Genomic DNA, 72,089 nt, shown 5'->3' on the forward strand with positions numbered 1-72,089 from the left:
TTCATATTAAGAAAGACATTTTGTAGGCTGTAAATTGCTTGTAATTATCCTGTTGGAATGAATGCTTTATTCAACAAGCTGTATCCCAAATTGCCTTAATTTGCAGGCCCATTTTATAAAAGCATTTGAGATTCTTAAAATAGCTCCCCTTTTGCTTGTTCAGATGGTAAAGGGGTGAAGGATTTGACCCAGTCCTTTTGTGTTGATTTTCGCATCCCTCTTCCCCTTCCACCTGATGTTCGGAGACAAGTTTCAACCGCAAAAGTCTGTCCTCTCTGGTTCGTTCTTGCCAATAGTCAAATCGTACAGATATAATAACAGATTAACAATAACCACGATTATGATAATAGAAACATTATAAACATTACTGGTCTCTTTTGCATTTTTGAGGCTAATTCAGTGATTTCGTATTTGAAATAATAATAATAATAATAATAATAATAATAATGATGATGATGATAATAATAATAATAATAATTAAATAAATAATAAAACAACTATACAATTACTAACATGTGTAACTAATATCCTAATATATGTAAGACACCAGCAAATTATAAACTCAGCAAACGTGAGAACAAGTGATGCTTTTTGACAAGGATAGATATTATTATTATTATTATTATTATTATTATTATTACCATGCCATTATGACAAATACTACTAATAATAATAATAATTCTTGTATTATAGTGGTAACCTAAAAGGTAAAAAGATAAAAGATAAAATCACAATCAGTTGTTGCTTGATTGTATAAAGCTACGCTTCATTACAGTTAGTGTAAATATGAAGATTTCAGTTAGGGTTCTGTCGTTTTTATTCTCCAGTGAGGATATCAGTGGGTTGGAATTGATGCAAATCTTGAAGGCTTTAAATAAAAAAAACTGTGCTATTATTATTATTATTTTAATAATAATAATATGAAGAAGAAGAAGAAGAATAAGAATGTTTCCGTTACTATTGTTCGTAGTACAGGACAATTATAATATAGGCTGGTCTGGAGAGAGGGAAAATGAAAGTATCATACTTAACGCTAGATACAGGGAGACCGCGAAATAAGCGAACATGGTTAAAGTGGGAAGGCTTTAATGTAGATTATCTAATTCTATGTAATTGTGTGACCACATACTGCAGACTCTGTTATGTAATTCAAGGTGAAAGTACTTACACAAATATGTGTTCATATAAAATACTGCAGGGTCCCTGCGTTCAAATACACTGCGGGTATAGTGATACTGTCCAGCAAGTGATTTCATTTAAGCTATTAGCCTTTGGAATAAAAACGACAAAGAAGTATGTATTTTCTGAATGCACATACGGAAACATTTGGTTCTGCAGGGGAAGGTAAGAATCCGTTGAACACCCCTTCGGATAATCACATAATATTCATGCCACCAGTGTTGTATTTTCTCGGCAGAGCACCGATGCCATTCTTAAATAATGTAGACCGCAATTTAGGACTATTTTCTGAACTCATCTCAAATGCTGAGCACAGATACCTCAATTACATTAAGTAGCCTAATTCGTCTGGTTAGATCGAAATAAATTACTGATCAAACGCAGCGAGCTTCAAACTAATCCCAGAACTGCATGCGGCAGACACGTTTATGACTTGCTTTTGTTTTGAAACACGAGGCTGTTATGGGAGGGTCGTTACCTTGATGTCAAATAAACCGCACTGTCAGTCAGCCTTGCGGGAAATATTCTTCTTCTCACGGCCGGGAATTTTCTCATTAGACATAGGATAGTTCAGAATAGTGTGTTGGCCTAAGTCTTAACTAAAAGAAAGACTTGAATTCATCTTACATTGTCAGCACACATTTTAATTAAACATAATATATTTAATACTGCAATACGTAGCTATACATGTATACGCTCTCGCTGTATCTTCCTTTTGTGTGAATTTTTATTCTGTGAAGTAACACTTTATTTATTTATACATGATTATTTGCTTAATAAATAATACGTATATATAAGAAGCTGCTTAAAAATAAAAGTCAAGTAGGCTATAAGCCTTTTATATTATGCTGGCTGAAATAAGACACAAAAGCTAAAACATCCCAAACAGATACAGATACAATGTAAGTAATAATAATAATAATAATAATAATAATAATAATAATAATAATAACGACGATGAACAGCAATTTAAGTTATTTGCTAAATTAAAATTCCTATTGTCTTGAAGCCCCCCAACTCAAACAGCTGGAAATGCTCACTTTCAGAGGGAGTTGTGTTATTTGAATCCTATTTTTATCCATTCTAAAAATAAATAGGCCTACAACAATTTGGAAAAAAACTGGTCTCGATTCGGTTTGTGTTCGATTTTATCTATGCTCATAAAACTCATAAAACCGCATAATTCAGTGTTCAGCTTGCTTGCTTACTTTCAGTCCAGCCCCGTCCCATCGCTGTATGGTTTAAAGATTCTGTGATGTTTGTTACTATTTATAAAAAATATCAAGTCCTAAAATGACGAACCGGAGCCAGTGACTGTATGTGGGCGATTAAGTTTACCACAAGGAGATTGGATATGCAAACGAAACGATCAAACATAACATTTTCATCTTTTAGATAACAAAATTCGTTCTGTGGACTAAAATCAATTTAACTTTAATTACTTTAAATTCATTGACGGAGGTTTGGTTACAGTCAAACCCAGATACGGCTTTCTTCCAAAATGCAATAAGGTTACGCTAACACCACTAAGTCAGTTGAAGGCTGGCGATTTATTTGAAACTGCCTCAGCATACAATTTAGGTCGAGCCTTTCCTTTCATCCACATAAGTACGTTCAATTCTTGCTCTGAAAGAAGAAAAAAAATCCAAACAAACATAAAAACAAATATGAATTTCAAACAAAAGGTTGGCATTCAAAAAACGAAAACAGGCAAGTTTCAGTTTTGAGTCCGCATTAAAGACATGTCATTCATTATAAGAAAAATGATTAAATGTATATACATATCCCTTACAATTTTAAGTAAGCAAAGACAGATGAATGACACACTCTGTAGTACTGATTATAGTCCAGCGCTGCGGGGTGAAATTATGTAATCTTATAACTGAGGTGATCCATCACATCATTTGAGGTCTCGGCATGGAGTCCTGGTGGTGGTTGGGGTACCAGTGTCCGAAATTGTTCATGTAGCCGCCCGAGTGCATGGGCGCACCTTTGCTCGCCATGGATACATCCCAAAGCTGCGGCAATCCCGGCGAGCAGGGTGAGATGGACGAAGTGCTATTTAGGTGCTCTCCTTCCGGTCCGCTCGAGCCGTGCTTCATGATCTTCTTGAACTTGGAGCGTTTGTTTTGAAACCATATCTTAACCTTGAAAGAAATGAAAAATTCCGAATTAAACATTTGCGTAGGGAAACTGCAACTACTATTAGTGGGCCTTCTAGTCTACTAATACAACAACTCATAATAATAATAATAATAATAATAATAATAATAATAATAATCAAAAGTGTCTTACAATATTTACCATTAATACATATAATAACAACAGCAAAGTAAGTCATTTGTATTTGAATTCAGTTAGTCTACAGGGTCTCGAACTAATGTTACAGGCTATCAGCTCCATGGCGCGATCCAGGGAGGGAGTTCCAACAGCTTTTAGAAGACACGCAAAGAGAACGAAGCTGTGTGACAGCTTTGTGGGTGCCGCTTTATTATAAACATCCCTATTATTCCTCTCCACATTTTCCATGTGGGCAATGGTGCGTGGATCTGACAACGATCAGTCACTAAAATACTGGAATAATTGGGTCTCGAAAGGGCTGGCCAACAGAATGTGCCGTAAACAAGATGACAGACCAAATGCCTCACGACTTTGGTGTATTTATGATCGTTTTCCCCATAAACCAAATAATTGGGAGAATTTGGATACATTTTTATGGGACGATGGCAAAACATTAATATAACCACAGTGCCGACAGCATTATGAAATGCGCCCAAATTAATTCTATATATATATGCCAATGTTTTGTAAGGATCATTCAAACAGCAGGTGGCAAGGCCTGTAAAAAGAAATATGTGTACAGGCAAAGGGAACTGTGACAGTCAAAATTCATGATGAATTTCCACGAACTAACAACGAAAAAAAACAGCAATGATGATGATGATGATGGTGGTGGTGGTGGTGGTGGTGATGATGATGATGATGATGATAATAATAATAATAATAATAATAATAATAATAATAATAATAATACATTTACTACACTGTGCTGAAGCATTGAACCACAACAGTACCAAACTAGAGGCTGTCAACAATACTGAATATTCTTTTCCTATTAAGAAACAGAATGATAAAATGAATGGTAAAACAATCAAGCCATGCCAGCTGTAGTTACAAGCAATCCAAACCGCATTCATTCTTGCACGCTGAAGTAAGCTTTTCTCACTTTCCAACACTTGATAGGTTTGCTGTGTTGACTAACAGTAAAACACATGCAATGAGCATCACATCTATAAAACAGGTTCAAACCCCTCTCCACAGGAAGCTTTTAATAAAGGAAATTCTGAAGATGGTGAGAAGTGGTGGTTTTGATCCCATCTGTATCAGACAATGAAGTGCTACCATGTGGCTGAAGGGAATACACTGAAAGCGCTTATTCTCATTAAAGGATGCAAGCAGAGGCCTAAATGTCTGCAGCATGAAGCTTGTGTGTGCTCACAGGTCACGCGTGTGGAAGACACCCAGCCTGTTGTTTACCTCTAGGTCATTTCTTCCTATCATTTTGTCTAAGTGTCCCTTTTCAAGAGGCAGCCAGTCAGTGAAACAGAAGCCTCAGAGCAGCGCAAAATGACATGCTTTTTTATGTTTGTTGTTTTTCTTTTTCCATGTCAGTCAGGTGTATGTGAGCGTGCCCTAATTGCTGGTTTGGAGCGTGGACTGGGGGCACGGTCTGAAATGTGTGGTAATTAGGCTGAGCAAAAATAGTCCGGGCTCAGCTTCGCTCCGCGAGTTCCCTACAGCAGGGCACCTCTGCGATCGCAGTGGTGTTGTTTCGCCTTCTGCTGCCGTCCGCAAGCTAACGCATCAGGGCCGGTCCGATCGCGCTTCACTTTTACGCTAACTGTCACGCCAGAAGAGCAAACATGTCCCAATTCGCAACAGACTGACCCTAATGAATACCAGGGCAAAAAAAAAAATGTCCACTACAGAAGTACGCGTTAAGTGAACATTACACATGCGCCACACAGCTAACTTTGCCGGTACCGCACAAACACAGCAGGCAGTAGCAGCAGTGCGGTGAGCTTGACTGTGACTGACTCGGATGCGCGGTGGGCCCAGGAGACGCACGCTTGATAACACACCACTTTTCCCACTGGAATGTGTGGGCATTGGCCCTACGGATCTGGCGGCGAGTTGCTGTTTGAGAGAGAGGAGCCAGTGTAAGTGCCTCAGGGAGAAAGAGACAGGGGTACGTGCAGTTTTATGGGGGTGTGTCTGTACAGAGATGGAGAAGCGTCTTTCAGTTGGGGGTGGGGGATCACTGGCTGTGCTGATGGAGTCCTCCAGAGATACCAACCAGAACAACACTGTTCTATTACAGCTGTCGTTCCCATTTTTCTTTGTCCTTCTTTATTAATGTAGTTGACAGCAAGGATACTCCTATTCTAGGTCTCCATTCTGTCTAGCTAAACATGATACAGTATGTCCTTAACTCCTAGTATCAACTTTTTTTGCAAGGGTTATACATATACATTCAGTGACCACTGAGCTCACAATTTAGCACTAATTCAAATTTACTACTCAGAACCAAAAAACAATACATATGACAGAGGCCGTCCGGGACATCATTACAAACAAGTAATATCAATTATACAAGTACATGCAAAGCTAACATCACCAATGATCTACCTAAATATCCAAAGGCAAAGCAGGAGTGACTAAAGTGCTGAGTAGCAAGACAAACTGTAAATAAAAAAAATCCAAGTATAACTAATCCAAAATAAATGAATTATTAGCTGCCGTCTACCTGTAGCAAGCATAAGGTAATTAGCATAACAAAAACAAAACAAACAGCAGTCAAGTGTTCAGCAGATGTTCTGTCTCAACCCAATAAAACTATTCAGGATAGCTTATTGACTGAAATGTTCAATTTCGTATTTTGTGTGTGCTTCTGGGTTCGTAAGCCTCTTGCACAGAAAGTATGCTCTCTTGAGCTCCCTTGGAAGAGAAATGCAGAGTTATTTTAGTATCGCACAATTCCCAATGTTTAATGTATCGTGAATGTAGCAGTCACATGGTGCAACACTAATGCCCTGGTTTCCCAGAGCAATGCTTGTATCTGGAATTACAGAGATCTGGAGGATAAACTGGGGAATAGTCTGTTTGCTGAAAGAACAAAGGATCCAACAAGCAGCTTTCTGTGGCCTGACGGCTCTGCTGATATATACAACGCATGCAATGTTCAAAAACTCTTCCTGGGTTTAATGTCTTAAGCATAGGCTGGTGTTTCTCAAAGGACCTTGCTTCTCTTGGATCTTTGTGTTCAGATAATAAAGCAAAGCTTGGACAATTAAAAACAAAATTTTCCTTTCAAACACTTTGCAGGGGGTGGGGAACAATTTCAGCACGCAGCACATGGCCCCGGCAAAGAGAATAATTAAGCTGTTGTTCGTCGTCACACGTCACAATAGTCAGACGTGACTGTTCTGCTGGTTCGGTGGGCTAAGGATGACCACAATGAAGGCCCACAGCTTTTGCTGGGGCTTAGAGCAGGCAGGGTAGCCTACAGGAAAAAGCCACTATCTTCAGAAAAAGTGGGGACCTGCAGTGCACATACAGCAGAGGAAAGGAATGTGCATTTTGTACTTGGTATCTGAGCATGCATCTGTCAGCGTTTGTATGCCCTCGCTAGTGTATGTGTGCGACCTGTGCATGGCTGTGTGTAAACATACACACGCTTGTGCCCATGTCTGTTTCCACTGAACGCTCTATTGAATAACTGTTGAAGTAATGCAGTTCTTCACAAGACAACATAACGGGCCACCAGGACAAAAAAATCCCAGAACATATAGGTGCAAGGGTGCATATTACTTGTAAAAGTGAAAAACAAATGTCAGAAATCAGTTTTATTATCTCTTATCTCTTCTGTATGAACTGTCTGGCTGCAAAATTGGACAGTATAAGACAATCTGTGGTGCCAACAGAATGATAAAGAAGTAGCGGGAAAATCATGGTATTAAGAAGAACCAAAAAAGATGATAGCAAGATGAAAGAATCATGGCGTTAGGCCAACTACATTTCAGATTGAATTAAAATAATAAACAATAACTGGGAATAACCAAAAAATAACATTAATGGCTATCTCCAGGGATACATGGACAAGAAACCACTACATGTACAAAAATCAGCCTCCCAAATGTGAATCACTTTCACATCACAATAAAAATACAGCGTATAAGATAAACTCCACGTATTTGAAATCACTGGCACAACCAGAGTCCAAAAATAGTTCAAAAACACTTGCTACAGTTTAATGTTATTTAGCAGTAATGAGTCAAGAAACATTAGTCAGTTTCAAAATTATAGGGAGTAACAGGTCGGTTTGCAATGAAGCGGCAACATTGAATAAACCGGGGTGGCAAAATGCTGCTCCATCTCAGTAGAGAAGCCCTCGTTTATAGCCGCAACTGGCACTGAACTGCCTCTCTTATTACAGTTATATTATATTGCAAGTCATCATCCAGCTCGCCCAGGCCTTCTGTTTGAAGCAAATGGTTTACAAGAACTCACAGCTAGGGGGTTTGAATGAATTGGAAATTCATCATTCACCAGACAATTCTGCTGTGGCTTTGATATTTTTTTCTTTTTTTTTTTTACTGCAAGATCTTTCTGTGCATTAAGACTTAATTTGCATCTGTTCCACCATACAGGGGTAAAACAATGATAACCGTTGCAGAAATGTAACAGCTGCTCTTTGGAATTTAACAGGCTTTAGACCATTCTGAATGGCTTGTCAAGGGAGCTGTGAAATCAACAGGTATTTTCTCCCTACTTCACAAGAGGAGTATGTTTGGTTTCCTACTCTTTACGGGTTATATAACGCCAATAATGCCTACAGCAGTGAGCACTTTAGGTCTGTACCTCCATGAACCTTGGCTCTAAAAGTAGCCTGTAATGGCCAGAGCCATAGACCAAAATGTCAACAATAAGAACTTCCCGAAAGCAGCACATGGACGATGTCCACCGTCTTTTCCCACAAAGCGACAGGTGCGGGGAGGAAAGCCGCTGGGCACTGCTGCACGACCTTCAGGGCAGTTTATGGTCCCTCAGACCTTATCTGTTAACACTAGAGCAGGAACATTTCAGAATGCATGTCAAAGGGCCTCGCCAGTACCTGTTGGTATCCAGCAGCCTTGAGCACAGCTAAAGCCTCTTTCCATAGCCTGAGCCTGTCCATATAGTGACTGACAACGCTGGCATGGGAGACGCCCCCAACAGTGACGCCTACATGGGAGATACACTGTTTCTGAGTATTAAAACTGGATACAAAAACCACCAGCATTTTTTCCAAGCGAAATGTGGTTAAGATGGAGGCCCTGTTTCCCTGACTCCTCTCCAAAGTGGTGCTGCATCTGATTCTTGGACTGAGCTCCTTGTATTGGCCCTCTCCCTCAGCAAAACAACTTGTATTTTTTGTATTCATGTACTCTGTTCGTCAATACCTTTGCTTTAACGTTCATGTTTAAATGGGTCCATCAAATGAGTCCTTTCCCATTTTTTCACTGCACAGCTAAGAGCATCCCGTTTAAACCTTTGACGTGAGTCATCGAGCAGTTTGAAAAACCAATCTCTGTGGATTATGGCAAGGACTTTGTTTACTCAGCCGAACTACATTATTTTCTAAAACCAGAGCTTGCGCTCAATGAACAAAGTCTACACCGCGTCCACAGTGAAATGCTAAAGAAGAAATGTACAAAAGGACCTAGCAGTCTGATGAAAACAAACTGTAAAATAGTTTGTCTTTAATTAAAGCAAATGTTACTCTTTTAATTTGCTACGCAATACTTAATTGCTTCCAGTGACCCTTGAATGTCATCTCATTAACCACAGAAGTAACATTTGTTAAATTTGTTGTTCAAAGCTAAGGTCAGAGCGCTCTGAGGTAGACTGAATTAGGTCTTAAGCATTTTTCAAAAAACCTTTCGAGAAAAGGGCTTCTTAGAATCTTGACAAGATGTGTGCTCTGCTCACAGTTAGCCAAGATGGCCGCCAGCGTTCTCCCACTCTCTCCCCCTGACGCCTAGATAGGTGTTGTATAATACATTGCAGAGGAGCAAACCAGATCCACTGCCTTAATGATCCGTAAAGATGGCACACAGCTATGAGTAAGTAATTAAGGGAAAGCACAAACTGAGCAAATGACACAAGATACCCTGTGTTTTTGCTTGCCCTAGCTCATCTGCGACATTGCCTCCTTCACCGTCATTAACTTAAATGTGTTGTGATACACTTGAAAAAAGTTATTATATAAAAGATTCAGACAGTTGGAAAAACAAGTTATGCTGGTGATGAATCGTCAGAGACTCCTTCAACAAATATTTTTCTTGGGCTGAAAATCTGAATGAATATATCCCACGTCCATTTGTTTCAGTTTTCTTTTTACAAAGTTGCAATATGTGGAAATATCAACAACAGCAATCATTATCATCAGTAATAATCACCAATGTGCATTAAAATAATTAGCAGCTGTCTGCCTTGTACACACATGTTTAGCCATGGTGTCCATTGTGTAGGATCCCCTTGTCAGTGAATAAATCTTGAAGAAAATAATTTTGGTGAACAATTATGGAAGGTGGAAAGAAGGGAGTGAGGCAGAGTTCTTGGAACGATCCTGTAGGTAATATTTTGCTGGCTAGAAATACCAGACAGTGGTATGCAGACTCCTATTCTATCATGCATGGTTTTCTCTGAAATTACATTCTATCTGCACACACTGTATAAAATCCTGCATTTTAAGTTTCAGATACATGCAAATCCCAGCGAAACTCAAAGTGTTACATTTCAACAATGTGTGTTATTTAACCAGAGAACAATGCAACTGAAAGACCCCTTTGTTCTGTTTTAATTATTATTATCAATGAAATTACTAGGATGTTATTTGCTCTATTCAATGTATGGTGCTTTATCCTTAACTTTGAGTGACAATTTTTGTTATTCTTGCTCAATGCTTATTATGACTTCAAACACAGCCAAACTGGTAATGATGTGCAGGAACAGATAACTGCAATGGTTCCTTCCGTTTGTTAGTCAAAGTCAAGGACAAATGCCTTATGGTGGCTTGATTTAACACACCCTGTGTGGCTGTTACTTATTTGTGCTGCAACAAGACTTTGTCCACTTGTACGACATAAAGTTCGTAAACTGAAAAGACAAAGACAGAGTGCCTACTACTTTTATTTAGATATCTTCACACAACCCCAGAAAACAATCTAATATTTCAATGATATCAATTTTATAGTTATTTTTATACTTGTTATAAATTTATATTTATATGATCTAATAAAATATTTACACTTAATTACAATGTATACTTTATAAAGCCACATCATGTTCAATGAATTCCTAGGCGTAAGTGTTGCCTACTCCTGTTTGAGAAATGATTTTTCACTAATTTGGCCTGATTACATTCAGAATCATCTCCCATACCTCATTCACAGTGCACATAAATGTGTCCTGTCAGCTTTCTTTATTTCACAGCGACAAGGCAGGCCGTAAATAAAACTTAAAAAATATTAACACGCGTGCGTTCCGCAGGGCATCGCATGAAACACAACAGCAGCGAAACATTCTCCGTGCTGCAACCAAACCCGTGAGGTAAAATGATTTCGACTATTGCTGGGTGTGTTATTTACCTGTGTTTGTGTCAGGCCCAGCTTAGCCGCCAGGTCAGCACGCTCAGGCAGTGCAAGGTACTGGGTCTGCTGAAATCTCTGGTTGAGCACCTGCAGCTGTAAACTGGAGTAGATGGTCCTGGGCTTCCTGAGCTTCTTCCCTTTGCCGTTCAAGCGGATCTCTCCGTTCTCTATGACGGTCGGCTTCTCGTGATCTTGACACAAGCAACAACAAAACATACTTAGGGAAAAAAAGTGATGCGAGCCAATGCGATGCAAAAGAAAAGAGCAAAGTTCAATTCGGAATGATAACATCTTGCACTGTGGCGCTGGTATCTTTTTTATTCATAGCTGAAGGCTGCAGTTTTGAGGAAAGCAGACTGTTACATTACATTCATTTATGTGTGCTGGAGGTTGCTCTGGATAAGAGTCTCTGCTAAATTAATGTAAATGAATATAACTATGCATTAAATACATTAAATTAAAGTTAAAATGACTATATTTACCTTAAGTAATTTATACTCTGACTGGCAACATACACACATCTACTGCTAGGTACATTGGAGTAGGCCTCGCTTTGGGATTCAACCTAATCTAAAGCCAGAGGGGGAAAAATATGAATTCATCATTCATTTTAATCCCGTGGTTTCAGCATTGGCATGAAATTTTAGTCAGGGTTGTAAAGATTCTCAAAGACATTTCAGATAAATATGAGACTGGGTTGAGCAATCCGCAGGTCTCACGGGTCTCCCTGAGACTAATGCACGCAATCGTACGAGCGCACACAGACAGGCGTTCTTCAGAGGAATGACTTACCCGCTGTTTGTCTTTTTCACTTACGTTTTCTTTCTGTTTTGTTATTCATTTTGTCCTAATTATACAGAGTCTTGTAGCCGGCTGCTTGATTTATAACTTGCCCATAGACCCCAGCAGAAGCACTTCACACCAAAACTAGAACTAATCCTCCAGCAAGATTTACGATGAAGTGAAACTTCCCACTCTAAATACAATACAGTATATGACAACCTGAATTACACTCACTTGCCGCGTGGTACTAGTACTACTACTACCATTTTTGCAGACTAGACTACTACTACAACTAATACTACTAATAAAAAAAATAACAGATTCCCAGATTTATGAGTAAAATCAAAACAAAAATGAAAACACTTCACTTGCAACATAATATAAAATCATTGGCCTTTTAAAAGCTCCATTAAATCACTTCTGAAAAAGAAGTCAGCAAAGTAAAAGATGTACATCATTCTGCTGGCATGGGGACAGTGATTTTCAAATGACTCTCTGTCACTACTGACGCATGTAGACCAAACAACAGAGACCTCATCACTGTGAAAATGCACAGAATTTCAAAATTTACTATTTCTAATTAAACACCGTAAAACCGTATGAAATGTTGACAATGCAGTGATGTTTCGGGTTATCACAGATATGCTTAATCTGTTGTAACCATTAAGATGTTGCATTCATAGAACATGACATTTCTTCTCTGTTTATGCAGCTGGCAGAAGGTCCAGTCTATGACTAGTAGCCAGTGTTGCTACTGTTTTAAAATATTTTTTAAAAGGAAGAAATTATACATTAATTTCATTTTTTACTGGAGGCAAGGGCGTGGGCAGTAATATATTGCCATCACAAGAAACTGCTTTCACAAGAATTGCGATCTCAAGAAACTTACAAGTAAAAATCAGAAGGACATTGAAATAATGCAGTTCTTCTGTCGTTCATGGTCATAATACTAATTCTACTAATTCTGATAACGATAATAATGAAATAATGAATAATGTTAAAATTGTAATCGCATAGTCATCATGAAATTGTTCGCGTTGTTAGATTATCTGGATACTATTGAAAATGAAAGTCTCAGCATTAAAAATAATTACGGGATCAATCAGATTCTTTAAACAATAGTAGCCACATTTATTATGAACTGTAATTGCACAGTACATAGTAAGGCCTATGCACAAAGATATATATATGTACTCAGAACGGCAAATTCCGTGGATTTTAAGATTAATACAAAATGGTTTTCAGATTGCATGGTTTTCACCAAGTCTTGTACTTGCGGGAGACCACACAACAAATCTTTCGCGTGGCCGTGTTCCCTTTTCCCATTTCGTTCTGTTTGAAGCCTGTATCACGCAGTCTCCGAGTCCTGCAAGTGCACACAGCTTCCCAAACATGACCAGCTCGTACCGTGGATTCACAGATACCTGATCTCGATTAATTACCACCACTGAACTAAATCCGACGAATGAATATAATTAGAAACTGGCAAATGAAATGGAACGCTAAATAATGCGTATATAATGCACTTGTCAAATTCTGAACGTCTTTGTGTTGTGAGGGATTGCATGTGTATTTTCGATTTTCAAAGACAAGTGTTTTGTATCATTTTCATTATTAATTATAATAATTCTGAAATTTTGAATAGTTTGGCATTAATTATGAATCTTCATTGGAGCACATGAGCAAGAAACAGTGCGCAAGAAATAATAGGTGAGGATTAAACCTTATATTATATCATATTATATTATGTTATACTGTTATTAGTAAATATTTATTAAATAACGTAATCTAAGATTTAAGCCTCACCTATTATATAAATACATAAGAAATCTTCATAGCACGTTCGCAAAACATCCGGAAGACAGAATCTCCAACTTATTACTTTTACAGTTCACATTAGTTGAGTATGCCATTAATATATCCGAGGAACAACTTTTAAAACTGATTTCATAAGCACATAAAACCATGTAATGGTATGTCGTTTCTCTCTAATTACACGTTCAAGTTCCATTTTCATTAGGGGCGTTAACTCTTTTTTTTATCAGGAATTACCACAGCCTTGTGTGCGACGGTGTTATAACTTTACTTTATTTTCACGCACAACAAAAGACTGTTGTTTTGTTAAATACTTAAAGCACTGAGACCTACCTGTCATTTTCTTTAATGAAATAAACTACTAATTTGAACCGGCGTCTGGCACAGTCACACATATTCATATGGTTACCGTACGGTCCTAGTTGATAAACATTTCACTACGCCAGAAACATATTCAGACAATAATATGCCGCAGCAATAAGCCGAAGTCCCTAACGATGCAAATTCACATACCTGTTTCTTCTAGTCTTGTGTGTCCCAAAGCGCTGCCGTGGCTGTTGTGTTGGTAAGGCAGGTAGGCACCCGGGTGATGAGTGCTGACCGCGCTGGGGTACGGATAACCCACCGAGCGTCCGTACGAGGCTGTGCTGGAAGAGAAGGGACTGTCGTGCTGCGGGTGCCCACCCGCATGCAAGCCGTGAACGGAGTAGTGGTTGCGAGATAGCCCGGGGGCGTGCTGTTGATGGGTCGCAAACCCGTGACCGAACTCCAGAAAAGCCGATTTGGACGGGTCTTGAGCAACCAAACTATCAGGCATAGAACTCATAGTCATCATTGATCGAGCGGTCCATAAAAACGGGGCGGTAAAAGGGCTGCATAAAATCACCGCTAACGAGAGAAAACTTGAACCAGATCCATCTTCCAAATAGTATCACAAACAAAAGGCGACGGTGTAAAACTGTATTCCTTCAGCTGCAAATGCGCTCCCAAACTCTTCGCAAGCGCACCGTGCAGAGTTAGAGGAACCGTGTGGTTTAGAGGAAATCTCTCTTAAATCGACAAGAACCTTCACAATTTCTGCACACACTTCATGGATATGATTCCGGTGTCTCGCAACCCCACTTGGCACCCATGAACTCGTCCACTGATTGGTTGCAAGAGCCTGCTATGTCACTCGACCCCAGGGGCAAGCCCAATTAAATGGATTAGCATACGTTAACGAACTCTGCTTGCGCCATCCGTTAATATTAGCGCGCGCTGAATGGCGAGGCGATGATTTCAATTGCAGTTCGATATGTATGTTGACAATTAAGATATAGCATTGAGCATACTAACCAGAATGGACATAAATAGACTAATGGCTTTCAGTCATGTAGAACTGCATGAAATATTTCAGTCAACGATATAACTGAGACTATGGTAACTACAGGCAACAGTGCAGTGCGCATTTACAGTGTGATTTTTAACTCTGTGTGACACATCAAAGCAAAATATTAAATATTATTAAAAAATTAAGAACTGTGCTGCGCTTACTAAAATATTTACCGTCCCCCCTCCCCCCACCCCGTCCCCCCCACACAATGCTCAGAGGAACATTTACTCGCCACAAAGCCTGTATGATCAATGCTACCACATCAGTCAGGAGTCCCATCGGCGCAATACAGCATAACCCACAACAAATGAAATTACTTTAAGATTTACTTAAAGTACACTTTTTTATCCTGGATGCAAGATTCTGGGCCGCTCTATCCGACTGTCAAGTCAATGGCTACACCTGATATCCCAAGGTCATGCAAGGCAAAGAAGTAAAAAAAAAGTGATTTAAAAACTAACATACATAAAGATAAACACAAAATATCAACAAACACTTAAACACATGTGAAATAAAACGAATATACACACACACACTCGCCACGAACAAATAAATAACCAGACACGATTTAGTCTGTGGGTTGTCATGAAAGTTCCAATCGTGCTCCTGATGGCAATTTAAAGCATGTGATTTGACGTAATCCGAGAACTAAACTCCATCATTTAAATCAAACAACCTTCACTGACTTGGTATTTACAATCCGACGCTTTCAATTAACCGGTGTATTTGTAAACACAGCGTATGAATGGAAGGGAAAACGATGCATGTGACCTGTTGAGGTAGCGCAGTGAGGTAAACCTCGTCTGTCCCCTGCTGCAGTCAAAAGAGTATTGGAGCGGCGACTGCTTATAAGCAAAAATGCAATGATATTAACGTGTTAAAAGTGGCCGCATCAACATTCTCATCCAAATTAAAATCTATTGAAATTTAACTCGGGTGTAATTTATGTCTACAAGTTGTAAATTGGCCGAGATAGTCTGATACAGAAACGCATACATACAGCCTCTGCCATGAGCGGTGACAGCGGCTGATCAAGCGGATTTGTGGGTAGAGCGAGATTAGTGGACCGGGACCACGATAGCGGTGTACGAATGCGATGCAAATTGTAGACTTTTTAATGGAAGTGATTCGAGACATCAAGCGCTTACTATCCTTTAATTATACTATTCTCTTGTAGTTTGCACGGAGATTATGGGTTTAACTACAATGTTTATGTGGAGCACGAAGATATAGAATACTGTAACTTCACACACATTGAAGCAAGACACTAATACCCGGCTTACACAAAAATAGACACAACACTAAATGCGGCCTTTGTCTTGGCACGCACTCCTTTAATAAAATTAGCCAACAGTAAACGTTAAAACGTGCTGGATGTCCAGCATCATAGAAGATTAAATGTGTTCCATATTATATAATAACCCAATGACAAGTAACCATTGTCACTGTGGGTACGAATCACCGTCATTGTTTTTCTATATCGCGTACAGGGATATACGTTGAGGAATATCCTCAACAGGGAGTTGAGCAAGAGAAGATGGACGAGGGGGCATTATGGTAACTGTTGCCTCATAAGAAGCAGTGTAACTATAAAAATTCAAACTTTGTTTTAGAATGCAAAATAATACAATTCATACTCCACATTAAATTTCTTAAAGTTTGATACCCTGAAATATGCAACCTATCCTTACAAATTATTGTTGTTGTTATTATTATTATTACAATTATTAAAAAGAAAAACAAAATATGATTAGTTCTACTACTAGACTACAGCTAAATACTACTACTACTACCAATAATAATAATAATAATAATAATAATAATAATTTCATTTGATTTCATTTGCTATGGCACAGGGCAGAGAGTCAGCGACCTGTGTAACAACCAGCAATGTAATGCGGCCCATCCAAATTCGCGCATTTATATTAAAATCTGGCAGGTGTTTATTTAAGCATGTAGTTTACGCCACTTAGAAAATAACTGAATGCAAGAGAAGTGCTTCTATAAACCGGAAAATTATGTTTGAATTGGTAAATAGCCCACTGAGCATAATATGATTATCTCCTTTCAGGAAATGTCGAGACCTTCGTTTAAAAATAATTTGATTCGTGATTATTATATTTAAGGAGTATGCCTTAAAGAGACCAGCTCGCAATGGCTCCAGTTGTTTGGAAGCTTTTATGGTCTGAGAAGCACGCGCCTAATTAGCCCTAACCCTTTCCATGTGAAGACCATTTTATTCATTCTGCTGAGACCTTAGAGCTCCACGTGATGGTCCTCAACCACAGATGCGGAGATCTGAGGTGTTAAATAATGAATTTTTTAAAAAAATAATTTCACGCAAAGACGCGAATTGTGATTAATGTTATGTGGAAAATCCAGTAGAATACAGAGAATGGAGTAAACAAAATATTTATCCGCACAGATTTTCTAAATGCGCAGTACACGTGTCTAGATTGATTTAAAACATTCAGACAACAACTGCATTTTTCATGGGAATCCGTGCCATTTGGTCAAAATAATTTCTAATATAATAAATCATTCTTTTATGTGTTAAAATCTCAACAAACACTAATGGTTCGATGTTGCTTACTCAATCCTTTTCCACTGATACCCTATTTGATACCCTATTTTTATTAGGCAAGGTACACCATTTGTCTTTTTTTGTCAATTTCAATGTGAATCAACACTTGTCAACCACACCAGGCAACATAACAATGAAACACGACCGGGAAATCTGAAATAGCTCTTATTGGACTCCGTCACAGGAAACGTCTCTTTCATAATGTTTGTGGCCTGTTTTTTTTACACCATTATTATATTATTCTACATTCCGCATTGTTTTAATGTATTCATTTTAAGCTGATGGGACGTGGATTTTGCCTACGTGTTAGATATATGCAACACGCTTATAGGTTCTACGGTGGACATAATTAATAACATAACATTCAGTTTCATTTGGGTTTATCTAAAGACACACATTCAGAACCACAAACAGATAAATATGCTTTAATAACAATACGAATTCAGTGTATCAGAGGATAACAACAGTGTGTGCACTTTAAAAGTGTAAGCGTGCCAATTTAAGAGAAATAAAAGGAACAATGCGAAGTAGGGCGTACTGCTGATCATTTGCCGAAGGCTAAACCGCGTATTCACTGCCGTATGAACGTGTAACATTATAACCTGACAGCTCTTTGAAGATATGTCAGAATATTTTATGAGTGACAGCGCGGCGCCAGTTGAACCCAGACGACAACTCTGGGGGAAATCTTTGGCAAAGATTTGTCACCAACACAGGCCACATTCAGCTTTGGGAATGCAGTTTCATTAATATGTCAATACCACTGTTATTAATGCTGCAAACGATATTATAAAAGTAATAACAATAATAATAATAATAATAATAATAAGCAGTAGTACATTAATGCAAGTGTTCTTTTAAGAGTTTGCTTGTGTTCCACGACCCGTAAATGAATGCTTTTACAGCTTGTCTGAAAACAAATTATTAATCGAATTTGCCGAAGTTCAGAAGCTGATCTGATCTCAGCATGACTCACGTTGCCTTTTTCCATTACTTTCTTTGAAGTTATGATGTGGGAATAAAATAGGACGTGTACACATCAGAAAAAAAGGCTGAAATATGAGGACAATTGTTCAACAGTTTGGGGAAGAGACCAATAAATACTTTACCCTATCAGAATACGTTCAGCATATCCTCATTTCTAGACAGCAGGGCGTCTTAACATGTTCCATTCAAAAATTTGCTGTACTTTACCGCTGCATTGGGTGCCAAAAAACATACAGTACTGGCACGCTCTTCTCAAAGAGTACAGACTTGTTGCACGACTCTTGCTGGAGGACGTATGTCATTAGGTAAAAGAAGTGACGTGTCAAGAATTACGGCTTCTCTGTGCTTTTATCTCCTGCCAACATTCCTCAAGTCTCCGATTTAACCTTAAACCGTCGAACACGCCCTCTTTCAACTTTAAACCGTGTAATTTCAGCACACTGCTGCCAGTGTTGGCTTTTTTTTTTTTTTTTTTTAAATTATTAATAATGCCCTTGAAGGTCAACTGTGAATTACACAATACTATCAGCGTGACTCCAGAACGTGCCGCTTGTTTTAATAAAAAATCCTGCATTTATGGAACAATATATTTTATTTTCCTTAAAATTAAACATGATATAAACAACATTTCCAAATAAATAAATAAATAAATAAATAAATAAATAAAACAGAGATTATCCACTTCAATGTGCCTTTTTAACATTGAATGGTGGAATTGTAGTATACTTGGCTTCCCTTGTCAGATTGCACAAGCTATGCTCACACTGACTGGTCTGGGAGTGTTGTTAGCCTGGTCTGATACTGTTACTCATTCAACTTGAATGGATACACTTATGTTCTATTGTGCTGGAAGTTGCTCTGGATAAAAGCATCTGCTAAATATAATATAATGTTATGGAATTTATTTTCTGAATGAAACTGACCTCATATTTTATTAGACCATAGAAATATGCTACCTAGCACCATACATTTATTCATTTTTTTTCTGTGCTTATTAAACACTCTTATTACCTTATGGGTGTCCATAGTTTAAAACATATTATTCATTTAGCCGGATACTTCCTGATGCAAATCATTTTACCTTTAGCTTTAGCTCAGGACTGAAGCAACAGAGCAACCTGGTTACAAGTCCAGCTCCCTAACCGCTATGATGCAGTACAGTGTGAAAGCAGGCCTTTAGACTTAGGGAGGTTGATTTTAAAGCTCTTAGTCTTCAGCTTGTTTCAAGGTGAAAGTTATGTTGGCACATAATCCATCTGAAAATTCGTTATAGATGCAGATGACTCATTTTGGCTGTAGCACCTCCCTCTCCCACACCTTTCCTATTCTCAGACCTCAGCAGCAACGGCCTACACAGCGGCTGGCACTTGCAGTCCTGTACAACCCCCCCACCCCACTCTTCAAAATAAATAATATATATTCAGGACAGCAGAGTTATCTATCCACTGCAAACTCATCAAAGGTAGCAGAAAGAGCCTATTAATAAGCTGCAGGACACACATCATTCATGTTCCATTGGCTGGAAGCTGGATTCCTGGCTCTCCTTTCTGATAAATGACAAGGTGGCACCTCTGCATGAAACCCAGTGCAAGAAGCACCAGGGTGCTGCATGGGAAACGATGTCTGGCCCTGAACGTGTGATGAGAGGCACACTGCGTGGCCCCCTGAACAGCAAGCTGAAGCCACAAGCAGGAGAAACACAAGCAGGAGCAAGTGCAGCCCCCCCACATCTTGTGGATTAGTTGAAGAGACTTACAACTTTTATACCACTTCACAGATCTCTGCCAAAGGCCTCCGACTGCCGGTGTGAGTAGGTCCCATCACTGATACCAAGCACCTCGTTCAATTAATAATGCAACCTGAGGATGTAAATGGCTGTGGCTCAAGTGATCCTACTGTTGAGGTCGCTCACCATTGCTAAAATCTTGTGAAAATGTACAATTAATTATCATAAATACTGAAATGGCTAAGGATCAGTAGGTGACTATGTGTTACAGTATGTGCATAATTGGGGGGTTGGGAGGTCATGGGTGATGCAGTAGCCGCTGATTTTTGGTCACGTCTTACACGTTAGGCCTTGCTCATGAGGGCCGCTGCCTTCTGCTTCCATACTGCGTTCAGCTGCCGCTGGACAGCAGCCCGAAACCTCTGCGGCACACAGAACCAGCGCAAGAAAGCCACAAAATGATAATGTTCTTAAGCGACGTTGAGTCCCATTTGGAGAGACATCCGGGAGCTGATGATTCCCGAGCTCTTTGGGATGAGAAGCACTGACAGGACTTTCAGGGAGGAAGCCCTGAGGAATGGGTTGTGGAGTCGACGTGACAGAGACTGGCACCGCGTTTTCGGTCATAAAAACACATGGGTGCAAAGCTTTCCCTCCCGGTGCCGTCCCACCACAACACGAACCTCACCCTGGCTAATGAGCTGCTAAGTGTGGCGTTGCACTCATTCCTGAAAAACATGCACGAACCATTTTGTTTTCGGGGTGCAGAGAGAGGCTAGATTTCAGATAAGAAAGGGAAGGTCGCCAACTGGATGGCAGTTTAGCAGTGAAACACAATGCCTTTTGTGGCATTTGTGAGCATGTGTGGATCGGCGGCTTCAACGGTCGTGGCACAAGGTTGCAGCAGACTGATAAACGAATCAGCACTCGGGCTAGATACACAAATAGCAGGAGCCAATAAGCTGAGAGACAGACAGCTGGGTGGCTCTGTCCCCCAGTGCCACCACTGAATGCTTGTCATAAGAGTGTGAGGCGGGGGGTGGGGCAGGGAGGCAGATGTGAGAGGCTGAAAAGGAAAGGTAGACTCTCTTTAAGGTTGTAATTATGTCTGCATTACGGAGGAGAACAAAGCCGAGCCCTCCAGTCATAGTGCTGGGATGTGTCCTCGCTGTGGCTTAATACACGCTGTGGAAAACGTTAATAACAATACTCCTGAGCTCGGCCCAGACTGGCTGGCGTCTCCACTCCCACATGTGTGTATGTGTGCATGTGAGAGTGTATGCTTGCGCATGCGAGGCGCTGTGTGACTGCTTGTGTGCGGTCTGTCCATCACTTTTTTTTTTTTTGTTGTTGTTGCCTGCGCACAATTCCAGCACTCTGGCCTTATGAACTTGTATTATTCAAGTGGCTTTTTTTGCCTTGCCTTGCCTATATCGTGCTGTGTGTGAGAGTGTGTATGCGTGTGTGTGCAATGGTGTGAAAATGTGTATATGGGCCCTCGAGTGTATACAAGTTGTTTGTGTGTATGAGTGCATGTGAGAGCGTGTGGGAATCTGTGTGTGCGTCAATCATCTTCACTTATGAAATAATTCCAGTTCTGATCATTTGTGCTGCCATTTTCCCTTTGGCTTTAAGGGCTTTGTTAGCCTTTGTGGAAAATAATACTATCCCTCTTTTAGGAAGGAAGAACAGAACAGAGGCAGAAGTTTCAGAGGCTCAGGTACCAGGTTTTATTGCTGTCTGTTGCCCTTTGTGCTGTGAAGCCATCTAGATGCCGCCACTAAATACTAAATACACCACTAAATAGAGTATTAAGTGGTGCCATGCCCACACTCATGCCATAGCCTGCATTGGCCTTTTCGTTATTAACTGGTTCAATACCGATACACCAGGTGCCTTGATCTGATCAACATCAGGAATTAGACTGCGTTGCTTCACTGATCAGGTTGAAGCTAATGCAGGTTCTCTAATGCAGGTGTTGTGTGCATTAGAGAATAGATGGGTTTGGACACAGTGACAGAAGGCCATCTCTCAGAAACACAAAACACTCCTTCTTTACTTCCAGATACAACTCATTTCACTATCCATGCAGACATACTTGCTACACATTCCAAGGGGTAGGGTTAAGAGCATTGCTGTTTTTTTCCCTCCATATTGTTGTCATTGTATTCTGTAGTTGGAACAGAGTTTAACCCTGTATCACTACCTTTGCTAGGTCACAGAATCACATTGTGAAAAGCATGACAACATACGAGTTTCACAGAGGATACACAGAGCAATGGGTTCTTTGGCAGCATTTTTTGAATTTTACCTGTTTCAGCCACTAAATAGTTTCTTGCATATGTTTCATTAAAGATTTTTGCAGGGGTAAATTGTCTAAAGGAAGTGATGGATTGACTGTGGTCCAATAAAATACTACATTCAAGTTTTACTCTTAAACAAAATACCAGTTTTGGCAAAAAAACACATGTGTATTCTTGGACTACTTGTCTGTTTAAAACATTATATTTCAAAAACATTTCTGTGTTGTTAATAGGGAGGTAAAACAGTGCAATTAGTTTGCTATACCTACTTCTGTAACACCTGTTTGATTCATTGTACTGCTCCACAAGGGAGGAGACGCCAGGCATTTCTATTCTTACTGGCATGCTACACTTTTGTTATGACAAAAAATAAATAAATCTGAAGTGCTAAACTAATCTCCTTATATTTCCTAGTCCAGTGTAAGCTCTCTGTCTACGAAATAAAAGCATAAGAATGACCAAGATGTTATGTCTGGTGGCTTCCTGTTACAGTTTTATGTATTTAAATTGTTTTGGTAAAATGATATGGTTTTAAAATGAGACCTCACTCAACATGTTACCTGACAACTGCACAGTGAATAGAATACCATTAGTAGAATACCAATAGTAATTTAACCACTAATCTTCCTCACCCTGATGTATGCATATACTACTTTACACGATTTGTGAACAGTGAGATATTTTGACAAAACAGAAAGTAAAAACAACATTAAACACTGATAGGGAATTCCCTCCAATTATTACATTCAGTGTTGCTTCTTAAATAAATTGCAAATTTGAGTGATAATTATAATGATTTTAAAATACAACAACCACAACCTCAACATTTGATATCACAAAAATAAGACGGACAGGATACAAAAAGCTAAGCTTGAATGTATGGCTAAGTGGCCCTATTATGTTCTAGCAGAATCTTTCAGTATCAGTATCTGTCCATCATGCTGTTATGGATATGTTTCTTTCAGTATATTCATTTCAAGCACGGACTGAGCGGCTACTCTGATTCACACTCTCCCTCAGTCGCAAGGATACAAAAGCGCAGTGCTCTCTGGAGGATACACTCTTTTCATCTCACCTGAGGGCTACTTCCTTCCCAAAGGCCGACATCCGTGCGACCGGTGTCATATCTGACAATCTGCTGCGCGGCTCTTTCGCTCCCCCTTTCTCCCTCTCTCTCTCTGTCTCTCTCTCCCCCTCCCCTCCAGTTTGTGGTGAGGTCAGGTTTCAAATAATTATTTGAAGTTCTTGTTGAAAATGTACATTTTCAGTGAAAGCATGCTGGGATTGAGCATGATGCTGCCTGTCATCACGGTACCACACTGGGCTACGCAAGCCGGTGCTGTGGTTTAGCAGGCTGGCCACCCAGAGAATACAGTCAATACCATTCAGTAGGATGTGATCTGAAGGTGTCCAAAGGGCCCAAACGAGTTTTGTATGATTTTTGCCAGCTGGGGGTGGGGGTTGGGGGGTTAAAGAAGTATCATACACACACACTCACACACACACAGAAATCAGTTATTAATGCTTATTTTAGAGTAGCCCCCTTTATGCATGAGAACCAAATATACTAACTTCATGCATTGAATACTTGTGCTGGTGTATTTTTAATCAGACAGTGGTGACAGCAAAAGCTAGCTTCTTTTTGTTTGGAAAACTGTAATTATGAATGAACCTCATGAAGACTGCTGAAAACCAATGAGAATGTCTTTGCAAGGAAGGTCGCACAATATCTATAAAATTCAATACAAACTTCATTTAACATTAAGTGGTATTTTACATGCTGGCTTAACGCTAAAATTGTACAACTAAACTCAACTTTACAATGTATGATGTATTCTGTGACAAAAATCGCTATTCTGAACACACATTGCCTTGTGACAACTATGAACCAACTATCATTGGTAAAAGACATTCACAACAGAACAGGTGGACAATATTGATCTCACTAATGAAACTAGTGAGTGTATGTGGTGTGGTATGTATGTGATGGGATTTGCAGGTGCAGGTTGAACTATTTCTTCACTGAACAGTTTCTTCACTGTCACTAAACGTATTCTGGTGGCAGCACTTTTCTTGCTGTCACTTTCACTCTCACGTTAGGTTGAGAGTAATTATACCTCATTAGAATTAATGATGGCCTTCATCTCTGAGGCAGAATAGACACTTCTAATATGTCGCCTTGCTTTTGGAACAAAGAAGAACGTCATACTTTTGCTATTTTTCACCCTCTCTGCCTCTTGCATCTTTTCAGACCCTAACACATCTGTCTGGCTATCTAGATAAAACAGCTACAACTGAATACAGGAATGTCTCTTTTAGTATGTCGAACTGGGAAATAGAGACTGTGATGGAAATGAAACACTGCTCTCGATTAAGGCTGTTCGACCAGATGAACAAAGGGCAGGGGCATAAGGTGTTTTTTTCCATGGCGCCACTCCTGCGAAGTTGTGGTGATGACGTAAAGGAGACCTCGCGGTATGTCAAACGCCTGTCTTTGCTGCAGCGGCCGCTCAGACAGTGCACCAGGTCAACTCCCCTTCGTAGTCTTAACTACTTGATAACAAAAGTCATTATAATGTCATTTTTTTTTTACCATGCACTATTTTTTTATTTTACGCTAATTTCTCAAATGCCGGGTTCTGTTTAAATGTATGTTCTATATCAAATCCTTATGTATTATACAAAAATGTATGTTTTATATCAACACTAAATCCTCTCCGTGCTTTCAGACTTGTTGCTAATACCCTGTGTATAATTATGTCGTTAACTGTGCCCAAACCAAATAAATTTTTCTGCTGAAAGGGGGAAAATTTGTATCATATGCACAAAACTCAATTAACCCATAAATACTCATCAGCAGGTAAAATGTACCTGCGCAAATCGTCACACTGCCGCCAACCTACAATTTACCGAGTCTCTGAAGGCAACCGCGCACAGAAGATCAAAATAATGACGACAGGGAAAGTTGTCCCTCTCTCTATGACATATGTCCAGCCAACTTCACAATGCTTTGAGATTCATGTCATTTGAATTTCAAAAGAACATATTCCTATGTTTTGCAAACGGGCCAATTTCATAATTGCTACCAGAAAGTGAACTGTTTTTAAAGCTTCAGTAAACCACCCTGAATCTAGACTCATTGTTTAATCCACTAGCTGCACGGTTCACTGGCGAAATAATTGCTGATTGGCCGCCTCTTGTGCCACAGTATTGCAGGAGTAGGCCGCGCTGCTGGCCTTTTCTAGTAGCCCATGGGGCAGCAACTGCAAATGCTGCGCTTAAGTTTATTTTAATGGATCTGAAGTATTCATCGGTGCATAGCATTAATACTACAACTCCAGCCGTAGGGACGTTTTTCGCCTGGTAGGAAGCACCATGAATTAAGCTCAAAAAGGTTTAACTAGTTTTTTTTTTTTTCTAGGCCTGCTGTTAAGACCTATTTTCGTACCATGAGAGAATGCAAAGCAAAGACGTTATCCTTTCATCTTAGGACAACCCCCGGTGTTATACGGTAGAATTGGAGAAAAATAATACAAATGTTATGAGATGCAAATCAATTTAAAATATTTATCTAATCGGGAAAAATGATTAAAGACAGCCATAATAGACAGCAGTATTACTTGGATCCTACAGCTTAAGCACAAAATAGAAAATGTAAAGACGACATAATAATAATAATAATAATAATAATAATAATAATAATAATAATAAGAAGAAGAAGAAGAAGAAGAAGAAGAAGAAGCTCTTTCTGTTCTCTTTACAACCACTTCACGTTTTATGTAGAACTCAATTACTTCTGAACATGAGGTGTTTAAAACTGTCATACATCGAAAATAGTAAATCAGAACGTCGGACAATGCCATAAATGCATCTTTTTATAAAGATAATTAAATGTAATGCTGGTCGTTTTTTTACAGCAAGCGAATGTTGAATTTTGGGCCCTGACCTAAAATAAACAATCACGTATGTAATCAATATATAGGATACATAAATAACCTTTCTACCAATGCTCAAGTTATTTTTGCCTGTAAATCATTGATACATGTGGTTCTATAGCTGTCAAATAATATTGCTGATGTCGCCACAGGCTACACTGAAACAAGTAGTGGTTGATTGAAACTGCACACATTGGCGAGAGAGCACACGACATAGCGTCTAATTTGTCCATTAAAAGCGGTGACTCCCAAGTACTAAATCATGTTCTTTTCTGCCTACACATGGTTTTAAAAATTAAATATATGAACTGCAATAGTGACTGGTTTGCCAACGGTATGAGTGAATTCTGTTTCGGAGGACTTAGAGAATTTTCTTTTTTTCATATAGGAGTTTAACTCTTTATCGATAAACATTTATGGACAATAAACAAATACATAAATTTGTACAATTATACAAATCAATAAGAGTTTTAGAAAGCTTACAGTATATCATCCGATGACATTCTTCATTGAATCATCTTCTGAGTTTTTTTTTTTTAATCTCAGAAATATTCCATCAAAGATAAAGCATTTTGTGCTGATATTTCACGCACGTGCGTGGTCGTCTGTGCAAAACTGGGTGGTGGGTGTAATATTGGGATGGTGTTTATGTAGTCTAAACAAAGTCCTATTTATTTTCATTTATTGTTATTATTGTCTACAAGGAATTGTCACAGTTACGTCGCACGTGGCAGTTGTGACCACAGACGTGCATAAAGGTGGAAATAGGAAATAGGAATAGCTGTATTCATAAAATCTGTTAATAAAGTCCATAGAAAATAAATAACAAAGAAGTCTTCACATTTTAGGATAGCGTATCTCTTGCCTTTTGGCGTATGTTCATAGTATCCCAAAGCTGTTACACCTTACATTGAAAAAATCAAAAATGTCTGTTTGAATTAAATCCGCATTTCATGATCGAAAAAACCGAAAATATATAATATAGCCTATGTAGGCTAGCAAAATGTGTATCAATACCATACGAGATATAGCCATATATATGATGGCAGAATTTGGGTAGAATCTGCTTAAAGGTAAAATAATATTAAATTCTACATCCAAATCAGAGCAGTAAACCGCTCTGTTCGTTGGAGTTCCATTAACGGACTCCCTGTGTGAGTGATTAGCCAGCGATGCCGTTTTTGCGTTTATTGCTAGCACCTGCTATGCAAAGGCAAATATATGGTAGAAACTGGGGTTACATTACTGCAGTATCCATTCTACTCACAGCTGGACGAGAATCTACCAGTTGCGGGGAGCTTTACAACAGACACCATCAGGAGGACGCTACAATTTAGATCAACCTCATGCGATCCAGACACGCGAAAACGAGTTGTACTCCTATTGATGGAAAGTAAGGTGGGGTAAACGTTTCCAGTACCACACGTCTTACACGGCAAATAAATCTTAAGCTTTGTATTATTGACAATATGGAGTTTATTTCTGTTTTAAATGGCAGATGATCAAATAACTGCACGGGGCCGATTCGTTTTATTGAACGTTAATGTCTCTTAAAAGGGTGATTTATTGGCAAATATTTTGTAATTCGATATTCACTTTGGCAGTGAAACAGGTAACTCGACATTTTATTTATCCTACTTATTTTGACGGGTTAATTGGTACCACTTAATAATAAAAAAAGACAAGAAACCCAAAAATATTTTTTAAAAACTAAACTCGAAAGTACATCCACATGGTACATTTTATGTGGGGATAGGGATATTAATGGTGAAAATAACGACAGAGTGTCATTTAATATCATGAACGTATACTAAACATTTTAACAACTAAATTATTGAATTGCAAAATTATATAAATAGTGGACGATAGTGACTGCCATCGTTGCTATTTATATAATTGTTTTAATACGTCAATTTAATAAAATATAGTTATTTTACGTACATGTATAATATAGAAATATCGTTATGTAAATATACATACAATATAGAAATATCATTATTTTATTTTGCCTACGGCTCACGCAACAATAACAAATAAGTTTCTCAGTTGTCCATGACAAAAAGATGTTTTCAGTATAAGTATGTATTCAGTATCAAAAATTCATATTATACTGGGTAAATTACTAACTGTATACCAAAAGTGTAGTAAAGAGATCGACCTCTCATTAATTATGTAAATGTGAAGGGAAAGTGAGCTTGCACCGAATGTGATTTTGTGCCCATTTTACATCCAGTTTATCTTGCTCAGTTTAGCTTATCTGAATCTAGAACACACCCCACACTTTCTTTTAACAAAACATACCAAGCAGTTCAGCTTTAAAAACTCTCACTGAAGGAATTAGAAAAAAATGATTACGTTCAAAATGTCCCCTTGAAATTCAGATAGAAATCTCTTCCTAATCGGGAGTGATTGGTCTTTCATGTATTGTGGGATCGAATTACAGTTGTGGTCTCCCAAATACGCTACTCTTACAGCTTTTTCAGATAAGGACAAATTGAGACTATTTTTTCCGGCAATAGATACAGTTGTGCGCAACAATTTAAAATAGGCCTACTACATCCATCTGCATTCAATTAATTCTCACGTTCCTTCTAATCTGAGAGGAGTGGAGTGTGCAATTAAGAGGGAATTTAGTAAGGTATGTCATATGAGTTTGAGACACTTAAACATCTCACCTGGACCATTTTTAACTACCTTAATATTCTTACTTATTACAGGCCTAATGCATAAAGTAAAGAATAAACATATAAACCACTAAATAAATAAGTTCAAAAGGCTGAGTGAAATACATTTTATTTTTTAAGATATTAGAAATTTTATTTTTTGCACCCTTTTATTTAATTTTATTATTAGGCTATGTGTTCATCATATCCACAATGAACTTTGTCCTTGAGTTTAAAAACAAATGCATCAATATAAGTAAGTCCTTTTTTCATGTACAAAAAGACCATTGCGAGTTTGACAGACACTAAAATAAACAAAAAACATGTCTGAAACAATAAATGCAGCCAGATGAAAAATCGCAACGCAAAATTTAAGATGCAGTGCATTGCGGATGCTCAGCTTGGGAGAAACGACCCCTTCGTTACGGAAAAAAATAGGCTAGCAGAAACTGTGAAGGTGGAGACAACACTGCCGATGTAAATTTTTATGTAAATTTCACACGTGCGCTGTGTGGTAATGCGCAGAAGTGTCGGTAACACATTAATTTCTGTCGGTGGTGCTGGACACGTTCATTCTCAGCCTATCACCCACATCCTCATACACGCACACAAACACACATATTCACACAAGCTACTCCTGTATTCCTGTATCCGATACCACATGGAGATAACAGGAGCACTTTGCACAATCCTGACGCGCTATGATGGTAACGATATTAAGAGGAAAAAAAAACATCTCATTGGACAGTAAATGTTTACCTGTAAAGATTTCATTTTTTTATGCAATGTCGGAAGTTGTTTATCAAATGGAATATTTTAAGAATGATCAACAAACAAGTGAAGCAGAAGCACCAGGCTCGTGGAGAGCCTCATTTGTGAGAGCTTCACTGTGAGGAAGGGAGACGGCCTTGTTACCCAGACCTGAGGGAGAGAATCACCGACAGACCAACCGAGGGCAGGCGTATATTCTCAGGAATGGTAAGAAAGCAGTGCTCACTTCACATGCTGCTAGGGTCTGAGAAATGTCACAGCCATGCTGCCCTCAAAATCGTCAGTTCTTGTGATAAAAGTATGTGCAAGGATGCCAATATCCCACTGAGAAAGTGACACGCTTTCCTTCACAGCATGGAGAAGCGCCCCCCCCCCCCCCCCCCCGACCAGTTAAACACACACACACACACACACACACACACACACACACACACACACACAATCAGGAGGCCTCAGAACTGTGACCAAATTAGCTGGCTAACTGAACTATACTTTACCACATTAAAAAACAAGCTTGCTGCAACGGCTTCACGCGTGCACCGAGTTCCTAACAATTCTATGCTCTTTTCTCACTTCTTGGAAGTCGCAAGATTGCTGACATAACTCATTCTGAAGCACCAGACTAATCAAGGCCCTCTTTTAGTGGTTGCCCATTGAACTGGGTTAGACCTTCTGTGGGGTCCTTCATGTTGCAGCTACAGAAAGCCTTCGTAAGCACTTCATAATGATTATTAACCCTAAGAAACCTGACACATGCAGCTATTTTAGGGTGTGCTGCTCCACTGTCTATAATGTATAATAAGTGACTTAGCATCATGCTGAAAGTTTAATACTTGTGTTAACATTATCACATGACATCATTTTCAGGTTGTTGCTGAGGTCATAAAGCATTTCCATTCATACGGGAACATTTCTCAGACTTTATAATAACAAATTGCTATACATACATATATATATATATATATATATATATATATATATATATATATATATATACATACATATATATACATATATATACATCTATATATATATATATATATATATATATATATATATATATATATATATATATATATATATATATAACATAATCTAGGGTACAATATATTTGAATAGTATTCAGTTAAGTGAATGTATTACACCAATGACCTGAGGGATATTAGGTTAATGGGACTTCTGGTACACACACAGACAAGGCTTTTAGCATTAAGCACAGAGAGTTCTCTATTTTGGTCTTGTACAGATTGTTGAGCACCCAGAGGGACCCCCTGGGTTATAATGCTGTGGAAAGCTACCCAAGTGCACCCGCCTCTTTGCATATGGCAGCGCATTGAGAGGAGGAATGGGGCTGCCATTGGCCTTTACAGGAGGGCCTTGTGGGGGAAAAAATGTCTGCAAAAAATATGTTATTCCACTGCAGATGCGACGCTGTGCCAAGCTTACTCAAAATAAACAGGAGACCCTAGAGATGCGCTTGTGAATTTACCCAAAGATAGTGGCCGGGGTGGGGATGCAGTTCATTTGAGGTCGGGGACTTGGCGCCGTTTTTGGACTCATGAGGGACATGGCAGAGGCCTTGGAGGAGTTCGCTGTCGGAGCAGCTGCAGCGGAGGGGGAGGAGTCTTCTCTGGAGATGATGGAGCCCTGGTCACAAAGGAGCCATCTCACATAGGCCAGCATGGCTATAAGAGGTGCACTGTCCCTTTGAGTCAGAGCAGCAATCCTGTCCACACACACACACACACATACAATACACACACCCACGCAAACACACACGCGTGCCCATGCACACACATAGACACACATAAACACACACACACACACATGCACTGTGGAATCTATGCCAAATCAAACAACAGTAACATTATGTCTAAAAACACCAGGTCCATGATGAGGCCAGTGAAGGGCTCCAAAAGGCAGACAAGACACCTGTAGGGTCCAGTTTAGGGCACGGTTTGCCACAGGAGTCCCCATTAGGCTAATGGTTTAAACTGCCTCCTTTCCTTCCAGTAATTACAGCAGACTTCAAAACACAAGTGGAGGAGCCACGCGAGGGAGGGGGTACATTTGGGGCGGGGGTGGAGGTTGGGGGGGGTGCATCCCTCACTATTTCCCGCAAAAGTAGTTTCAGATGTGCCTTGTTTGCGCATCCAGCAAATAGCATCTTTGATATTTGCATATTGGGTGCAGAGGGCGCAAGGGATAGGGCAACTTTGCCATCGGTACAGCAGAGGAGGTGGCATCTGCTCCACAATGCAGGATCCCCCCCCCCCCTCTTTGCACTTGTGCTGGGTGAACTGGAAACAGCTGGGCAACAGACAGACAGAGTGTCAAAATGGGCATCCGAGGCACAAGCCTTCAAGCCAAGCCACAAGTGAAATCAGTATAAAAAAATGACCATACAGTGCTTTCACAATACTGCCGTGAATGGCAGTCTTTCCACAGTGTTCCTAGAATGTCACGAGTGTGCAATGTTGGAGCTTAAGGTTCTCAGATTTCTGTGTGTGTATTCATGTGTGCCCTATAAAAAACATTTCCATGGCATTTGAGCTGGCAATTGTGTCATTTCAATAAACCTTTTAATTAAGCCTCCACGAAGCCACAGGCTATTCGGGGGCGCCGCCGTTCACCAGCCACCTCAGGAACCAACAAGAGGAGGCATGTCATCACTTCTCCTGCCCGACCTGTTCCTTGGAAACCCCGCTGCAGAAAGGACAGTCGGAGATGCAAATTTCGTCAGAGTGAAGGGAAACGTGCACACACACAACTCCTCTCACGCTCTCCCTCTTTCACTGTCTCTCAATCTTCATCACATCACATGTAGGCCCACAAACTCATATATGCCTAAAAATGCAAGGACACACACACACACACACATACACACCCCTAAAATGCACACAAGCATAAAACAAAGACCTGCACCATGGCGTTGTCATGGAGACACAGGCATATGAGGGCAGGTTTACCAAGCTTAAGGACTGACTATCTGGAGATACCTGTCCTTCAGGTAATGTGGCGCTTTTTCAATATTTTGCTTGCATCAGTTCAGCACTTGTTTCAATACAGCTCTTCTTAATGCAACTCTTATAATGGTTTAGCTCTTATTTCAGTTCATCCTGTGTTGCAAGGCCACTTTTATTTAAGTTTAGGGCTTGTTTCAGTATAGAGCTTGCTTCAGTACAGCTCATTTCAGTGCACCGCTTGTTTCAGTTTAGCTATTACGTCAATGTGGTTGTTGCTTTAAATGTGGCCTTGGGCTTCCAGGGCATAGTCTGTATGGCACAGCTGTGCCTGCACTCTGCAACCCATTTTGAACCTCTGTCACATTCTCTGATACAGCTCAGGTTGAAACTCTGATCTCGGGCAACTTGACCAACTGGTCTTGAGGTTCCAGTTCTAAGCCACAGTCCTTGTCTTGAACAGACAAAGTGCACTGTAAAGTATTGAAAGACAGCAGACGAGGTCCTCTTTGACTAGGATTGACCGTTTTGTACGATATGAACACAAAGCTTGATTGCTGAAACCAGGATCACACCCCCAACCAGAGGGAAGCAGTCTATCCCTGATGATCTTTCACAGGGACTGTCATCAGATCGAGTTCAGCTCCTGACTGTAAGCCCGAGATCTGTCATGTGTTTAGTTCCTTTGTCACCCACAATGGCGCACAATGGCGCCTACAGCTCCCTGCCAGCTCCAGTTGCCTGTTTAACAACCTGGGATTTAGCCATCTGAGGATGAGTCAGGCTGCTGCTAAGGGGAGAACTACACAAGGGACGTCCGCTCGATGGACGAAAATAGAATTTAATTACAAAGATAGGCTCAAAGTATACAAAGCTACGCGTCTGTGTGGCCTCCACACATCCGTTCTGTGTGTTGCTGAAATGGATGAGCTCTTCTCTGTTTCTTATGGACTGATTCTTTGGGTAATGCCCCTGGCCAAGCCCAAATTTAACCCTTTAGAATCCAATGCAGTTCAAGATTTCCTGTGTAAGATCTCCAAAGCTGTTGTCAAAATAAAGCGCAAGAACAAAGAAGAATGCGCAAATTGCAAGATGTATTTATTTCAAGAAAGAATAATTGCACTTTTGTAACAGGCCATAACCAATTTATACACAATGCCAATTTGTAATAGTAAGGCATGAAATCATTTGAAGCTTGTAACCATCACATAACTGGCTACCTAGTGTGAGAGTTAGCACATCTACATTTATAAATGTCACTGTCACAGTCAACATACAATATTCAAGTTTGACTTGCTATGTTTATGGCGATCTTCCTTTTGAAAGGTTGCCTTGAGTCAGCTTGCTAGCTGTGAGAGCTGTTAAAATGGTATTGTTAAAATGGTCCTTGGTTGTAGTGTAGAGAAATATACCAGACACAGAATGGAGATATGATCCAGAGTTGGGAAGTTAGAATGAGAACATCCCAATGAAGGGGTCATACAGTCCACTGGCTCCGGGTTTGTGTGGACTGAGGGATTCAAGGTTTGCTATTTATCCCAAGAGTTTCTCACCACTCATTACTCACCACATTTTCCATTACAAAATAAAAGAGAGTAATCTCAATATTATAATGACAATTCTGGCATCCAGCTATAGTAGTTAATAAGGTGCTCTAACATAACAGTTATATAAAATACAATACACTGGCTTGAATACAGCTAAACGTTATACAAAGTCTTTTGAACCCAGGTCATCCTCACACACATTAGTATCTAGTGATCGTAAACTCAGGTAAGAAAATTATGTCATTGCAATGTTCTGTCAACATTGTATTTTGTTCATACAGTGGACTTCTCATAATTACAGCTGATCAGAACTGTTGTGACATTGTACAGTTAAGCAGCATATACACATAGCAGGAGCACTCACAGAAACAGCATATGACAGGGAGTTGACTGCGTTTAATTTTGAGCATGACATGTTCAATAAATGTTAAACAGTTACATATACACATAATGCTCACATAGTGTTGTGATTGACAACAATATGGTGAAATCCGATACTGATTTACACCATGAACCTTCATAAATGTAGACTGCACTGCAAGAAAAGCTGTCAACTAAACATCCAGCGCACCTTGTAACATTAATGACATTAATGACATGACATGATTTGGCATTATGCCAAATATCACTTAATGCGTTTGTAAGTACACCAGTCACAGCGTGTTTTAAAAGTACACCAATCACAGCAGACATTTATGTATGCGTGCTATGCTGAAATATTGTAATATGATATATGCCTTATGCACAATGGCCTGAGCAAAGTTATTGTATTATATTGTATACAAAATGATGAAAAGATCTAAAAAGTATGAAATGTGTCTAATAAGAATACAAATACAACATTAATACATACAAACATTAATTACTGATACATACAAATACCACATGAATATCTGATCTATAATAGGAGGAGAAAATGGGTTCAATGCATATTTCTCAAAAAAAAAAAAAATATTTAAGTAAAACCTTTGTGGGAAGGAGCTTTTGTGAGAGTGGGAGGGCTGTTGTAGTTTGTACAATATTAATTACAGTACATGAGCAGCAATGTATGCTAGAATCTCAAGTCTGGATATAGCAGATCAAAATCTATTCCATCATAAAGCCTCGACAAGGCCATATAACAAAGCCATGCTCTGAATAGGTCAGTGTCAGGCATTATAGCCCCGTAATGAAGTATTAATGGGTGGTGTCAGTGCACATAATGAAAAGTGATGTCAATTTACCCTCTCATAACACTTTAATGACAGTGTCATTAGACATCATAAGACATTTATCAGGGGTTTCGGTGCACTTAATTCAAAGTGGCATAGATTCTCCCGCTAATGCCCCTTTTGTGAAAATGCCATTAAAGGTGATGATGAGACCTTTCTCAGATACCTGCCAAGAGAGACATTCCTCAGCATCAAGGCTCGATACAAAAGAAATGCACTTATTGAAGCATCCTCAACATCTGTCTAACATATCACAGTGCTGCTTTTAGTTGAAAGTTATTCCATTCTTTGGTAATTTAGTGTTCATAAACATATATATGGGTCATATGGTCTTCATTTTCATTTCATTTATTCATTTATTCATTTATCAAAAGCGGCTTACAAGTGAGGCAGAGCAGAACACAAGCAAAAATCCACATGAGGAGTCAACAATATTAGAAGCGCTGCATGGCCAAGTTTCAGGACTTGGCCAGACAAGGTACAAGCTAGCTGGTATAGATAAGAGTACATCAAGTCATTAGATTAGATTTTTTTTTTTGAAAGAAAACAAAGTTTAAGACATAAATTTGATTTAGAAAAGCGTTTCATTATTTAAAATCAGAAATCATATTAAATGGAAATTACATTGCAATATTAGCATCTTTCAACATTATAACATCTGTCTCTTTAAATTAAGTCATAATGTTACCTCACCATGCTGTGACAATGGCTAGAAAACCTACCTGCTCTTACTACCAAATGTCAAAATTAAAAATATGTTTAACAATGTATTGACACATGAAATATTTACAAAATAATAATAATAATAAAAAAAAACTGACTATGCGTGCCCTCTCACGTGGTTGGCTGACTATTCACATGTGGGTGAAGTGTGAAAGCACTTAACATGAATTCAAGACTGCAGAGAATGTGTTTTAGTATCATACATGGTACAAAATGAAATAAATGTAAATAAATTGAGTATGTATTTTATGACTATAAACATATGAACTGTATAAAATGAGCATAAAAGTATACATGGTAAAGCAAAATTCATACACTGACTAAAGGCTCTCTATATAGCAAAATAGTAGGCTTCATTAATATAATTTTTTACCTGATAAAAAATGACATAATTTATCATTAGCACCCATAATGTTATTTCTGTATAGTATTGCACACAGTGGATCTTAGATTATCACTATTCAGGATACCTTTTTAGCAAAACATGACCTTCAGATTCACTTCAGCCAAATTTAATTTCTAACGATATCAGTGCCAAAAGCCTGTCTTGAATGATACACTCTCCCCTCTCAAGCATTCTCATGTACTGAGTTCCAGGCAGTATCTATACAGCAACCTGTAAATAAATATGCCATGGTTTAATTTCACAGTCTGCCTGGCCTGCTGGGAATTCAATAATGTCTCTATGGTTGATTCAGAGAGGGAAAATAATCGGGGGAGTGTTGAACACTGGCCTTCTGACCCGGGCTGTGCTGCTGTCATTGTGGTGCACTGCTTCAGGTGTTTAAGCTTGTCATATTAAAGCGCTTGTCATAAGGGAATGGGGGGGGCTCTTAAAAGAAGCTCCGGGGAGGAACAGGGATTGGCTCGGGCAGCTCTCCGGAGCGGCGGATTGTCTGCTGCTGTCTGAAGGCTGCCAGTGACTTCAAAGACAGCGATTTTCAGTTGTCTCATCTTTGAACCTCACCGAAAAGAGCTCCCTCACCCCCCCCACCCCCCTCCCCCCAGGCTCGTGGAGGAGGCGTGCTGCCATCCAAGAGCAGGCTCCTGCAGGCCCGGTGCGCACCTCACGGCCAGGAGGAAAGGGCAAGCCCCATCACCTGCCCCCTCCCCCAAAATCCTGCTGAGGGGCTGCTCATGCCTTAATCTCACGCACCCAAAGATGGGTGCACTTGTGAAAGCACCCCCCCCCCCTCAACACACACACACACCTCCCTGCACTGTGATAGTCATCTGAATTTTACTGGCTGTTCCCGGGGTGACCGGCTGCAGTGTGCTTTGGCAACTGGAGGATTTCAGTTGAACCTTTATATCAAAATATCAGCTGCACCCTTGATACATGAGCATATGAGTGCGCAATGCAACACCGCCTGTGAAATAGAAGGGACACAAGCACAGAGGTATCTGGTGGCCAAGACTCGCAGGACTTTCCGCGTACGCTCTGGAAAGGGGGAGTTGTTTTTTTTTTCACACCATGGGCGCTGAAGCACTGTGGGAACTATATCAGGTGTTCCTCTGCTCAGAGGCCCGTGTCTGGTTTCCCCTCTCCGGGTGTCATATGCCCCGCGAGGGCTGACACGAGGGGGATCGCGTTCGTTGCCGTGCCGTGCGTGTGCAGCCCCTCTTCTCTGATTTCTGTGATAAATTCTTAATTAAATGTTAATTAAACAGTGCGCGCGGGGACACTGAATGGGTTATGTCACCGTGGTAACCCTGCACGGCCACAGCTCTTTTCACGGCAGAGGGCAAAAAAAAAGGTGTGAGGAAGAGAACGGTGAGAGGTAGCGTGGCGTGACAGGCGTTCGGTTACAGGTACACTGGTCAGGGTGGTGGAGGAGAAAACCCTTGATCATGTAAAGCACCTCATTTGCTGATAGCAAGAATTGACCTTGACATTACAAGAGTGATTAATGAGAGCACTTTTAGGTCTCCGGACTTGGGAGCTCAAGGGGGCAGTTTAAGCTTTTAAGGGGGAATTTGTCACCTTCCAGGAGGAAAGGAGGGAGAAATACAGAGTGACAGAGAGAGATAGAGTCATAGAGAGACAAGACAACATAACAAGCAGCTGCCTCCCCTGTTATTGCTTTAGCTGCAGGAATCTTGAATCCCCCCAGAGGCCGTCGGCTTTCAGAGGTGGGCCCGTGACTCAGGTGTCACAGACTGCAGTAAAGGGACCGCTGCTCAGACACAGAGGGGGCATTGACGCACCCGCCCCGCTGAGTCAACGCGCTGAAAGCCTCCGAGCGATGGCCGGCCTGACTGATGAGCGCAGATCAAAGCCGGAGACAGAAGGTGTGCCCCGTCCAGGTCGACCTCTTTGCTGCTCTGTGCCCCGCCGGGTCACGCCCTCACCTTTTTATCCACTTGACCCTCCTCGTGGGTACGTCGGCCGCTGCGCGACTGAGTAAAGCTGCAACAGTGTGCAACAGCCGATGCTGTGTTTCGTGTCAGCTTTGTACTCAGCCATGCATGGCTGATCAAATCCCCCGACCCTCAAACCCTAGGGCCCCGCAGGTAAATATTTGCCATTTTGGAGAGCAAGGGCTTAAAAGAGCAACATTCTCTTCAAAATTAACTGTTTCAGTTGCTTCTCCCTTTGGTAGACACACTTCCACCTTGGAGTGTGACCGCCTCCTTACGAGAAGAGAGCAGTCTATTTGCACATTGGGCCACAACCTTTATTGGACAGTGTTTAATGTGACAGTTGCTAAATCTTGAGCGGTCATTTCCCCTATAAAGCAATTTACTACAGCCGTTGCCCAAGGTATTGTGGTGACTCATGGTAAAAGGAGGGCCAGCTCTGGCAGCTGACGGAGGAGCTGATGACTCAGACAAGACAAACTTGATGCCCTTCTCTACCTCCTTTATAGGTAGTTATGTAGGAAGGTACTTGATCTGAGTAGATCTCATGGAAACATGGGCTGGTGATATCAGTAAGTTTGTTTGTGTCATAAAGACCCTGGAAAGTAACAGAACCTTGTGTTACGTTGTATTACTGTCATTCAGCAGACACTCTTATCCAGAGCAACTTACATGCGTTACTATTTTACCAAGTTATACAGATGGATATTTACAGAGGAAATTGCCCAAGGGTACAACAGCAATGTCCCAGTAGGGAATCGAACCAGCAACCTTTCAGTTATGAGCCCTGCTTCTTACCATTATGCCACACTGCTGCCCCACTTCTGTGCTTTGTATTGCACATCTGGTAGATGCCTACCAATGTTGGTTACCATTTTACACAATAACCAAGCGCGCGCCAGCAGTGCACCTGAACCTGAATCCTTTTTGACTGCAAGTCTGTTTCCCTCACTACCACGTCACACAACATCCTCAGCTTCACTGGATTCTTTGCTCATCCATCCCAGCCAGATGCTCTGATAATGTGGACTCTCACAGCCAGACGAACACGGATGACTAAACCATGCATTAATGCATTCACTAATGCATTCATTGGGCTACATTGGAAAATGGCTGATCCCACTGACATTTATTATGAGAGGATTTTAAGGTGTAAGTGTCTGTTTATTCAGGTTTCCCTAAACAGGAGCTATTGACTGGATGCTGGAGGTCTGTAGTCTAAGGGTCTGAGAGGTTGGAAAGGCTTCGGTTTAGCTTGTAGAGGGTTTGATCAGCTTCATGTCGGAGCCCAGACCTGGGACAGGCTCAGTGAAGGCGTCGTTCCCATCTCTGAGCTATGGTGGTGGGTTGTCTGCATTCCTACAGGGAGAGTTAGGTCAATTAAGCTGTTTCCCCTCCAATTTATTGCCCCCCCCCCCCCCCCCACCTCCAGATCAATGGAGCTGCAGCTGGGGAAGGCCATGTGCAGCAGGCAGATGGAGAAGATTGGGGTTAAACCTGGCCTGGCCCCGGAGAGGAAAAGGAGAGATTGCGTCCATACCTTGGCCAACGAGTTGAGCTCAGGATCACCAGCTGCCCCTACAGTGGGGGGCCAGAGGGGGTTCTCTCTGTGCTGCCTCGATCAGGAAAACCAAGCAAATCACACCCGTGTTTTGCTTTACACTGTCCCTTTCCGTTTTTCCCTTCTGAAGCTTTTACAACAAGACGCTTTCTAAGACGCTTTCTAGGACAATTTTTGGCAATTGTTGCTGTTGTTGTCGTTGAAGTCAATTTCCCGTTCCGGGCGGTTACGCATCTCCGCGTATTTTATGCTCAAAGTCACACAGTTGGCCTCCCATGAGTGAAGATCAAGTGGCAGAACATGACGAGACACACCTCACAGATGCACTTAGCGCTGGTCTGGGCCTCCCCCTCTCACCGGCCTCGCCTCGTCTCGCCACCTGGGCCCCACATTTTGATTTCCACCCCTGAGTGCATTTAGTCAGATCCCATTCCCGAAAAGTGGGCTCCAATGCTTGCCTTCAGGTAACAAAGGGAAGGCTTACTCCTCAGCACCACGGGCCTCAAGAGCAGAATAGGCAGGATTAGAGCAAACAAAAGATGAAGGTATCCTCTCAACAACTGCACCACTCGCTCTCGCAATGCCTCCAAACGGGGCCAAACCTTCGCCCCGATCTGCAGGTGTTTGGAATCTAATCTCCCAGCCACCGGGACACTCAAGTATCCACACCGGCCTCCTCGGCCTCTTCAAACCTTAGCCATGGTTCCAACTGACAGGAAAGGGGGCTTTAGTCTATTCTCCCTTAAAATCCTGGTGATCAATCATTTACAATCGTAATTAGGCCCGGGTGTCAAAACAGAAACCGTACACTAACGAGGGACTGTCTGTGCAGGGGGCTGAGGTCAGACTTTCAGATCGCTGGGATGAGAAAGAGAGAGAGAAAAAAGAGTGAAGGAAGGCTCTAGAGAGAGGGGGCTGAACAGCCATCCCAGGTATGGCAAACGAAAGAAATTTCATCAAAAAGGACAAGAACTTGACAGGACTTTGTTTTGTGTAAATCCCGTTATCACTTGAAGAGGTGTACTTAAACAAAAGCGCCACGGGTCACAATGGAGGCGTTCGCTGCTTGTGTGTAAACCTAAAAGGCTGGGAGACCACGCTGCGCGCATGGACATCTCAGGCTGATTGGCACTCACAGCTAGTCACTTAACCTCACTTTCCTCAGCGTTGCTCAAGTGGACTGATTCGCCTGACTGAAGCAGGGCCCCGCCATCGTCCTGCCTCACGCCACGGCCACTTGAAGGCAAAGCAGAGGATTACACAAGAGCAAAGCGACAACAAACAAACAGCACCCAGCTAAAATGGCTGCCTCTGAGACTGACCCCAGAACAGTGACTGTTTAGCATTAAAGGTTCTGACTTACGCCACACTTTGATGTGCACGTGGCCAACTCTAACATATATCACAAATATAAACAGGAGTTCGAGAACTGGAACAGCAGTGGGGGGCAGTAGCAGTGTTGTGTAGTGGAAAGGAGCAGGGCTCATTACCGATGGGTTGCAGGTTTGAATCCCCCGGGGACACCGCTGCTGTACCCTTAGGCAAAGTGCTTAACCCAGAATTGCCTCAGTAAATATCAAGCTGTATAAATGGAGAACATGTAACAATTGTAATGTGAATTGCTGTGGATAAGAGCATCTGCTAACTGATGTAATAATGTGATGCAAGGGAACAACTGTGTGCTTGTTCCATTCAGATTTGGCCAGAGAGGGCCAAGCCTGTACATTACAGCATTTGAGCATGGGGAAGGATGAGGTCTGACACGAGGAATGACGTTCTGCTATGAAACAAACTTTGTCAACCTGTCCTAAATACCACCTTATCCCCCCCCAGGTGGGGATTAGCCGGGGTATAGGGTGTGCCGATGGGTGACAGTTTTGGACCTGTGTGCATGACAGGACAGTAAGACATATTTATTAAGACATACAATAAGACATACATGCTTTCCTCACAAGGAAGTCACATAAATCATGGAAATATATATATTTTTTCTGTTAGTATAGTGTGATGCATATTGACACATTTTTTTATCATAGTGATATATTGAAGCAAAACTATCAAATATCCATATTGTCTTACATGTGTCCTACTGTGTTATGTTATGAATCTAGCACACCTTTATGGCCATGTCAGCTTTATGGTCCTGCTGTGGTTTTGTAGCATATTGTGCCTCATACAGTATGTGACATAGTGTGTTATAAATGTTATATCACAGTGGAGCATGGTAGAGGCTCGTATCTAACATATTGTTCATATTATGGAAAAACTTATTTGAGTGTGAATGACCTTTTAGACTTTTTGTAGTGCAGACTTGGTAATTACTTCCATGGAAATAGAGGAATCAGCCCCTTAACAGAGATAACAACTGCCAATTAACTCCAAGAACACCTGTTGTGGGAAAAGTGAAGATTTGTGTCTGCTCCCTTGGCTTATTCTTGCAAAAATGCAGCGCAGAAACAGACAGGCAGACATTTACCCGCAAATGCAACATGCAGATTTACAAATACATGAATGTTCAAATGCGCTTGTTATGCACATGCACATGCACACCAAATGTGCTCACACACGCAAGCACCCGCAGGCACACATGCGAGGGCTTGTCTCTGCTGACTTTCCGCCTGGCTGAGCCCTCAAGAGGGTGGTGAGGGATGGACGCTTAGTCAAGATGCATCAGAAAGCATCAGATTACACTCAAACACACACACACAAACACACACACACACACACACACACACACATAAAATGAATGAAGGCACACACACCCCTTCCTTCTGCCCCCCAGTGAGTGTGCGGGAGAGGTAGACACTCGCCCGGTGTGGCTGAATGGGGTCATTGTGCTAATGACAGTTGAGGCCATGTGCTGGACCACTGCAACTCTGAATAGGGGGCTTTATGGGAACAGCAGGGGGCCTGGGCGCTCAGCAGGTCCCTGCCGGTGGGGGTGTCCCTCCAGGGGGTCATAATGAAACAGCAGGACCTGGATTTGAGGGGCTGGGGGGTGTGGCAGGGGCGGGGGTGTCACTAAAGCATGTCAGTGTCTGCTTCAAAGCCTCTGCGGAATCTCACAAGGTTTAACCTGTTTCAGCCAGGAATCTCCTACCTTCAGACCCAGGTGGAGAGAAAGTGTGGTGTGGGCTGACAGCACCGGGGCTGGTGGATGTCACTATCAAATGGGATCCATCTCCAAAAAATGGCGGGGAGCCGCCCAAAATCTCAAGAGGAAATAAAGACACGTACAGGCGCCAACACACAACATGCACAGCCCTTCCCGTTGTCCTGTTTCTCATGACAAGCACACGCATGTGCACACACAAGCACACGCACTTGGCTTCACGGAGGATCAGTGTCCGACAGTGAGTGACAGATTTACACACAGAGAGAAGAGCCATGCAGGCCATCCTGTCACCCCTCGGGCCTTAGGGTGGAGGAGCTCTCACGGTGCGTCAATCAATTTGTGAACACCAGCCCCACCTGCCCCTCCACCCAAACACACTGCTTTCCCCATGCTGGGATAGGCAGGCGCGGACCCTTCACAGGCGAGAAGGGCCCTATGGGGCTTGGGTGTGAGAAAGATTTGGAGGTTTGGTGTTTGAGGATGGTGTTTTCATAAAAACTTCAAAAATTTCAAAAAATTTCATTTTCATAAAAAAAGTGACCCTACGGTCCTGTCCAAGATGTCAATCTGCAAGTATCAGCAGAGGTTCAGGGCCAGAATGAATGATGAACAGGAAAGTACCAGTCAACCAGAGCAATGGAGGAGCAATGGGAGAACAGAGGGGGCAAATGAAGAGCCAGGTGTGATTACTCCAACCTGCTGGGACTTCCGCTCAGAAAGAGCCACCACCCCTCCACCCCCCCCTCTCAAGAGCAGCTCAGGCATGAATTTGCAACACCACTCCGGGGTCTGTCATTGAGGTTGCTCTGAGAGCAGCAGCCCCACCTGCAGAGATGCAGCACCAGGTTGTCTGCAGGCCGCTTCATGCTCTCCGTGGGACCCCGGGCACACCCTGTCTAACCCCGGGAGTGTCCGGGGCAGCACGCCCTCCCCGGAATGGGCAGCATATGAACTGCCTGAGGTGCGGGTGCAGAGGAACCCCACCCATGTCTGTCCGCACACCTGGCCCCAGCAAGGCAACGGGGGAGGAGGCGCACCAGGGCGTCAGCTCTGATTTACAGTCTGAGAAGTTTTAAGAGACAATAGAGAAACTCTCTCTGTATGTTCTGGTGTAGACCTGTGCTGTATATTCAGCCTCTGACAGGCCTGTAAAACAGACTTCACCCTAGCCTACTTACCCCAACCTGCTACATTAGGGGTCAGGGCAACAGGGCTTTCAACTTGACAGCACTGGAAAATGATGTGGGGGAAAAGTGAGAGCAGTGAGAACACTGCCTGACACAGAGGAAAATCCCAACATGCACTGCAGAATGTCCCGCAGAAAACTCTCCATGGGAAGAATTCCAGTGTGACCTCTGCTGGAAGCTTCGTGACACTGTGAAGACAGCTTTGTCCCGGTTACTGCTTGCTAAATGTAAATAACATAACAAGAAACGGCCTGATCAAAAGCCCAGTGAGTGTGCGACATGTTGCCAGCATTGACAACTGTTCTTTTGGTGTGACGGTCACAGGACGAGGTCTTCACTGACCCGGAAGGTTTGCTGCGAGATGCAGCGCTTATGTGTACAGCTTGGACCACTGGGGGACACACGTGTCATAGCGGCACGCTGTCAGAATGTCCCGCCGTCTTTTCAGGCTGCAGCATCTTGAGCAGAATCATAACACTTTGAGCATTGCTCACAGGGCAAAGAGTGGCACACCTCCATGTGGCGATCAGTCTCTCCTGGGCATAATCCAGTCTCTAATACTGCTGTCACAAGTGAATAAATGCTTCTATGCCTCATTCTTACATCAGGCAGTGACCCACCGTACATTTGCCGAAAGGAGAAACTGTAGTCCACACCAACTACTGGACTTTAAATCCAGGGCCTCAGTTGAGTGAACATGATCTGAACACGGGAACTGTGTGGACTATTCATTAGGGAAATGGGTGTTCAACTCCTGAATGAGCCCTTAAGTGAAGTATTTTAATTGAAACACTGCAGTTAGAAGCAATTAATGTAACCTAGGGTATGTACATTGCACTGAATGGAAGCATCTGTTAAGCAGAAAATATGTATGTATATATACAAAATATGTACACATTTATTTATAATGTTGTCTAATTGGCCATCAGAGACACAACAGAACCACTAAATATCACATGATACAGTAAATCTTGTTAGCATGATGTTAGGATATTTCTATAAACCAAGAGCTACAGATATTTAGCGAAGTGCCATATTTGCTTCCTCTTTCCCAGATGTTTCTCCCCTCCGTATGGCTCCAGTCCCCACTGCGACCTCATTAGTCACAGAAATAACAACCCAGCCACAGCCCTAATAGCTGTGTGTAATATTTTCAGTGGTGAGGTCTATAGGGAGAAGTTTAATCTTTTTTTCCTGGGGACTTAACATCTTTATAATTGCCATCAACAGCTGTTTGGCCCTGACGCGACTCGGCTGTCTGGCCTCTTTGTGACATCTGTGGTCACATGACACCTGGTCTGCAAAAGGTCATCAGTATCAGCAGGAGCATGCGGAGGTCCTGGCTATTGGTCTTTTTTCCTTAGCCCCTGGTCTCTTTAAAAAAGCCAAATTAAAATATATAAAATATACAACCACGAAGACTGCTGCTGCTAAGACAAGTCTGTCAACTGTAGTGACCAACATAACTACCCTGCCCTGCCCCGCCCCTTTCAGAGAGTAAAAAATCTGGGGTTGTTTGTGAGACGATGCTTTGCACAATACCGCCACAGAGCAAAAATGAGAAAGGTAAATGTTAACATTACAGGATATAACGTTATAGCTAGACAGCAAAAATATCGCGCATGTCGATATTTTTCTTCTAATTTTGAACTGATGAAACTTTGTCCTGTGGCCAGCTGAGATGTATGTATGCATTAGCTGTCGATACTAGTCAGCTAATCTGGCTACAGACAAGCAGGACTTTGAGCTTTCAAGCCTTTAGCTAGCATAATTACTTGTTGAAGCATCGCTATTCAATAAGTCCAAGCCTGCAGCCCATAGTCCAAAAACTTTGTCACGAGTGCCTTGATGAACTTGAAAAACATTACAAAACGCAGTTACATCTGAAAGGGCTAGTGGTGGACAGAAACTACCTGTCATGTAAAAATGAGACTGAGGTCATTCCCGACACACAAGCTGTTTACAAGCTATTGGATCCGCATTTGTCTCCATCTTTGAAAAAGACAGTACAGGCTGCACTAACAATACCAGTGAGCAGTGGTAATTATGAGCGCTTTCAGTGCTCTGATTTGCCTCCACATGGTTACGCCATGGGCCAGACATGTCTAAAGAACTTAGCCGTCCTTTCAATTAAACAAGTGTGCACGAAAACATAGATGAAGGTGTCATTGCAAATCTGCATCAAAGACACTACCCCTTGTTCCAGGCCCTTCCTAGACCTAGTAAATAAGGTATGATTGTGTCTTGTGACATTATGTTGCCTAAGAACAAATGGGTTTTTTATACACTAGTATAGAACGTTTGTGTTCGTTTATGTGTGATAAGAAAGCACGGGACAGAGAACAGGTACGTTCAGCAACATTTAGGCCACTGTCACCTCCAGAACAATGACGCAAGTGAATTCCTTCAGTTCAATGAAATAAGGAGAAAACTCAATTTAAATGTCCTTTAGTAATTTTAAAATTGCTTTAATGCTGTCACAAGTGCTTTATAATGAAATTGTTACAAAAAATAAGCTATTACTAATATAATGCTATGGTATTTGCATTGTGTGCATTTAACATGAGAATTTACCCATTTTTACCCGTAATGAGAATTTACCCATTTTTAAAACTGAGATTACATCCTGGGCTGAGCCCCAGGTATTTTCAATGTCTAGACATGCCCCTGGGCATCGGCACCCTCATCACCATCTCACTTATCTACAGGACACATTTCTGACTCACACCATGGTGACCCCAGCTTTTGTCATAGGTCGACGTTTTATGACAGACCGTCATAAATAGATTGTGATGTTTCAATGTGGAACACACGTACACACAAACACAAATATACACAATATATGAGCGCATCTAAGAAACCCAGTAGGAATTTGAACCAATGGGACTCAATGTGACTGGGAATGAACAGGTCTTGGCAGTGCTAATCCATTCTCAAGGAATGCAGAGATTACTAAAATTACTGTTGGTATTTTTTCACCATAAGAGATGATGTAAGTGGCACAAACCCCCCTCTTTCTGAACCACATCAGTAGAAAAACACCCTAAAAGTTTGTGTATTTGAATAAATGTATATCAACTCAAAGTCTAAACTAGAAAGAGAATTTAAAAAGCAACAAATCTGTGGTATGTGTGCCACTAACAACTCCGCAATTGTTTATGCCATTTTTGGATTGTCACCCTCTTTCACTATGCCAATATAACTGCAAAGAAGCACCCAGGAAGCGAGCAGGACAGATGGTGATGCATTTCCTGCATGGATGTGTTGATAAAATCAGAAACTGATGACCTGTTGTTGAGACTACTTGACACAGAAAGCTGTTTACATTACCTCATTTGTAACAGGGTAATGTAAACGGCTTCCCCCCAAGAGCCACTCCCTGGAGCCTTACTTCAAAAAGGAACACGACTCCAAGAAAACCTCTGAATGCTTGATGGAAAAGGGGAGAAAAAATCTTATCTGATTGGTTTAACTTTAGCATTTCCTGAGACTGCTGGAACGGAAGGCATTTTAGAATCGGAGCCTAAAATATCCTGGAACTGGCGTCAAGTAATCGGGAGACAGGATCCCAACTAGAAATTGGCCCAGGCAGAAACACGGTCTTCCACCAAAGAGTGTACCACTGCTGCTTTCTGGTATTGAGTTATTACAGCAAACTATATTGAAAACATTTAGCCTGAGTGACATAAGGTTTTCAGTGTAATTTTCCTAGTATTATGTCATGCTCATATGTTGAGAATATAATGGATTATCTTAACACTTACTCATGTCCAGTGGTTTGAAAGAGGAGGAGAGGCTGGGGAGAACAGGTTTTGCTTGTTGACTGAATAGCTGTGCTATAATCTGCTGTTTATAAAACTGATAAGAATTCTGTTTTAGAACTCTCAACAGCACCCTGAACCTGAATTGTGATGCACTTTCAATATTGTACAGATTAACAAAGGCAGTGGACTACCTGGCTATCTAACCTTTGGCTGTGCCCTTAAATCCCTGCTTTAACTGCTGGTCGTTTACTTTGAGAAAATCAAATTAAATTCATTTTCTGAGTACTCACTGAGAGTAGCTGAGCCATAGTTGCAATACATACTGGGTCGTGGCCCCCGGTAACTGGACTGGATTGCAACAAAATGCTGAGAGGAACAGGACTTAATGGGTTGAACTCTAGCGAAGTTAGAGGTGATTTTGACATGCTCGGCAAAGGGGGTGTCGTGCTGGGTGACAGTGAAGAGAAGCGCTCGGGGCGGTGGAGGTGGGGTTGGGAGTGACATAACTTCAGCCAGGGCCACCTGCCAGGTGTGTGGCCTCGGGGCAGTCCTGTCAAGAAGGAGTACAACCCCCTACCCTTTTTTGCTGGTTTGAAATGAAGAGAGGGACGTCCTGTTTGGTAAGTTTTAAAGAGACAGGGTACCTCAGCCTCATTTTACATGACAACTACTCAGGCACTCCAGAGTGACTTACAAAGACTTGAAGTCATAAGGTCATATGAAAATGACACATACAGATGACAACAGACCATACCTGAGTATGTATCTGTCCATCACAATAACAATAACTGAAATAACTGATAATCAATCCCATACAGAAATAACATAACAAACACACACTTTAAATGTATTTACAACATATTGTGTGGCTGAATAAAATATTTCTCAGTATATGACAATACCGTTTCCATATGGAATAGCCTCTGGCATGACACATTCACTTCATGATAGAAACATAGATATGTTTAGTAGACTGTACCATTGTTTACCAGTCATCTATTTCCAAGAGGTCTAAATAGAAAGCGAGTGAAATTAAAACCTGTGGACAAATATCCTGAGCTGAGCTGCCTTGTTTTAAGAGAGGAAAGCCTTCTCTTTTACAACAGAGTTTACAGCTTCTTGGTGTAAACAGTGCAATCTTTACTGTTTACAGTTTGATATTGTGTAGACTTCTCCTCCGTCTTGTATACTCTTTCTGTAAACAGCTAGGCGAAATGGTCCTCAATCGTCTCATCGAAATGAATGGGTGTTAAAAAAGCCATCACAAACAGATGTCAAATTCAGAGGTTCTCTTGGGTGGTGTCGGCTCCACCAGAAGGCTCTGTACCATTGAGAATGGTACAGTATGGCCCATTCTTTGTCACACAGAAGCACACATTCACACTAGTACGTATACATGTGTACATAAGCACCCACATATGTGCACACATGCACGCTCATACAAGCATGCACACACGCAAACATGGACACACACGCAAATGCATGCACACACAAACTTGCGCACACATACACACACACATACATACACACACACACACACACACGTGCACATACATACAGTAGGACACAGAAGGGATAATGCATGCATATATGCACACACAAAAACACACACGCACACAGACACACAGACACACACACACACACACACACACACACACACGCGCACAATAACCCCAGCGATAGCGATCAGGGCTGAGGAATGTGGCTGAGGTTTGGAAGACGTGATGGGCCGGGCCCGATAACCCACAGCACGCTGACTGATTCCCGCTCATTCCGCTGGCATGTTACACAGCGCCGGCCGTGTAGCGACGACCTCTTTAAACACATCCATCTTGTCGAGGCGGAGGCTCCAGGGGAATACATGCCGTTTAATGAAAGCAATCAACCTCAAATCCCTGTTCAAAAAAAAAAAACGAAAACAGGGCCAATCCCTAGCCTGGAGCTAAAGGATCTCAAAGCGCACTGATCTGGGGTCAGACATCCAGGCGGAGGGCTGAAATGTGTTGTTTGCTCCATTATATGAACAGTTCTGAGAAACGTTTGGGTAATCGAACATGGCAGTCTGAGCCCCCATGTGAGAGGGTAGATGATTAGATGGATGCCCAACTGTCATGTGATTTTGACACGTTGATGCAATGTTTTAGTAATATTGCAATAATGCTATGGGCCAGGTGAGATGACAAAGGTGAAGAAGGCAAGCTAATACATATGACATATTTTGCTCTGTCATACATGGAGGCATAGTGCCTTCTTAAAATTTTGCTCTAATGCCTGGAAATCTGGAGTTAACTGGGGTTTGCAACACACCTTTATATTATCCGCACTATATTACTTATTTCCACAATACAGTGCCTCCATCAACCATTTCTATCGTTGGATTTTTACTTTAATTTGTATTAATTTACTTCAATTGACAGTCAAATACCTAAGACACAAGATCCAATCAATCAGGGATTTGACCCATATCCATTACTTTGACTGGAAACCACAATCACCTAAACGTTACATTCAATCAACTATCCACTAATGCATACTCCAATCAATCACTACACTATGCTGTACTACCAGGTAATGACTACACAATACAGTACTCCACACTACTAACCACTTTGAAAGGCTGTAATACCAATTTACCACAATTCCATAGTCTGTGCTCCAACCAACCAGCCAATCACAACTCCATGCTATACAACCATTTAAACATACTATACAACTAACTGACCACTGGTCCCCATCTCACACCATGCAACTGTCTGGTTTGCCACTGCTTCACATTTGCAGTATACAAGGAATGTCTCCTGAATACTTTAAAGGAGCCTAAATTCCTGGGATAATGAGTGTCTGTCCATCTGTAATCTAATGCGATCTCTGCCCATCAGATCTCTGAACTGACATCCTGTGCAGAGAATGGCTGGTGGCGGGTAGGGGCGATTTGGAACTGATTCAGGGGCCATAAAATCGAGGAAGAGGAAATGGGGGTCGAAGCCCGTACCTGGGAGATGTACAGCCTAGGGAACGGTAAGATCTAGATGGGCGAGGACGTGGAGACAATGCACTAATGTCCCAATAGCCCATCAGGTAATCTAACCCCCCGAGGCAGAGCTGTGCTGGACTTGCCCCGGTTGAGCCTATAAACCTATCTGCTTTCACAGCACTTGAATTAGAAAGAAAACAGCTTTAGGGATTAAAAGGCATTTTTTTGCATTAAGGTACGATCAAGAAAGAACCAAGTAAGTCAGGATTAATGTAGCTGTGAGCATGTGAATAGAATTGTCAGTCAGAACTACCTGGAATTTTTATGCAACTGATAAGCAGCTGCTGTTCTTGTTCACAATTATGCTAAATGCTACAACAGATGTTGAAATGATTTGAATGGTGGGGCTCACTTTCTGGTGAAACTACTGCAGGCTGTTCTAATAATCTGTGGTGTGTGACAGTACCATAAATGTAGGTATTCTTCCCGGAACTGTCTTCAGGTATTTGCTAGGTGAGGGAATGATGTAAAAACTGATTTCTTATTTTATCCAAAAGGAAGGAATTCCTACTACAAACCTTTGACCTCCTTGTCTCCATGAATAAATACAGTGCAAATTCAGAAAGTGAGGGACGTCCATGATAAAATAATCATAGAAAAAAAAATTATATGTTTTTTCTCTATATAGCTTCAGCACATGTTACCTAAGAAGGGAAGTACACTGTTGGGTGCTATTCTAAAGTATTCTACAATACATAAATACATCATGTTCTGTGACAATTAAAATTAAATTAAAATTAAAATCCATTAACAAAGTACTATGAATAGTTCCTACAAAGACATCCATTAACTTAATTAAATGCTTTCTGGCCACGAATATGTATCTGATGACAATCTGTGTGTCTCTGGCGAATGCGTTTTAGAAGGCGAAAGCAACCTTTTGTGACAGCTGGGACTGCCCAAACAGGTGACAGAGAGCCCCAGGCTTTGATGGGAGGACAGGGCCTGCGCCCAGAGGAGCCTGTCATCGATGTCACCTGCGGCGGTTTGTTGGCCCTGTCTGTCATTGTCATGCGCCGGCTGGCCCCGGGCCTGGGAGAGGTGGGGCTCAGTTGGTCGGCCGCCCATTGTTTCCCGCACGCAACGTCTCCTTTGTCTGAAGGGGCGGAATGTCTGTCAGGCTCCCGTCGACAATGGTAACTACAACAACAAAAACAATGCCCCGGCTTGGCCCACCTGAGTGCACCTCCACAGACAATGCTGCCGCTCTGGCCCCGCCCACCCCCAGGGACCCCTGCCATTGTGGCCGACGGCAGGCCCCCCATGGACTCTGGTATGCGGGTGACTAAAGGCTAACTCCCCTCCACCCCTCTGCCTGAGGGCACTGGGATTCTGAAGGGTCTCGGCAGAGGGGAGGGGAGGAGGTGCTCACGGGAAATGTTTGTGCATGTGCATACGCTGGAATATTGTAAAAATCCGGTAGGTGTACCACAGGTGAATGATTTAGTGAAAATGCAAATTCGCTTGGCTATAACTCAATAAGAAATGTACCACATTTTTCATTAGTTTCAACATAATGTATGGCAAAGTGTTGAATTTGTTATGATGCAAATTAACATAGCCAGAGGTTATTATTGAAAGTAAAGACTAATCTAATATGCAGTCTAACTTCACCTCTTTTCAATTTACATTAAGAGTTTTCCAAAGGGGGATGAGGATGTTGTGCAATTCAGTTTCTCAAATGATTATCCATGCATCACTCTTCTACAGAAATATGTGGACTGAATGACCACCACATAGTTTAAAATACATTCCAGTTTGCCATGGCAGAAACGTATTTGATAATACCATCCCACAATCTCCAAACCTTGGAATAAAATCATTATCTGGAGTGACAGCTCCACAAATTCAGTTGACCTCAAAATACACAACTACTCAGACAAAAGTTGGAAAAAAAAACTTATTTTTCCCCTAAAAAAGCAGAAACATCAGCATCTTCCAGACCCAGTTGACCAAATGGTCTACACAGTGACACAGTCAACGGCAGGTACTGTGATGCATGTGTGTACATGGGAGATGTGAAAAGGCTGGCATAAGCACAACTAAAAGATGCCAGGAGCCAAGGGTGAGAACACATGCCCCCCTGGGTTCCTGGCACGGCAGTTTTCAGAGGCACACTGGCACGGATGGGTTCCAGGCAGACACTAACCCCCCCTCCACCCTGCTGGTACCTGATGGGCCTGTTAGTAATCTTGCCTAACCCAAAGGGACCGGTTAAGATCACTGCAGGAGACAAACAAACAAAAAACACGCAGACAAATCAATAACAGCCAATACTCTGGTGCCGGACAATAAAGCGGGCATCGGAGGCGAAGGGAGATTCAGCTGTTGTTCTGCTTCCTGCCTTTGTGTCTGAAGCCATCGGAAAGAGCCAGGGGGAATTTTTAACACTTCAGCAAGCTGCTCTGCTGTCATTAAGCTGTTAGGCTAAGTAAGGGAACCTGGAAGTGTTTCTTAGTAAAGGTATGCCCTTCTCCTGGTGCTAATGAACCATGCATTGGGCCATTTTGCATTCATAAAACCATGCCCCTGAGTTGCCTCTGTCGACATGTGCCAAGACCTCTTTATTCCCTGGACAGATGAAGAAAGGTGTGCTTTTCATTCCAGAAGCCAATACCCTTGACCAAAACCAGTGTGGGCATCTTTAACGCGTAGGCAGGCAGGCGTATTTTCCCAGCTCTCCTTCTATTTGGCCACACTGCTGCACCCTTTTCCCTGCCATTCTCACCAGAGCCACTGTGTGTACAGTGGCAGTAAGAGCATCACTTTAGATGTGTGCTGGTAATAAGGCAGAAGACAGTGTGGCAGCCAGTGCTGACCTCTCACGTGGGCTCCAGCACGACTTTAAGGTCTAACATTATCATTATCAGGATGCTGAGAGCTGCCGTGACCCACTGTTCGGACCCACTGTTCTAATGTTTGCGCAGGTCGTTTTGGGATGCAAATGGGGTGACGCTGGTGCAGTGTCTGCATAATATGGCCACAGCACATCGATGGATCAAGACCTGAAAGCAAGAAGTGGCTCATGCAGAATCACAGGACACATTAATGTGAAATCATTTACATTTATTCATTTGGCAGACACTTTTATCCAGAGTGACTTACAAGTGAGGCAGGGTGCAGAAAGCCATAAAAGGAGTTAACAACAAATCATTGTGGCTTGTCTTTTCACTGGGGAATAGGTCCATCTTCACAAAAAAATACTGTTATCCCACGTAGAGTAGAAATTTCAATTTTGAAGAAATTGCTTCTCTGGTTCCATGAATTGAGCAATTTTAGTTAGTTGCCTTTCTGTCTGTGGGAGTATGAACTCAACACAGTGCTGTATGAGTCTATGCAGCTTCACCCCTTTCTTACATCACAAATCAAACACTGCCTTGGGTGGTGATTTCAGAGCAATAAAAGTGTCCACAAGAATGTCAACATTCAAGGGACATTCTCACCTGCAGACCGTGAGACCTCCACACCTGCAGGGAGACAGACGATGTTGCAGGTTGGTCCTAAAGGTAAATGTGGACCTCCCCACCTTCATATTGTGAAAGACTGTGAAGCAGCAGGTTCTTAACTCTTGAAGCTTTAACCTGAGAGAAGGTAAATAACCTGGCCATCACTGCAGGTTGTACAGAAAGTGAGGCCCACCATGAATGGTTTCATTGAGATACAGTACAAGACTTACACTTGGGGTTCACATCTCTCACTGGAGGCATTCTGGGAGATTTATTTTAATGACACATGAAGTAATTCATAATTACTATTAAGTGTGTTCAAAATATGAAACTACTCCAGCCTCATTAAGAAGGGACTCATTAACAATGAGGCTCTCATGAGTCTCATTAAGAAAATGTATTATGATTAAGAAATATTGTAAAAAAATTATTTGTTACAATGTTAAAGTCACTATCAATTTAAATTTCAATTTGTGGTCTCAAGATGTGATTCTGATGCAGCTACTGCTTTCCATATCCCTGTACATTACTGTGTGTGTGTGTGTGCGTGTGCATGCACATGTTTGTGTGCTTGGGGGGGGGGGGGGGGGGTTACCTGTCCATCACTGACAATTAAGATAACAAAAGGGATTAACAACTGAATGTTGCTCAGGCATTGTGATTAAAATGCTCTAGTTACAGGGTGATGTAATCAGATCACACCATGGTTTGGCTGTAATTTTGGCCATAAGCAATGTTTTCCTTTTTTGTCATACAGTGGGTTGCATATAGAATATTATTTCTTGCGTTCCAAGCTTAATTAAACACAGTTTTGTGTAAAAAATAACAGTTATTCAAAATTAAGACTAATCCACTTTGTTATTTCATTAAATTGCCTTTCAATGGCAATCCAATAGATGGATCATTGGAATAATGTTTTTGGCTTACCAGTAAAGCGGTTTGTTTTCTCCTTGCACACAATATAAACCCCGTCACTGGCGGCCGACTCCCCTTTCCATGTATCTGGGCCCAGAAGACAACTGCTGCGCTGCACTCAAATAGAGAAATGGCACCCTAATTTAGAGAGAATTTTAATCGCACCATCTGAATACCATCACTCCCCATCAGATGTCAGTCCCCTTAGCTCTCCTCAAGTGACTGCTTTAATAAAAAACAGATTTTGTACGGTAGTTAAACAAGCACATCGTACCGCTGAGGATTTTATTTCTCTGGTTTGACTTCAGCGTCCATATTTCTTTTATTAGGCCTGCTCATGCACGTCTGCCTTGGTTTATGAGCAAGAGAGTAATATGTATAAGTAAGTAATCACAGAAGACGTCTGTCCAACGCACCTGTGATCTTTGTTCGTATGGCAAAGACATTGGACAGGGCCAGTGCTGCAGAAGCCTGTTTTTTGCTTTGTTTTTTTCCACAGGAGTCATATCATCCATTGATGGATGACTGATGGGTGATTGGTCAAACACGGTCCCCATTCCCGCCGATTTTCAATAAGACAGTGACAGAAATACGCCCACTTGCATTTAAAGTAAATTTTTGTCTGAAATCTTGGCTCGAAAGGGAATTTCTTTTGCACCCCTTCTCCTACTTTTTTAAATGTACATCCCAGCAGGCCCCAGCATGTAAGTTCTAAAGTAAAGTAAAGAAATGAAGTCTGAACCGGACGTACTGAGGTTTAAGTGCACCTCCAGAGCTGTTTTTACACTTTACCCCTCACTCTGTGCCTGTTCTGGCTCTACAGTTGCACGCAAATCCCTGCAGAAGGCACTACAGCTCAGAATGGGAAGTGCCAAAGAGACCAATGTTAACATTTGTAAATGAACACTTTTGAAATTTTTTGAAGATCCTCCCAACTGATCTATTTGTTGTACTCTACCTCACTTGTTGTACTCCTATCTCACTTGTAAGTCACTTTGGATAAAACCATCCAAATGAATAAATGTAAATGTAAATGTATTGTTCATCTAATCCATTTTGGGACAAATGCTCTTTTCCTCTTTCACATTACAATACTGTCATTCAGCAGATGCTCTTATCCAGAGTGACTACACAGTGCATCTAATAAAGTGGCATGAAAAGTTGCACAAACACTACTAAGCACACAGAAAGGAGTGTCAGTGCCAGACATAGTGCTGATATCATAAATGTGTGCCTACATTCATATGTAAGTGCAAAGCAATATGAATGACTTAAGGGCTATACCATTCCAGATAAAATGCTAACACATACTAAACATGTGTAAGTATACCTCAATACCCAATTTCATCAAACACTGAAATACACTTCGACATATATTCCCTGCCATTGTCAGCCCAGGAGAATTCTCTACAACCCTGTCAGTTTCAGCCAGTTCTTAATACCTTTCATTTGCACTAGTTTTGGTTAAAATATCAAAATATTTAAATATTAATTGTTACTTCTGTTGTAAGAACTTCTATTAGATTAAACATTGCACATCATGTGTCAGATCTATGCACGTGCATCCCCATATCAGGAGTAGTTGGGGATGAGCTAGTTTCCAAGAAAGATGTCTACATGTAACTCCCATTTAGTAAAAGAGTTAGGGCTGGGTGATATAGCCATCGTGATATATATCAAATAGCTATTTTTAACGCAATAACAGCTACCCCATGGTATGCAGCGTTAGGTTTCTTCCCATATTGTTTTCGCTTTAGTCATATCTGATGCGGGAGCACACCTCCAAAGTTCAGTGAAATGCTTCCAGGGCAGAAAAATGTCACTTGTATCTATATGTTGGTTAACTTACCTATTAGCTTTGAAAAACATATAGCGTATGTTTTCACTCTTTATCATTGTAGCCATGTGTTTCTATCTTCCACATGGAAGCAGCACAGTGCTTTTGCTGTGATATCAACATTGAATAGATAGTGGCGTTTTTTTCCCCCGGAAGCATTTCACTTGGCCTCAGAAAAATGGAGGTGTGCTCCCGAATCAGGTGTGACTAAAGCGAAAACAACACAGGAAGAAACCTAATGCCCCATACCGGGGATAGCTGTTATTGTGCTAAAAATAGCTATTTGATTTATTGCAACGTCTATATCGCCCAGTCCTAAAAAGAGTTTAATGTATTCTAAAGCTAGCTGCTTTCCTCATCTACCAACATTCTCTGATATGAGAGACAGCCAGGACAATATCCTACAAACATTCCATGTTAAACATATTTATTCCAGTGCAGTTGGGGAAAATGCTGAAATAAATCAGCTGACCTTATTAAGGCTTATGCCAGCATGTGTCCATTATGGCACTGCTACTAGTCATGTATCCTGTTATTATGCTGCCAAGGGACGGAAGAACAGTCAGACGACACTATTGTGTTTTAATAATGGCTTAACCCCTGTTTGAATTATGTACATCTATTGCATACATTTACTTCAAATGTCCTATTATATTCTTACAGATTACTTTCAGTTTTGACAGAGGGATCGATGCTGATTCCAGCTGGCATCCGACCAATGCAGGAGTCTTGGTAATGCTGCACGAACCCTTAGGCCTATGAGCATTGTCATGACTGCATCTAAACCTTTTCATCTGTAAGCCAAGATCATACAATGTCATGCAATGTACCATATGGATTGCGACACACACCGCATACTTCACACATGTAATGTGTGAAGATGTGAATGTGCCATCCTTGTGGGCAAAGGTTGAATGAACCCCCCCCCCCCCCTCACAAGATATAACAAGAACTGGGGTGGGGCGGGGGTGATGCGTTTCATGCTCTGTGTGAAGCGAGGTGCCATTACTGCACTGACTGAGGCTCCCTCTCTTTGCTGTTACCATGGTGACAGGGTAAACAGGAAGAAAAACAGCACCTGGTGCTCCTCCTGTGCGGTGCCCATTGTGAGATCGTAGGAGATGCCGGGGCTCACGCGCTCCGAGCCATCCCACCTGCTGTGCCTGACTGCATTCCATATCCCACTCCTTTATTTCATTCTGCTACATACCCTCCGAAAATTGACTGCAGTTACATTGTGCTTTTAGCATTCCATCTCCTTTTTTGCCATGACTGTTATTGTGGTGTTGTCCGTAGACCTTCATCAGTATTCACACATTTTTTATCTAGCCATACATATTATTATAAGCTGTAGCATTTAATATGTTTTTAAAGATGTTGAGAAGGAATACACAACACAAATACTTTCACTCAATCAACACACATGTTCCTATCAGAGATGCTTTTCCTTTTATTAAACTGTCAGAGTTGTCTGTTCCCTCAAGCTTTTGAATTTCCACAGTTCATTCTACCCAAGGGATATTGTCAGACAGGAATGGTCAAATTCCTTCAGTTGCTGCTCTGTATGTGAGCGCTACTGTAGAGGGTAACCAATTTCATCACACCTAATAAATATGGATGTTCTGGAATGGGAATGCACTGTCATGGAAAAAAAATGTGCCTGTCCTTACATGATCTTTCCCCCCAACATGACCCCTAATTATTATTTTGAATGCTGAAATTTCCTTGTGCTGTCTTTGGTTATCTAACAGTCACTATTTAGCCTCAGCCAAAACATGTGTCTGTGTACATAGACACCATACCCTGAAGGAAGGCTAAGCTATCTTATGACAATACTGCACCACTCCCAACACAGTATCCCTGCTGTGGTTACCCATGAATGCACAATGCTGAGCGGCTCACAAAAGCAAATAGTCAAAGTTTTGCTTTGGATAATAGTGTCTGCCAAAGGAATCCATCCTATAAAAACACCTGCTTTATGTTTCTCTTTTGTTCAATAGGTTAATGAAAGATAAAAACCCTAAGAAAAGCTTTAAGGTATGACTACAGATTCAGGTGTGAAAAGTATTAACTTTTCACGAATATGAAAAAAAAAATCTGTCATTTGCAAACAGGCTATGCCTGTTAATCTGATGAGAGGTTGTACAGATGAAGCCCATCTTTCAACTGTCTGTAATGTCAGGGCAGGCTGTAGAGTAGATAGTCATTTTAACGTTTAACATCTCTCCATTGATATAAGTTTAATATTAACATACAGTATGTTCAAAAAGAAAGGCTGCAGAGCTCAATTGCATTCATGATGATAATGATGCCAATCTAAGAAACTGAGGTAAATGCAGTGCTTGAATATCTTTTTAAAAACATTAAGAGTAATAATGAATGTGCAAACCAGGCTGAAACATGGTCAAAATAATATGCAATCATTTTGAGGGTTTTCTATGGCTTATTAATTGAAAGAAATGCACCTTCTGATGTCTAGATCTCCCAAAGGAAGTTATTTGCTTCACAGACATCTTACATCTTAAATGGTTCTTGCAAAGTTGAGGGTTCTCCCATTCAGGGCCTTGTAGCACTACAGGTCTGTGTGGGCAGAGAAAGATGATCTGATAGTGTTAGGCACAGAGTCCTGTTTACAGACATCTCATGTCCATCCAAGAACCAGTATTGTGATGCAGTTTGGCTGGGAAGGGTGTTCATGGGGCCTGAGGGTCAATAGAGCCTCCTCCAAGGTCATGTCCTATCAAATGGTGATGGAGAAAGAAGTCCAGTCAGGTCCTCAGGTCAAACACAAAGCCAACAGCATCCTATGCTAATTGGTGTCTAATCCACACCCATGAGCCCCTTTCACTAACCTGTGCTCACTGCTGCATCTGTTTTTCTCATCTGAAGGCACACAGCAAAGAAGAGCTGTGGGAAGGGGGATCAGGAAGAAAGCCAAGGTACGCTCTGAGAGATTATTTATTATCCTGCACCGCAACTGACAGCATCTTTGATCAGAGCGCCTAAGGCCTCTGGCTTAATGAGTGAGAGAGTGCTGGGTACGGATGGGTCATTCAAAAGCACACTGTGCCTTCCTCTGTGGTGACTTGCCTCTGAGTACTGACACGTGATCCACGTGAGGCACAACCAACAGGATTAAAAAGGAACAGATGAAGAGACACTGTGAGTTTACACTGTGAGAGTCGGCTCATGCATGTATTGTACCCAGAGGCAATAAAGCAGTACAGAGCTAGATGGCTTTGGGGTGACAATGAAAACTTTATGAGGAAATTTAGATCAATCCAGCTAGCCCAAGGAACCAGTATGACCTAATGATTGCTTATTTTGTGACATCTTGGTGAAACTGAATCAATAAAAAATGTCCTCTCATTGTAAATGAAGACTGTGTAGTGACTAAATAAATACTGAAGGACCATTCCGAGGGAAATGTTGGCTTTATAACAGGCATACATACTTTTCTTTTCTTTTTTTTAAGTTTAGTAGGAAACAACTTTGAGACATGAGAAATTCCTTTAGGGGGTAGTGTTTCAGGTGCTCAGGTAAGAGCAGAAGAGCTGTGTCTTCAGGTGTTTCTTGAAAACAGAGAGCGACTTGGCAGAACGGACGAAGTGTGGAAGTTTACGGTGGAGAAAGTTCTGGATAGTGATTTTGCGCCGCGATGCGACGGGTTTTAATCTGGCTGCAACATTTTGCGAGTATAACCACTGAGATTACAATTTATTTCCTCACAGTCCCTTGTTTGCTTCATTCCATGGATATAAGAAATTTAGAATACTCCAGAGATTTGTTTTGCAGAACCACAAATTGTGTGGATACCACACAATCAAATGGCATCATATTTGATCACAAAAATGATCTATGTCAGATCCTTAAGTATTACATAAAGTGCGATCACACAGCAATGTGTATCTCCTTAAAAGTCAAGATGCAGTGGTTTTTTTGGTTGGAAAAGTGGAATGGCTGTCAGACCACTCCTCAGCGGTCTGGACCAGGAGGCTGAGGCTTCAAATCCAATGAGGGACACTGCAGTTTTATCGTTGGAAAACACTTCAGTAAATCATACTGGCCCTAAAAAACAGCATCTGCTAAGCAAATGAACAATGCGATGGGCTCCACCCTGTCTCTGCAAGAAAAAGGCTTTGACTCTGAGTCAAGAGCCTGTCCTACAGCACTATGGAGATGAAACTCTCTAGACTGCTGGAAGACTGTATATTGCACAGTACTGTATGACCCTGTCACCCCCCCACCACCACCACCCATCCCCACCAACACTGGTTGTTTATCTCTGAGATTCAGTGGGGGCCTGGGGCACAGATGGCCCTGGTGGGCCCTTCCAGAGGTCTAATTCTGGTTCATGGGGGGCGAGCAGGAGAACGAAGAAATGAGAGACTGGGGGAGCGAGGGTGAAGCTGGCTGTGGTTAATTAGGCGCAGCAGTCAGGAGCGCTGTGGGTGTCCTGCTGTCTGGGTGTCTGGGCCCCGCAGGGAGCCGACTGCCACAGCGGGCGCCCGGGCCCCACCCACACGGGCAGGGCAGTGCCAGTCAGCCTGTGCTGCGGCCCTCACCGTAGCACAGGAACCTGCGGCCATGACTCCCAGGGACTCCTCATTAACAAGAAGGAAGCCATCACCTAAATCGGAGAGCAGCGAATGAAAAATTTAAATATCGTTTCCAATGGCCAACTTGTCAGTGAGCTCCGTTATGGTACTATGTTTTATGATATATATTGCTGTATGAGATATCACTTTTCACATCATATTCAATATTCTGCTCTTTTTTATAGAGGCACTAATGCTATATATTTTTATTCAAATCACACTGAAGTCATAATGAAATAACTACATCACATTTTCATACATACATTTTTCCATTTCATTTTCACATAAATCATGAACAAGGGATCATGTTCCTCCAAAATTACTTTTCTTTTCAGACATTTCAGAATTTATGACAATACAGTCTAATATGAGGGGTTTCGTAGACGATCCTCACTCCACTTGAGCTTCTTGCCATTCAGCTGTGTGTGCAAGAAATATCCACTTTTAGGATTAACAACTTTGAAACTGCTTTCTTTAAAAGGTAAGCCCCACAAATGGATGGCAGGTGGACCTAGCATATGCTCTGTAGACTGATATTGCACCTTTAAGGTAACCAGGTAGGCTGGCCCCCTTTGCAGCCAGAGTGTCTCCCCAGCCTGTACTGACATTGCATGTCCCATTACATTATGTGCTCTCCGGACATCCGGAGACCTCCCTCCCCGGGCATCACCACAAGCTAAGCATGGCGCTGGGGCCGGCTTTTATCCAGCACTTCTACCAATATGTCGGGTGTTGAGACCGGTACAATACAGGCACATATGTGCAGCATATTTGCAGCCATCCCTCACAGCTCTTGCTGGAAGAAGCAGACGAGGTCAGGGCGCAAACAACGAAACGAGACAGAACAAGACGAAAACGAAAAACAACAGCGGCAACTACAAAGGGCCTAGGCCGCAAAAGACAAGCAGGAAATGAGGCCGTCTGAGAGAGCAGATGGGTGCCGTTCCTGGAGATCAAATCAACTTTACAGTGGGGAGACCCCCCTACCTTTACTGGATTGCAGTGCATTTGACAATTGTGCTGAATTCTTGCTGGTAAAAAGATTTTTATTGAAGACCCAGTCTAAAACTCCAGCTAATTGGGAACGTGTGGACGTTAATTTGCGATGACTCTGCAATGGAGTCTTCCATTTGAGGGTTACTGCAAATATTTTTCCAATTGTTATAGTTTCACATGTACTCTCCTTGGTGTGCGGAGGGGTGCTTTTGAACACGGATCATGGTGTCATTGGGAATCAATGGCTTTGATGCATTTTCTTTCAAGCGCTCAAGGAAAAAGCAGTGGCCTGATAATGTGTCAGGAAAACGTAAGCGAAGCAGAAGAAATTCCAGCACAAAGAAAACAGAGAAAGAAAAGAAAAACTTGGGAATTTCTCCTTGGATCGTCCGGGTTTTGCAGCAATTACTCTCAAGTGTTACCAGATGCCGTCACTGCGAGGTCTACTGGTAGAGGTTATCTTATCCTTGAGCTTTATTTTCTTTATAACGTTGTTGGATAGAAATAACAAAAACACATACACACTACGTTTGCTGCGAGTAATTAATTTGCAGTGATTTATGGTGTCATCCAGGATGTGCAGCTAAATCAATATTGGACTGATTTGCTGCTCACTCCTCCTTCTTTCAAGTTCTGCAGAACGTTTTCATTCCATGGTTCAACAACAACCTTCGCTGATATTCTAGCATGAGAGAGATTGATTTCATGAAAGGCTTTATAAATGGTTTGAAACCACGCACTGAGCCTCTCTTGGACCGAAGCCATTTCAGCCTAATCCTCAAATTGTACCGAGGGCGTAGATGTATTAGTGGTTTGTTTGGTTACGCAGCAAAATTGTGAGATGATATTTTCTGACATCGGGGCAGCTTCAGCAATTTGACCCCGGGCATATCTTGTTTCGCCGTACGAAACGTACATTTTCCAGAAGGAAAGAAAATACTTTGTGGGGGTAGTGAGGTGGGAGGTGGCTGGGGAGGAGGGGGTGCATGGATGAAGGAAGATTACAAATCGTCTTCATTTCTTCAAAATTTTCTGCGCAGCCCTTTTCATTTTGCCCATTGATATGATTTACTGCTGTGTTAGGCTGAGGCTATCTCTAGGGGTTAGTAAATTACAACTTCAGCTCACTAAGTGTTAGGCATTTATATCATTGATAGCAATCTATGAGCAAGAGAGTGTGGCGCATGATCAGAGGGCTAAAGCGTCGGGCCTGCAGGGAAGCGTTACGACAGCGCTATCAAAGTCATATTTTGCAGTTTCAGCAGTGTTTTTTTTTTCCACCTCTCCACGAAAACTAACTATAAGTCGTTAAAGGTACACATGTCTTTCTAAATTAAGGAGGAAGGCCTACAAGGCCCAAATAAAAAAAGAAATGGAAAGAACAAAATTACTGAAGCGTAAACCTACACTGTAGGAGTGGGCGGCCAAAGGGGAAGGTAGGGTGGTGGAGAAAAAGTCTGCTTTCCATAGTCCAAGGCAAAGTGAAGGCAATGAACTTGGAGTGTGAATTTTAATGACGACATGATGACATTTTTATTGTCTCATAACGGTGTAACGCAAGGCTCTAAAAGGGAGGAAAACCTGATTCCAGCTCACTGGTTTTGATTACGAGGTGTTGGAATGGCTGCCGATAAAGGGCGTTTTGTGAATCAAAGGTGCGAGAGACTGTAGAGATGGAAAGAATATGTGTTGCACATGTTTTCCGTTCATGGCTGTGCAGACAGCGATAACAGCAAATTCATGTAGACAGTATAAGCCAATTACAATGACCAGGCACAGTGCATCACCCACATGAAGGAGCTGAGCCACACATCTGTAAATGACTCCTGCACTGATAAACCTAAAAATTCATTAATTGCGATTTGTACATCTTTAAAATTTGGGGATTGCCTCCTGCCTATCAATCAAAACGTGTGTAATTTAGGAGTTTATCATAAAGTAACACGAAATTTCAACAAATAATTGGACACTGGAGAAAATTTAGTTCCAAGCTGACATACATGAAACAGTAAAAGCTTGGAAGGCAGATTTGCAAGATGTGTCCAACCGAACACATACACTGGGTTTTATCTTCTCATAGAAGCAGCCAAGTGCCTTTTAACCACTTTCTGACAGGCTGCAGCTGTCTAAACTGTATCTGCCAAACCATGCACCCCGCAAACACAAAACACACAGAGAGGTGTGTTTCAGGACACATGGGCTGCAGTTGAATACGCCCAACCAGTGTGTCTTCCCTCCAGAACCCCATGGTCTAATCCAGAACAGAGGAACAAGTGTGCGGCAAACAGAAACCAGACAGACAATAAAGTCCTGGCAGGCAAATCAGAACCAAACCCGTCAACCGATACTGCGGTGCCCTGTAAACTACCATTTTTTGTAAGGGGGGTTAGCTACTTTGTGGGGGCTTACGGGAAGGTCCCGGGTGGTACCTGTGCAGGGGAGGGATGAGGGGGGGCAGCTGCGGAAGGTGGTGGTAGTGGTGGTGGTGGTGGTGGTGGTGGTGGTGGTGAGGGGGGTTATGCGGGGGCCACATGGCAAGTGGAGGGAGTCTGGGTTCCATCATGCTGACAGACAGCTGGGTGGGAGCAATTTCCATCCCAGGCTGGGACAACGTAATAACAGGCCTTCAGTGGCCCTTCAGCGCCCAAATCAAAGAGGGGGGCATCTCGAAGCACCCATATTAAGCTGTCAGGAGAGGGGTTAATGAATGACCCGGGCTCGGAGAGATCACAAAGTGTTTTGCGCGTGGATGTGATAGGGAGAGACGTGGGCATGGCGGAGGAGGCGGGGCCGGTTGGAGGGGCGGGGGGGCGGGAACTCCTGGTCTTCCGTTGAGAGTGTTTACACTGCGGAAGACTATCATTACTGTCTTCCTCTGCTCCGCACGGCCTCCCCACCAGATTTCCCTCTCTCCCCTCTCCCAAGCAGATGTGGGGAATGATTTGATTTCCACTTGTACGCTCCACTTGTTTGAAATCACAAGCTGAGAGTGCAAACACATTAAGTGTTCGATAGTCTGCTTGAACACATTCAATGGCAAATCTTATGGAATCAGCGTGACTCAAAACATCAACAAGAACTTGTTTCTTACAGGTCTTGTGTTTCTCAATGGTATCAACATGGCAAAGAGGTACCTCACCCTAACATCTAACATCTCTAAGATCTACGGTGAGCTGGAAATTCTGGGATTGCGCTAATGTGCCATTTTGACCATTTACGTTGGTGTCAGTTCTTCGCAAATTTGGCAAGCGATGTTGTTTTGTGGTTTGTAAAGGGCTCAGGGGTTGACATGTTACAAGGCAGCTATGCATCATTAAGTATTTAGCTGGGGCCTTAAAGAACAACTGTCTCCAAGTCTCTGCTTTCAAAGGGCAAGGAACTGCAGTTGTATACCATTACATGAAGAGCAGGTGTCTCGCTTTCAGTGCCTTAGGACAGGATGTTTTTCTCAGAATGGTGACCCCACCCCAATGTACACCACGGTGAGTGGCGTGCCAGTGGACTGTTGAGTTGGCACAGCACATGCAGGTACAGCAACCATAGCTGCCATCTGAGGTCTTTCATTGGGAAATGAATGATGGGAGCCATGGGGCTTGGAGCAGTGGCTGTAGTTTTTTTTCTTTAAAAAAAAGAAATTAAAGAAAAATTACACCTAAACATAAGCAATACAGGTGCACAAGCACTGCAACAGGTCTGCGGCATCTGTGGTGCTGTGGCTCCTGTAAAACAGATCTGTAATTGTGCAATCAGGTGGCTGAAACCCTGTGAACGCCCGATCAGGCTAACCTTAGCCACGCAGATAAGTAACACAGCACACCCCGCTAATCCCGGCTCTGCTTCCTGTTGCAATCAGTCCCGTGTAACTACAGAAACATGGTCGACACCCTGCTTTATTTCAACCTGCCTCCTCCGGGAGAGAAGGAGATCGAACCAATCCAATTTAGCCAGCGATTCCTGAGCGCCTCAAACAAAGTCAGGGACAAATTCCCAGGCCTTGATTCTGGGGATAGTTTTATCTCTCCATTCTCCCTAGTCCAAAATGTCCTTTAAGTGGGCTGTGTTGAACTAGGCCCGGGATTCATGAAGCGAGCTCAGAAACTGCGGCACAGCTTGCTTGAAACTGTCGATGGCAGCAGAGCTCAGAGCCCGATGTCAGCGGCTCGTTGGGGTCGACTGGCGGGACAGACGGGCGTCTCGGCGAAACTGAGTGTGGGCTCACGAGGATGGACCCGGTGAGTGAACAGCATGCCGTGCAGCTCTTCTGACAGGCCCCTTCAAAATGCTGGAAACAGCGCAGCAGCGGCCTGGAAACAAAGATTCCCCACCACTCGCTGACACATCCTTTCTGCAATCCTTTCCATTTGACACATCTGGTCAGGGTTTTGACTGAAAGTAAACCCTCTCAGGAGGAAGGTGAACAATTGCATCCAACAGACATAGCGAGACAGTGTGCAGTGAAAATAAATCAGTGAAATAAATAAGAGCCTTCAACTGTGTTCATGTCATGACCATTACATTCGATTACATTTTACGGACGCAATTGTTTCTTGTTGCCGCCTTTACCCTGACACTCATTGTGCCGTTTGAAGGTGTTGAAGTTTGCTGTTTGAAGGTGTATCGTATTAGTTGCCCTATACGCTGTAGTTGTACAAATCTGTGTCCTCAAACAGACCTTGCTCTCAGCTGAGAACTGTCTCATTGTGGAACTGTACACATCCTGTCCCCGTACTGTCACTATACTTACTGTATGCACTCGTGTAAGTCGCTTTGGATAAAAGCGTCTGCTAAATAAATAAGTGTAAATGTAAATTTCAAAACAGCTCAAATGCTCCCTTGGCTTACATATTGCAGGACTTCATCAATGAAGCAATGCTTTTGCTTGATAAACATAAGGTATTTGATCACCCATCTTCTAATGATGATACTAAAAGATTACATAGTGCCTGATTATGTAACAAATTGTATTAACACTAGTAGAGGTTCAAATAAAAACTGTCTGTATGGTTCAGGTGACATATCGTTCCATTCATTGGCAGAACATTCCAGCAGCTCTTCATATTTGACTGCACACACATCTCACCACGTACAATGACACTGATTCACAGGTACACAAAAAGGCAGATGGACAAATGCACTCAGACATGCATTTTCACCAGCACACACATGCAAACACACACACACACACACACACACACACACACACACACACACACACACACACACACACACACTCACACACACAACTTGTGAGAGAGACACTGAAGGTGGCAGAGCAGACCCCTGGTTTTTAAGCATATGGCTGCAATTGGGAGGGGGCTGGGAGGGGGGAGTCAGTCAGCCAAACTGTAATTAGCAGACAACCTCTTCATGTTTCCTGAAATAGCTTTGGTACCCTTGTTTACACTAAAAATAAACAGCCAATTAAAGGCAGCAGTGGGGACTGTCATTTCAGGATCATGACCTCTAACCTTGGCCAGAGCTCATGAAGGTGTCCCATGGTGACTACGGCCCTAAAAATAGCAGCGGGCCCCTTCACCTCTGGTCCCTAAGGGTGGGCCCCAATTTACGCTGGGGTCAGTGGCTCGCCAGCGGGGCAAGGTGAGGGAGGGCCGCTTTTCGCCCCTCCAATGGCATCCACCTGTGTCCATTAATCCCTCCCACAGGAGAAAGTCAACAATCTCGATGCACAATTAACAAAGCCTCCAAACTTTCACCTGCAGCTGATCCCAACCTTCTGAGCAACGCTAGCCATGTTCACAGCAAATGAAACAACTTATACAACTTCACATGTCTAAAGGCCAATGTGGGAGAGAACTACACATTTTCTCTTAGCCTTATAGGTAGATGAAGCAACAAAAACAAAAAAAAAAAAATCATTGAGGCAGCATGCAGAAGGGACTCACAAAAGAAGAATAGAAAAACTGCGCAGTGAGTGGAGATAAGATGAAAGTACAATTTTCTGTAATTAGACCCTGGGTTTTTTCTCTGTGTATGTACAGAAACCAAATCTATGTGATGGACAAGTTTTTAATGCTAAAGTTGCTATTTGGCAAGCAAATATAAGGTTTAACTTCAGCATGTACCCTTTTTTAATTACCTCTTTTTTTCAATGGAATTCAGAGCCAGTCCTGAAACTATTCAATCCAGCTTGAATCCATTCCAGGGAGCCAGCTAATGGGCCAGCACAGATGTCCGGCCTCAAACAAGCCCAAGAACAACAAGAAGACCTTTTCGCACCTGGCAACTTTCAAGACAAAACTTGGCATCCTCCGCAGAACTCGCAAAAGGGCTGCCACGGCCTGACCTCTCGACCCTGCGGTGATGTCAGCACAGCCCTCAGCCAATCGGCGTGCTGTGATCTGCCCTTGAAGCTGCCAGGCCCAGACACGAAGACAAATGATTCTATCAGATTAAATGTTTTTTAATGGCATGCAGAAAACGAAACTGTGGACCTTGCTGGAAGCCATATGTGCAGCTCTCTGATAATCATTCCAAATGAGCCTAATTTGTAACCCGTCTGTGAATAGAACATTTAGCCCCAGCAGACCCAGGTGGCAGCATAGTTACTTGTCGTACAAATACATTTCAAACAGTTGGCACTTTAATATTTGGTATTCGACTGGCAGACTTTGGCCTTCTGGAGCATCACCAAAGTTTGAAAAGAGTTACCAGAAATATGCCTGGCATTAGATTGATTAAAAACTGTTACTTTGCTGCCCTAGAGATATGTGCACCACCCCATGTCTGAAACAAAATACTAATCTTTGTGACAATGATTGCACTTTTTTAACTGTTACCAATTCTAATTTTATACTTCCATCTGCCCATAAGAGATTTAAAGTCTTCATGCTACCGTACATCAATCTCTCTCTTTTGCACCACTTAATTTAATTTAGTAAATGTCAACTGTTTTTTTTCTTTTTGGCTCTAAGGGTGCCTGTATATGTTACGCACTCAGTTGTTTGCTTAATATAACTCTTCTTCTTGGATGGATTTATTGGAGGGACACAAATGTAACATCGCCACCTACTGCACGGAGTACAGACCTGCTCCTGCCCTGCTACTGACACTTTTTACCTTCTCAGAGGACTGTCATCACTGCTTCCTCAGGAGAGGGCTATCAGTTAAATTCCATTGATTCATTTAGTTTACTGGCACTAAGATGAAAACTGAATACAAAGAGAGGTTCAGTTAATGACTCTGTCTACAAGGGATATTACAGTAATATTACTATATTGAAGTTCTGTACAATTGTTGCTTGTTGCTTTTGACTCCTTAAAATAATCACTGAGTAACAATGTTTGAAGCATGTGTTGATGACAAGACAAGCTGCAGCCACTAAAACACATGCAGCAGACTACCTCAGCTGGAACCTAACTATTCTGCATGGATATGACATGACAGTGGGAACCACATACAAAAAATATATGTTTAATTGGGGTCTCCAGCATGATAGTATACAAAATAAATACATTAAATTTGTCACAATGAGTTCCATGTATTGTATTTATTTTTTTAACAATACCATATAGCACATACAACATTGCAACAATTGTGACTGACTGTGACTGACTGTGAAGTCATTTATAACTGATGCCAGGAAATATGAATGGAAAGGAAACAGCAAAATAACTGTAAAGCACTGAAGCCCCAACACTGACAGATAGAAAGAGTTTAGACACTTTAGTTTCCTCATGCAAACCTTTTGAACACACTAAGCCAGGAGATAGGTGAGCTAAGCCCAACCATTTTTTCTTTGGCCAGTCTGAACTTTCAACAGGTGTTCCACTGAATCTTCTATGCACTCGAAGGGTCAAGCACTGTACTTACAGGTTTACATGCAGGCAGTTTGTGTCTCTCTAAATGAAATGGAGTGTGGGGGGGGCTCTTTTACTTAATTTCGAGGACCCCCTCCTTGTGATCCCCCCAGCTGCAGTTGTGATTGTGGGAGCATCAGCATTTCAGCCTGTGAAACCTTGTCTCCTGGTCGCTGAGTGAGCATTCCCCATAAACAGTGGCTCTGACTTTGAGTCTCATAACACTTATTAAACTTAATACCTATACCACTTATTACTGAACTCATCCAAACAGGCCCAAATTGAGGATAATTGTGTCTGTCAGAGTCTGGGTCTGTGTGATCACCCATCCATTCATAGATTGACCTGATTAGAGAGACTTTGGGTTGATAGATGTTGATTAAATACTTTATGGATAGAAAACGCAACTGTAAAAAAAAAAAAAAAAAAAAAAACATATTAATGGATAAAATGAAGAGGCTGACCAAAATGACAAATACATAATTTAAACTGCAGCATATGTCATATAATATAATAACTGCTCTTCTAAAAAAATTATACAAAGCTGATATTTATATTCAAAGGCAGATTTAGGAGTATCTAAGAGTACATCGGTAGCCACTAAAAACAGAGAATTGTGGTATTTTAAAACTCTGCCACATTTATAATGATAATAATAATGTTAATAATTATAATAATGATAATAATTACATCAGCAATGTCAGCTGCTGACAACCAATTTAAAAATCCGTCTTTGCAATTCAGTCAGACACCTCCTGTAATAAAGTCCACAACTGGCAAGCATTGTGACCAAATAAATGAAATCAGCCAACGAAACTCGGCCAACCACAAGTGGAGAGCATCCATGTTGGAGGAAAAAGAAAAAAGCGCAACCTTTTCAGCCCTGAAGCTCTCAGCTATGTTAAGTAACAAAAATAAAACGTGACTACTTCACACTACAGACTTCCGTTAAGGAGTGGAGATGGAATAACACAGGAACAAGTGCAAATGGAACTGCATACAAAGGTATTATTAAACAGAGAAATGTGCCGAAGAGAAAGTGACCTTAATAAAGCATCATTTGTTGTGGGGGGGGGGGTCGTGCTTTTGAGCAGGTCCGTACCCCCCCAGATGCTTGGGACTGAGGGACATTGGCACCGCCAATGGAAACCTCACACGGGTGCGGCCTGTTCCACCGTGCACAGTCTTCCAAAGGTCACGC

General features: G+C 41.8%; 1 protein-coding gene across 1 annotated transcript; it reads right to left on the reverse strand.

Moving 5' to 3' along the window:
* Window positions 1–2,202: 2,202 nt before the first annotated feature.
* Window positions 2,203–14,546, reverse strand: LOC118794711 (homeobox protein Dlx4a-like). The gene is made up of 3 exons (XM_036552968.1): window positions 13,986–14,546; window positions 10,872–11,065; window positions 2,203–3,326 (listed from the first exon to the last, which is right to left on the reverse strand). The coding sequence occupies exons 1-3, from the start codon at window positions 14,305–14,307 to the stop codon at window positions 3,075–3,077; spliced, it is 768 nt and encodes a 255-aa protein (XP_036408861.1). The 5' UTR covers window positions 14,308–14,546; the 3' UTR covers window positions 2,203–3,074.
* Between the last annotated feature and the right edge of the window lie 57,543 nt (window positions 14,547–72,089).

This window comes from Megalops cyprinoides, chromosome 19 (genome assembly GCF_013368585.1).
Source record: "Megalops cyprinoides isolate fMegCyp1 chromosome 19, fMegCyp1.pri, whole genome shotgun sequence".
Classification (NCBI taxonomy): Eukaryota; Metazoa; Chordata; class Actinopteri; order Elopiformes; family Megalopidae; genus Megalops; species Megalops cyprinoides.

Coding starts and splice junctions, on each gene's coding strand:
- LOC118794711 (XM_036552968.1), bottom strand. CDS start 14,307: ATGATGACTATGAGTTCTATGCCTGATAGTTTGGTTGCTCAAGACCCG. Junction 11,066..13,985: donor CACAAGACTAGAAGAAACAG/GTATGTGAATTT, acceptor GCTTGTGTCAAG/ATCACGAGAAGCCGACCGTC. Junction 3,327..10,871: donor TGGGCCTGACACAAACACAG/GTAAATAACACA, acceptor ATTTCTTTCAAG/GTTAAGATATGGTTTCAAAA.